Source organism: Humulus lupulus, chromosome X (assembly GCF_963169125.1).
Source record: "Humulus lupulus chromosome X, drHumLupu1.1, whole genome shotgun sequence".
Taxonomy (NCBI): domain Eukaryota; kingdom Viridiplantae; phylum Streptophyta; class Magnoliopsida; order Rosales; family Cannabaceae; genus Humulus; species Humulus lupulus.
The window spans coordinates 13,315,763-13,387,851 of record NC_084802.1 but is presented as its reverse complement, the minus strand read 5'-3'; the positions used below and the strand labels follow the sequence as shown (position 1 = coordinate 13,387,851).

General features: G+C 34.6%; 5 protein-coding genes and 2 long non-coding RNA genes across 7 annotated transcripts; 2 read left to right on the top strand and 5 right to left on the bottom strand.

Annotated features, from left to right (window-relative positions):
• Positions 1-21,226: 21,226 nt before the first annotated feature.
• On the bottom strand, positions 21,227-25,105 carry LOC133804245 (uncharacterized). Its single transcript, XR_009878384.1, has 3 exons — positions 23,538-25,105; positions 22,544-22,607; positions 21,227-21,383 (listed from the first exon to the last, which is right to left on the bottom strand). It is a non-coding gene; the product is annotated as an uncharacterized LOC133804245 (long non-coding RNA).
• Positions 25,106-26,441: 1,336 nt separating this feature from the next.
• Positions 26,442-30,024, bottom strand: LOC133804246 (uncharacterized). The gene is made up of 3 exons (XR_009878385.1): positions 29,344-30,024; positions 28,350-28,413; positions 26,442-27,189 (listed from the first exon to the last, which is right to left on the bottom strand). It is a non-coding gene; the product is annotated as an uncharacterized LOC133804246 (long non-coding RNA).
• Positions 30,025-35,316: 5,292 nt separating this feature from the next.
• On the bottom strand, positions 35,317-37,251 carry LOC133805535 (uncharacterized). Its single transcript, XM_062243719.1, has one exon. It carries the CDS (start codon positions 37,249-37,251, stop codon positions 35,317-35,319), a length of 1,935 nt encoding a protein of 644 aa, XP_062099703.1.
• Positions 37,252-39,435: 2,184 nt separating this feature from the next.
• LOC133805534 (uncharacterized) lies at positions 39,436-40,569 on the bottom strand. Its single transcript, XM_062243718.1, has one exon. It carries the CDS (start codon positions 40,567-40,569, stop codon positions 39,436-39,438), a length of 1,134 nt encoding a protein of 377 aa, XP_062099702.1.
• Positions 40,570-46,622: 6,053 nt separating this feature from the next.
• LOC133805158 (protein BYPASS1-LIKE-like) lies at positions 46,623-48,410 on the top strand. Its single transcript, XM_062243259.1, has one exon. The coding sequence runs from the start codon at positions 46,856-46,858 to the stop codon at positions 48,029-48,031; it is 1,176 nt and encodes a 391-aa protein (XP_062099243.1). The 5' UTR covers positions 46,623-46,855; the 3' UTR covers positions 48,032-48,410.
• Positions 48,411-61,909: 13,499 nt separating this feature from the next.
• Positions 61,910-64,735, bottom strand: LOC133804842 (inactive protein RESTRICTED TEV MOVEMENT 2-like). The gene is made up of 2 exons (XM_062242966.1): positions 64,495-64,735; positions 61,910-63,551 (listed from the first exon to the last, which is right to left on the bottom strand). The coding sequence occupies exons 1-2, from the start codon at positions 64,640-64,642 to the stop codon at positions 62,167-62,169; spliced, it is 1,533 nt and encodes a 510-aa protein (XP_062098950.1). The 5' UTR covers positions 64,643-64,735; the 3' UTR covers positions 61,910-62,166.
• A 2,560-nt stretch (positions 64,736-67,295) lies between these two features.
• On the top strand, positions 67,296-71,124 carry LOC133804012 (E3 ubiquitin-protein ligase CIP8-like). Its single transcript, XM_062242156.1, has 2 exons — positions 67,296-67,575; positions 70,328-71,124. The coding sequence occupies exon 2, from the start codon at positions 70,400-70,402 to the stop codon at positions 70,961-70,963; it is 564 nt and encodes a 187-aa protein (XP_062098140.1). The 5' UTR covers positions 67,296-67,575; positions 70,328-70,399; the 3' UTR covers positions 70,964-71,124.
• The last annotated feature ends 965 nt before the right edge of the window (positions 71,125-72,089 follow it).

Here is a 72,089-nt window from a genome sequence, read left to right as displayed (position 1 = left end):
AAAAATATGGCAGTTTTTTTTTAAAGTTTTTTATGGCATTTTTTTTTTGTTTACATTTTTATGGGAGTTTTTTTCCCATATATTTGTAAAATTTTATTTGTATACCATAATTTATCTTTTATATTTTTTTAGTACCTATGTTTGATATATTTTGAGAATATTTTAATCTATTTGTGTTAATTTTTATCATTTATATTTGATAAAATATTTTTTTACATAATTCTTTGAAAGAAAAAACTGAGACATATTCATCACCTTACTTTTTATTCTCATTTCTTCTTCATTTTTTCTATTTTTAATCTATCTCGCTGTAAGTGTCATAAATTTCTCGCAATATCTCTTTTCAATTTTTCTTTTAGTTTTCCCAATCGTCACATTTCTCATTTAAATTCTTTTTCTGATCTTCAAAGCAAACGATTTATGTTTTGTTTATTAGTTGCTTTGGATTTTCTTTGTTTGGTTTTTGAGAAAATATGGAGACTAAAACTCTGATTTCGGGAAATTTTGTTTTTGGGGTTGAATTGCAAAATTTGTTTAATTGTACTTATGTCTCTGTTTCTCTAGACGGAAAACCTTTTCCAGGATAATCATTCCCGTCCAAAAAGTACTTTGCTCTGTTAACAACATAGCACTTAGGTATATACACAAGTACGTGCATGTGAAAACTGAGACTTGAGAAAAACAGTGAGATATAGGTTCCAATATAGGTGGAGGTGATGCCATTATCTTCTTCAGTCAACATTTTATCCACAGTAACTGATTACTACTATCAAAATAATTTTGATTTTTTTTTTGTGATTATAATCGTATGCCACTGTCCATTTTTTTTAATGATGTGTGGTAACTGGTTACAACTATAAAAATTAGTTTTATTATTTAAGTGGTGTTGTAGTAACTGATTACAACTATAAAAATAATTTTTATTTTTTTAAGTAATGTACCATTATCAAAATATCAACTGAATTGCAACTGGTTACTTAGTGAGATTTGGAAGAAAAAAAAAAACTGATATGAAAAAAATAAACTAAATTGATCTTGAAGGTAACTGGTTACAACTAGGTCTGAAAAAAAAAAAATAGAGACAGTTGCAATGGTAACCGGTTACTTAGCCAGACTTGGAAAAAAATAAGATTCAAACAAAAAATCTAAACTAATCATAATCGTAACTGGTTACAGCGAGGTTTCAAAAAAAAAAAAAACCAAACCTAAAAAGAAGAAACAAGTGCTATGGTACCTGGTTACTTAGTCAGGTGTGAAAACAAAATCAAATCTAAACAAAAGAATCTAAATTAATCGTTATTGTAACTGGTTACGCCTAGGTCTAAAAAAAATATGATATGAATAAAATGAATCAGGCGTTATGGTACCTGGTTACTTAAACAGATTTGGAAAAAAAAACCCAAAAAAATCAAATATGAAGTACAAAATCAGATGTGAAAAAGAAAAAGAAGAATAATAAAACCAGATTTGAAGAAAGAAAAAGAAGAATAAGAAAAACAGAAGAAGAAGAAAAAGAATAAGAAGAAGAATAATAAGAAGAAGAAGTGGAGACCTGGCTCGGCCAACCTCTCGAAGCGACCCCATCTCTCCACCACGCTTATGTTTGCCTGGTTCATGCATGTACAAAATGAGTTTCCCATCTCTATCTAGTCTCGATGTCTCTCTCATTGTGTTTCTTTATGTAAAAGATATATAATTTATTTTTTATATTTTATATAATTATTTAGAAATTATATATATTTTTCTCGTATTAAATAGTACAATTTACTATTAGAGTTATACCAAATGTTGTTTAGACTTTGTCCCCAGGTATGGTTCGAGCCTTTTAATCTATTGCGACATTAAGAATAATTTATTTTTTAATTGTTATGTGAAAAATAAATTCAATAGCCTATTAAAAAAAGCCACCTCGTGGTGAATACCATTTTGAGTTTCTTTGTTTTCACTTAATTCCAGGATGAACTCTTTGTTTTAAAAATATATATTTTTAGACATTTTATTTTGTCAGATGATTGAAAATAGTGTCATGGATTTAAATTCGGTCAAATATTTTTGCTCTTAAATTTTATTTATGGGGTTATTAATTTTAAAATTGTGTGAATATATGAGCTTATATTTGAGAATATTTCAAATAAATTCGCATTTAGATGACTATTTTCAATCATATTATAATATAGAAGTTCCAAAAATATAATTTGTAAAACAAAAGGTATATTGCGAGTAAAACACAAGAATTAAAAATATTATAAGAGTAATGATATGTGCACCCAAAATATACATCAAAACATTACACATAACAATGTAGAAGTTTAGCCTAGTCAATCATATTTATTAAAACTAAGACTCACTATTTTAAAAAATAGTGATATGTTACTGTATATAATGTTTATGTGCATATTTTAAGTGCAAATATCATTGCTCTTAATGTAAACTTTTGTGTTTACATTAATAAAATATTAAATTGACTTTTTGGTGTTTTTACCAGAACCAATTGACTTCAAGCGTAAAGGAATATTTGTCAATTATGTTAATTTTAAGAGGTTTAGTATTAAAAAAATATTTTTTTTTAAAAAGAAAGGAAAAAGAAATAGACCTTATGATTAATAACTCGATTGAGACCCAGTTTCTTTAGAAATAACGAATTGATTACACAAAATGTACAAATAGATCTTAGTTTTGTGTAATTAATTATGGTGTTAGTTTCAATACACTGCTAGACATATATCTTGATGTATAATATTTGTATGTACTTTTTTTTTTTTGTTGTTGAAAGAAAACAGAGTAAACAGAACCAGAAACACAACAACCAAAAAGAAATTACAAAGGAATTGGCTATTCTGCCTCAAGAGCAGACAAAACAACAGAGGGAATTAACCCATTCCAAACAGCATTGACACCAGAATCCATAGTGTATTTTGCTAAAAGATGAGCCACAGAATTGGAGCTCCTGCCTTCAAAGGAAATACCTTTCCAACCCGTCGAAGACACCAGCGATTTAATGGCCCAGACCAAATCTTCAAGATCACTACAGCAAACATTCTTGTTATTAACCAACAAAACAGCCTTCAAACAATTCGATTCGATAGTAAAATTCTCCAAACCCAAAGCAGCCCCAAATTGAATACCCTCTTTGATTGCTAAAAGCTCGGCCGCAACAGGAAGGAGAGGGAAGCAAACCATTACGCCCTTTGCCCCCAAGCACGCGCCTTGCTCATCTCTGGCCACCACCGCCGTACTCCACTCCCGGCCATCCGAGGACCTGCCTGCATCAACATTTAATTTTACCCCACCAGTAGGCGGAGGCTTCCACCTGGGAGGATCTTTCCGAAGCCCATGACTCCCCCTTTTGCAAGACACCTCCAAAAAATTCGACCAATACCCGAAGCACCACTCAACAACATCTCTAGGATTTGGCATGAAATCTCCCAGAACAGCTCTATTTCGGAGGTGCCAGATCTGCCACGATATTACCACAAAAAGCTCCAAGTTTTCTTTTGTAAGTGTATTACGCATGAAGTCAAAAAACAAAAGGGGGTATTTTTCGTTACACCCTTTGACCACTTTCCAGAAGTTGACCAATTTCCAAATCTTAGTACTAGCCTCACACTTCCACAAAGCATGAACAACATCCTCCTGGGTCCCACAAGAGCATCTGTTACAAATAGCAGATGAGCTAATATTCCTGCAAAACAAAGAAAAGTTAGTAGGAAGCCATGAATGGCCAAGTTTCCAAAAAAAATGTTTGATTTTATTTGCGACTCTCAACTCCCAAATTGATTTCCACAGTGCCTCATTCAAACCCATCTCTGAACACTCAGGAAAAGGCTTAGAACTCATGGCTAGATGGTACCCACTTTTCACACTATATTCACCATTGTTTGTAAAATGCCATAAAAGTTTGTCAGGCAAATGATGCTCAAAACAAGGAATGCCCAAAATGAGCATCGCGTCCTCCTCATTAAACAAACACTTGATCATCTCCACATCCCAGCAACCATCATTCTTTTTCAGATCAATGACACGAAGGCCACTAGGTAAGAACGGCTTGTCATAAACCATGAAGGAGCGAGGACGGGGGATCCAAGGGTCCTCCAAGATTCTAACATTATTACCATCCCCGATGCGCCACCTAGAGCCTTGTTTAATAATCGAGTTCCCCCACATAAGACTTCTCCAGACCGAGGAAGCCTTCGACCTACACTTTGCTTCAATAATGCTAGTAGAAAGGTGATAGCAAGCCGCCAAAACCTTAGCACAGAGAGACGAAGGACTCCTAAGGAAACGCCAGCACTGTTTGGCAAGCATTGCTTGATTAAAAAAATGTAAGTCCCTGAATCCAAGACCTCCCCTACCTTTATGCCTACACAAGACCTCCCATTTGCACCAGTGGATTTTCCTCTTTTTCTCAGTGGAGCCCCACCAGAATCTAGCCGCCATACTATGAAGGCAATCAATAATCTTTTTAGGAATTTTGAAACAACTCATAACATACGTAGGAATAGCCTGTATGATTGCCTTTATGAGGACCTCCTTTCCCGCAGCGGAAAACAGAGACCTTTTCCAGCCCTTCAATCTTTTCCAAACTCTATCTCTTATATTATCAAAGACTTCACGTTTATTTCACCCAACAAAGGAGGGGAGACCCAGATATTTCCCAAAGTTTTCCACCAACTTCACCTTCAAAAGGTTAGCGAGTTGAGACCTATCATCTAGATTCACCAACTTACCAAAACACACCTCTGATTTATCAAAATTTATAAGCTGCCCCGACGCCTTAGAATAGGCACTCACTATCTCCAAAAACTTCAAACAGTTCCCCTGATTGGCATCCAAGAAAATCAGGCTGTCTTCAGCAAAGAAGAGATGAGAGACATAGAGAGAACCCCTCCCAAATCTGAGGCCCGAGATACAGCCATCAGCTTCAGCTTTACGAAACAAGGCAGAGAAAGCTTCAGCACAAAACAGGAATAGAAAAGGAGACAAAGGATCTCCCTGTCTCAGACCACAAGAGGGGATGATGCTTCCCTTAATATCTCCATTAAGCAACACAGAAAACCGCACAGACCGAACGCATCTCATCACCTTATCCACCCAAAGACGGCTGTACCCCAATTTAATCATGACTTTTTCAATAAACTTCCATTCCACTCTGTCATAAGCTTTAGCCATATCCAGCATAAGGGCCAATTTTGAACCATTCCCATACAAATTCTTCCTCATACAATGTAATCCTTCAAATCCGATAATCGCATTGTCTTGGATAACTCTGCCCTGAACAAAAGCACTTTGAGCTTCATAGATGGTGTCAACCAGAGAACTCCTCATCCTATCCGCCAAACACTTCGAGATAATCTTATAAATAAGCCGGAACTGCTCAATCTTAACCGGTTTGTCCACTTTCGGGATGAGAGCAATCAAGGTCTCATTAAGGCTAGCCACCGATCCACCACCATTCAGGATTTTCAAACACACATTCACCACATCACTCCCCACATTGTCCCAATACTTGTGATAGAAAAGAGCCGGTAACCCATCCGTACCAGGGGCCTTGGTAGGATTCATATTTTTAATAACATTTACCACCTCTTCTCTTGAGAAATCACACTCCAAGAGAGCATTTGTTTCTTGCGAAACCTTTGGATCAATACATCCCAGAACCGCCTCCATGTCGTCAGTGCTAGCATTAGAGGACTTAAAGATATTTTCAAAATAGTCACAGATAATCTTCTCCACCAACACTTCATCATCTTGCCAGCAACCCGAGCTATCCTGAAGGCCCAAAATCGTATTCTTCTTTCTTCTAGCAGAGGCCTTATGATGGAAATATTTAGAATTGCGATCCCCCAGTTTCAACCACAGGGCCCTGCTTCTTTGACGCCAGAACATCTCCTCCTTATCAGATAAGCAATTGATTTTGTTCTCCGTTTCCTTGATCTCTCGCCATAAGTTAGGGTTGTTTGCCTTTGATAACACAGCCAGCTTCCGCTTAGCAGAATTCATCTCTTTATTCCACTCCTTCTTCTTTTTCCTGTTCCATTTGTAGAGAGAAACTCCACACATACAAATTTTGTCCACGACCCCCACAGGACTGGAAGTAGGGCCAGTCCTATTCCAGCACTCTCTGACAATGTGATTACACTGATCCTCCTCACACCAGACTTCTTCAAAATGGAATCGCGTATTTCTTTTCTTCAGACCACACTTATCACCCGAACTAAGAGAATCGAAACAAACCAGGAGGGGCCTATGATCTGAACAAAACCAATCCAGGACAATGACCCTAGCGCCAGGGAAATAGTTAAGCCACTCCATATTACACAATGCCCTATCCAATCTCTCCATGATACCCCTACCATGCCACGTCATTTCCGACCCCACATTACCAAAATCGATAAGATGGTTGTCATCAATAGCCCGCCTGAATCTATCCATAGCAGCCGAGCCCCTGATATTCCCACCACGTTTATCATTATTCGAGCAAATTTCATTGAAATCACCCAAGCACAGCCAAGGACCATTACTCAAATCATTAATCCTTCCCAGCAGCTCCCAAGAGTGAGCACGAAGAGTCTGGTCAGGATTACCATAGAAGCCAGAAAACAACCACGGTAACATACCATTGCCCGCCACCATTGCAGCTAGACGCCCACTGGACCACGATAAGACTTTGACATTTAAATCACCACTCCAAAATAAAAGAAGACCTCCGCTCATCCCCACTCTATCCACCGCCCACCAATTATCAAACTTCAATCTGAACACCAATTTCTCTGCCTGGAATCTAGAGAGCTTCGACTCCATCAGAAAAACCAGATCAGGTTTATGAGTCACAATAAGGGATTTAAGGGCATTGAATGTCCAGGAATTCCCCACCCCCTGAACGTTCCAACTTAGGATTTTCATGGCTCCCGGCGGTCTTGCCTAGCAAGACCCGCCGATAAGTTATCAGTCAAGGGGGATGAGTTATCCAAAAAATCAGAAGACCCATTCCCCAACTCCACCCCCAAATCCACGTACTCAGAACCATCCACCCTTTCCTCATGACCATTATTGATACTACTGTCTTTACTAGAATCCAGAACCTGCTTAGTTTTGGCACTCTCTCTTGCCTTGCCTTTAATGGAAATTTTTCTCCTCCTCTGTTTTGTTTTATCCCCTCGAACTCCTTCAGAGAAACCCACGTGGACATCAGTTAACAAATTCTGGGAATTCAGCAGCTGGGTCCCACTTAATTCACCATGACAAATACTGTTATCGCCCAAGCTTCGCGTTTTTGAAAGGGGAATAGGATCACATGTAGGAAAATTAAATTGCCTCCTTTTTTTGCTGCCATACCCCTCCTCAATTTCCCCAATAAATTCTCCATTTAAATTAATTCCAATATTCCACCTTTTAGTCAGCACTGAATTCTCCTTAATTCCCTCAAGACCACTCTTAATACTTGGAACACCCTCTCCACGTGTCACCGCTTCACAATTTAGCCCCTTTACTCCATCAGCCGAAAAGTCCTTCTTGGAGCCCGAAAAAGAAGCCTCCTTCATTACAAGGTCCTCTTGAGAAACGGACTGCATTAAATGCGATTCAAGAACCGTCTTCTCGCCTTCTCCCCTTTGAGACTTCTGGGCTTCCTCGCCAGCTGCCATCCCCGACGTCGGCCGTTCAGAACCTTGCGGACCGAGGCCAGCTTCCATGGCCAGAGTCTCGTTTTCATGCACACACCCAACACCCGCTTTCACACAGGTACCGTCCCCTTGTTCACCCTTCTCCTTTGACACCACCCTAGCCGAGCCCGCGTTATTCAATCTATAGGCCCTCTCATCGAAGCAGTTCCTCATGTCACTCTCCATCCTTAACCACGGACCATAGAGTTTCATGGCCGCACCCAGCTTATCCTTGATACGCACCATTTCGAAACGGCATTCCTTCTCATCGTGACCCCACCGACCGCACCCAAAACACAGCAGAGGCATATCCTCAAACCGCAGCTGGATCCATTCTTTTTTCCCATTCACAGGTATAAATTTTCCAACAAAAATGCTATCGTTCACCGGGAATTTGATTTTCAATCTAGCGTACCCATTCAGCAGGATCCTATCGTTGCTTGTCCACGGCACTTCCAAAATCTCCCCTGCCATTTTCCCAATTCTTTCAACATTAACCTTGTTCAAAGCCAGTGTTGGGAATCCATAAACCCGAACCCAACAAGGGACTCCGTCCAGCTTCGCATCCTTCCACTCCCCCGTATTTGGCCAATCCGCAACAATCATGAAACCCCCATTATACTGCCAAACCCCTTCTTTGCAAATCCGTTGAGCATCCGAAGAACAATCAAAGGTGAAGCCCACATATGTAGTGTGCTTATCTCTCATCAGAATTCTCACATGCCACTTAGTGTGTTTCCAGATCCTACCAAAGACCGTCTGGATGAAAGACTTGTTACATTGTTTTTTTGCAAATATTCTACCCAAAATTGCCTTGGATAAGAATGTATTGTTACCTTCATTCACGGTACCCCAGTCCTCCTCTTCATCAGATAACACCTCCACCATTTCGACAACATCTCTCTCACAATCGACAGAAAGCTTATTAGCTTTTGAAACAATTTCCTCCAAAACCTTACCATTGTTAGCCATGAGTTCTAACCAGAACCAAAGAAACCAGAGAAAGGAAATCAAAGGTCACAGGGACGTGTAGCATAGACTACAGGTCACACAAGGACCATATCAGTGAACAATAGTTGTTCCAGCAAAAAAAAAAGATAGTTGCTGCAGTTTTTAACATTTATTCAACCTAGTTATTTAGATTAAATCGCCTTGACTAACCATCTCTTTACTAACCTCCGTAAACTGTACAAGAAAAAATTCGACAAAGTCACTGTTAAGTGTCCCACATGAAAATGTATACACATTCAATTCAACAACATAGATTTGTATGTACTTTGATCATGCTTTTTTATTTTATTGTTATTTTTTGTGGTCATTTTAATAAAAAAAATGTGTTGGTTTAATTTTAACACACACACACACAAAATATTGTATGTTTAGAAATATTAAAAGTAGTCCTATGATTAAGCTTAGACGCATCTAGCTAATTTAATGCAACTATTTTATAACGACTTTGTCAATTTTTATTTTTGGTTTTGTATATGCATGAAGTGTGACATTACATTTAAATTAAATACTGTGATGTTCTTATTACATGTGCATTTATATATGTGATAATTTTTTGTTATAGGGCTTCACATTAAGTCTTATTGATGGGACTCTCAGTGTTTTCGACCTGTGAACAATTTTTGGTACGATTTTTTTTATGACCGTGTATATTGTAGCTATTTAATGCATTCTGTAAATTTTCAGAAAATTCCGAATATTTTACAGTACCGAAAACCAAGTTTAAATATGTTGTTGCACGCGTGACTAATTTTTTTTATGTGCGTGGAAAACAACATGTTTGAACTTAGTTTTCGGTACTGTAAACTATTCGGAATTTTCTGAAAATTTGCAGGATGCTCTAAATAGCTACAATATATATAGTCACAAAAAAAATCGCGCCGAAAACTGTTCACGGGTCGAGAAATACTGAGAGCTCATTGATAGGGCTTAAAGTGAAGCCCTGTTGAAGAATTGTATATATATAGTATATTTTATTTTATTTTAGTCCAATGATCATAGTATATTATTTTTATTAATATGTTAAAAAAGGAAATATATAAATTATGAGAAACCAAAAAGGAAATAATAATAATAATAATAATAATAAATTGTGGGGTGTATCTAAATCCAATCTTTAGATTTAGGATGATTCAAATACACAATTAAGTCCTTTCTTTAAAAAAACTATTACAAAATTAAATAACAATTAAAGTCTTTAATAGCATACCTTTTTAAAATGTGAGAAAAAGTTTGAATATTATGAGCAATAGTAGGACTAGAAACTACAAAGATTTGATAACCTCATACATAGCCTTGCCAGGCTTGAGACAGATAATGAACCCCCAAAATTAATTAAATTTGGATAATTGTCATGAAAACCAATTTAAATACAATAATGACCCTTATGAAATATAAATAAATGCTTTTCAGATTTGTGTCTCGCAAAATATTATATATATATATATATTTTTTTTTTTCTTTCTTTAACTTAACAATTAAAATATTATTTATTTATGATAAATTTCTTTCTAGTTTGTAAATCACATTCTTCAAGTATTCCCCACGTGAAGTGCTTTTTCTAGTTTTCTTAATTTAATCATAAATTTGATTAGATCCTATTCTGTACTTCACATTCTCCTGATTATACTCTTCTTCACTTTAGAGAATTTTTTTTTGTTTTTTTAAATAAAAAATAAAAAAATTATTCTCTCCCAATTATTGGGTAATTGGCTTCTTATTGTTTCATTTCCCCCTTTTTTTTCATAATAAATAAATACATTGATTGGTGCAAGATTAATTGGAAGCTATGTGTTTATTCTATAAGTTTATGAGTTGTTATTCTATGAATTTGAGTTGATGATTTTATTTTATTTTTTAAAATTAAACTTCATTTGAAAAGCTACTTGAACATTGGTTAAAGTGTTAAAAAGATGTAATAGAGAGATAAGATAGGCTTTTAAAATGAGTGATTTAAGATACACATTTAAGTTTGGATTGCATGAACCAAAATTGCATTAATATTATATGAAAGGCCATATTTTTTATATTATTTTTTGCCAAACTTGAAAAGTCATTATTTTTTGGTAACATTTCTATACATAGAGATAGATACAATTCATTATATCTAGTACACAAGTTTTTATTTTTTTTATTTTTAAGAATGCATAAATTTATTTGATTTAAAGAAAAAGTCAAATTTCTTTTCTTTTAAAAGAATATCATCTACTTTATCCGATAATTTATACAAGTCAAGGGTAGTTTAAACCATTTTTAACAGTTATATTTTTCCAATAAATAATGAACAAATGTTGCCACAAGTAACATAATATTTTTTTTCTTCAAAATAATAATAGGCCATGAATGCAATAATTATTGTGATGTTGATATACATTCATTATTCAAGTCATTATCGATTTTCCATAAAAAAAAAAACAAATAAATAGCTTTTATTCCTCTATTTTATTTTTAATTTTTATTTATTTTTAAACAATGGCCCTCTTCCCAAACTCCAAAACCCATAGACATTATAACAAAAGGGACCTAATTTTGAAATGTGGGGTGGGGGTGGCACTTCGTTCCAAGTTGTAATTGGGCCAGTAGGGGTAGTTTCGTCATTTCGCCACTGCCTCCGCCAGGTCATCACATGGTCCCACCACACCCGTCCGTCACTTTCAGACTTTCTAGAAGCCAAAGAAGAAGGAACAAAAGAAACAAAAAAAAAAAAGGAGCGTCGTCTTACTCTTACGCGCCAACGGAGACTGGAGGCTGCCACGTGTGAAAGGCGAAGAATGAGACTGTGTCTCGTGGGCCCCACGTGCACTGAAATCGAATGGTCCCACGTGGCGCCACGGTGGAGCGGGCCCAGTGGGATAGTGAGAGAGGGATCAGGTTGGTGTGTTGTACGGCGACGAGTGTGACAGTGAGTTGAGTTGAGTTGTGTATGGGGATCTGTGAAAAGGCTTTTGGCTTAATCAAAATCAACGGTTGATGATGATCAGACTTGTTATCACCTTTCTTTTTACTCTGATTTGTTCAAAACCGTTTCTTTTGGACCGTGTCAAGGCCGTGTTTGGTCCGTGTATGAAAAGCCACCATACATATATATAAATCTCAAAGACAGTACTAACTCGACTCACCTTACTATTCATTTACAAAAATTCAAGTTGTTCTGGGTGTAAACCAAACATTGGTACACAGTGAAATCTCTCTCTCTATCTCTTTGATTCAGTAGAATAAAAATGATAATTTTCGTAATTAAATTATTTGGTTTTACTGTTATTATGAGCTTTATTATTATTATTAGTGTGTAGATTAAGAATCCAACAATTATTGATGCAGTGATGGAGCTAAGCTGGTTTTACTGATTTATTTTTTAATGATAGAGTTAATGATGTTTTTAAACTTGTAGGAGGTTTAAGTATGTATTTATATATTAAAAAAATTACCCTAGATTAATATTTATTTTAGCTTAATTATTTATTTATTGACAGAAACTTAATTAATTATTTATATTTATTATAAATTAGAGGATAAGGTGATATGAGTGATTATGTTTTTAAACATCTATCAACGATTATGAGTTATATTTTTAAAGATTGTTTTTAATATAAACATTATATATTTTTTAAATTAATAAAATTTGAATGACAGAGTAATTTAGTAATATTAAACAGTGGTTAAATACTATTTTGGATCTTGTGTTTTGCAAAAGTTAACAATCATACCATGTGTTTTGTTAAATGACAATTCAGACTTTGAGTTTTGCAAAACGGAACAAAATAATATTTGGTCATATTGAAAAATATTTTGGCCAAAATTTTGTGCAGAGTATTATTTTGTCTCGTTTCGCAAAACACAGGTTCCGAATTGTCATTTAACAAAACATAGAGTCTGATCGGTAACTTTTACAAAACACAGGGTACAAAATGATATTTATCCTAAAAAAAAGACATTTTCTTACTTTTATATTTACTTCAAATGGTGTTCCCGACGAGTGAACAATTTTTGCGCGATTGTTTTTCATGACCGTGTATATTGTAGTTATTTAGAGCATCCTACAAATTTTCAGAAAATTTTGAATAATTTATAGCGCCGAAAACTAGGTCAAACATGTTATTTTCCACGCGTATAAAAAAAATTAGTCACGCATGCAATAACTTGTTTTTAAACTAGTTTTCGACATTGTAAATTATTCTGAATTTTCCGAAAATTTGCAGGAAGCTCTAAATAACAAAAATATACACAACCATAAATAAAATAGCACTGAAAATTGTTCACAGGTTGGGAACACAAAAGAGCCCAACCAATAAAGCTCTTTTTCTAGCTCCTACCATAGAAATTAAGTGTTTCAAAAGTGTCATAATACATTTAAGAGATTTTTATTTCACCCAGTTAATTAATCGTTAACAAAATTGCATATTCAAAAGTCAAAAGATGTTAATTATATGGTAAAAGTTTCTTCAATAAATGTTGTGAATATTTTGTTTATAATTCTAAACCAAGGCACATTAATATTAGATGATATACATTATGATGATTTTATTATTTATTCACTCTACATGATCACATGTTGATTATTATTGTAACATCCTGGTTAGCCCAAGACCGTCACACTGTGTACTTTAAATAATGCTTAATTCGCTAAACGAGTCATTAAGTTGTAAACGTGAATATAGGTGTTATTAACAGGCCAGAGATGTAATCTCGATCAAAAGGAATGGATATATTTTATTTAAAATCTTAAACTGTACATGGGCCCATAAAAAGTATTTACAAAGTTATTTACAATCCAAAATGGTTATTATAGTATAAAAATTACAACTCGCCGACCTAAGCGGCAAAAATAGGGTTAAACCTTAGTTCCCTTGAGAAACACATTGGTTGTGGTGGTCAAGCTGCCGCATATGTACAGATTGCCACCTAAGCTGTCCACTCAAAGCTGGGTGAGCTTTTCTTTCCCTTTACCTGCACCACATAGCACCCGTGAGCCAAGACTCAGCAAGAAAACTTATTATTGCATGTATACAATATAAATAAATTATTCTAGGGCTTGCAGCACTAATCAGATGATGACTACTAAGTCTTTCTGGGTAGATGACTAATAAGACTCTTTGGGTAGATGGCTAATAAGTTTCTCTGAATAGATGACTGATAAGTCCATATGAATAGATGACTAATAAATCTCCATAAATAAATGACTAATAAGTCTCTCTGGGGTCTTGCGCCCCAAGCCATGTAACGTTTCAGTCACCTCAGTCTTTTAGCCCTGACTCTAAGTAACTAGCATTTAGGCTAGACAAGCACTTTAGTTTTCTTCGATCAATAGGTCGGTCAAGCATTTAATGCTCATGTTGATTAGATCTAATCATTTCGGCCTGCGTTAAACACGCTAAAGCCACTCTTGACTCATAAGCCAATACCATATAGCCAGTGCTCAGTACTACTGCCAATCATGAATGATAAGTCAGAACTTCACGACCAATACTAAACAATAATGTCGTTTCTGACTAATAAGTCAATGTCATTCACAAGTAAACAAAGCTACTAGGTATTTACAATGCAACAAATGCCCATAAATAGAGCTCTCAACATGCCTCATCAATAACCATGCATGTCACATATTGGGTGCAGTTTTCTTACTTCTGGTTCGAGCGTGAAACAATAAAAGAACAACCCTTGAGAACGATCTGTCCTTAAATCCCTTAGCGGTCACCTAATCATAATCAAGTATGAAATCCCATCAATAAAATAAGCAATAAAAGGTTCATGGACTAAAACCCCGCTCTCGGGACCTCGAATTCTACTAAAACAATTAGTAGATTCGATCTCGAGCTTAGAGAAATGAAAACCCGTGCCTAAAAGTGACTAAAACCCATCCCGGCACAAAAGGGATAGGCAGACCGCGACCTGCCCCCAAGAGCCGCGGCGTGCCCTCAAGACAAAGGACCCACTATCTAGGGTGCCAGGGGCGGGCCGCGACTTGCCCCTGTGGGCCGCAGCGCGCCTGCTAGACAGAACCCAGGGGAGACTCTGGGATGCATTCAAGCGCGACTTGCATGAACTCGGTCGCGACTTGACCCCACGAACCCAGCTCCCCTGCATTTCCTTCAATCTAAACCTCAATCAAAACTCAACCAAACAATTCCAAAATCACAACCAAACATCACATCAACACCACCACTAGTTTAACAGCAAAACCCAAGCCTGGAAACACTAAAAACTTCATCAAACACCCAATTATTCAATCAAAATATCAAGCTATAAACCATCTGAAAAACAGAGCAAAAACTAGAGATTCAAGCTGAAAAACCTTACCTCAATTACGAATTAAACCTCTTTTCAGTTGCTAAAATCCAATCCTAAACTCCCAAGCCTTAAATCCTTAAGTTTCAATCCTAATTTGCTTCAAAACTCCAACGGGAAGAGAGAGAGAAATGATGATAGAAAGTGAGAGAGAATGAAACTCTGTTTTGCCTAAGTTAATTCCACAGCCTTCCTTGGCTGAGCATATCCTATGGTCAAAATGACCAAGTTACCCCTAGGGCCTTCTAAAGCCTTCATAGACACCAACAGCAAAACGGTCATTTCCCACCTATCCGTTAATAATAATTGACGTCTTCCAATTCCCGTTACTCCCAATATCCTCAATAATTATTAAATCATATCTCATTACCCGTTTATTCCCAGTAATGTACTAAGCATCAAATTAACCCCAAGCTCACCTTGAGCCCGGCAATTAACCCTGTTATGACCAAACCGCTAACTTGCATCATAGGATCGTCTCATGCCTAATAGCTCAAACATATCCACATAATAATGTGGTCTCACCCATAAATCACAAACATGCACATAAATATACAAATACGCCATCAACATGCCAAAATTATGAAAATACCCTTCTAATAAGAAGTGAGCCCACATGTATGTAATTACCATCATATAATAATATAACTCACATAATCATGCATATAATCACATAATTGCATATTAAATCAATTATGAGCCTCCTGGCCCCCTAATATAGGCATTAAGCCACATTAGGGGGTTTGAGATGTTACAACTATCCCCTTCTTACAGAAATTTCGTCATCAAAATTTACCTGAACAACTCAGGATACTGACTCTGCATATCTGACTCCAGCTCCCAGGTCGCTTCCTCGACCTTGCTGTTCCTCCATAATACCTTAACCAAATGTATAGTTTTACATTGTGTTGGCCTTAGGTTAATTTTTTTAATTTATAATTATAAAATTATTTGCAAAATTAGACATTCTAACAGTTTAAATTACGAAAAGAGTGTTAGGAAAATATATGTTGTATCAATGGAAATGGTAAGAATAGTTACAACTCTAGACAAAATAATACAAATAAACAAGATTGATTAAATAGTGTTACAACTCTATGAATAAAAATACAAATAACCAAGAGAAGAATTAGAAGAAGAGAATGGAGAAATGTAACTCTTAACAAAATGATACAAATAAAGAAAAAATGTTTGTAACAAAATAAAAGAAAAGATTACAACTCTAAACAAGAAATACAAGTAAATAGAAGAAGAATATGAAGATGAAAAGCAATAGAGTAAAAGAAAAGAACAAGAATCAAAGAACAAACAACTCTCACTCACACAACCAAAGTGAAGAGTGTTGGGGATCACTAGCTTGAATAAGGTTTGAAACCTTTGTCCAAAAGCTTATTTCCCCTAACTCAAGCACTAAAGGATCTCTCACATATTTGGAAATTGTTTTATGGAATTATCAAGCCTCTAGGTGTTTTCTAGCCAAGCGTTCTAATTGATAGAAAAATTGTGTCAAACAAGTAAGCAAAATGCTCATATTTATAGAGTTTAGAGACACCCTTTGAATTTCAAATTCCACCAACCCTCATGGATGTTACCAATGATTAATTGGATGTTTATGGAATTAAAAATGAGATTTGAGAGTTATTTGTGTTTTTTGAGCTGTTCAAAAAGGTTGGAAAATTTTGAAAAATTAGTCAGTCAGCCTCTGTGGCCACGACCAGGAGTATTAGTGCCCGTGACCACTGGTCTTTGTTCCCCAAGCCACGACACCGCGACCACTGACCAATTTCAGCACACAAAAATGTGCTATTTTTCCAAACGGTTCAAATCCACTCCCAATTGATTTTGTAACCTCTAAAACACATTATTGGGGTTAAAATCATATCTCTAACAACCATTTCACATCTGACTTAAAGAAATTCATCTCCATATTGTGTAGCAACAAATCTACACAATAATGGGAAATATTTGGAAGTTACAAATTTGCAACACCAAATATGTTACATATTTGGATATTCACATATGTCTAAATATTGTAACTATCTTTTATATGTTACAATATGTGACACTCTTTGTCGCATTTATTTAATCTAAAACATTGTATTATAAAATAATATAACATTACTGTTGGAGTAACAATTTGTCTTTCTATATCTGGAGGCTTCTCCCGATAATGGACGATGCACAGTCACTATTCCGGTGATGAAATTTGCCTTTGACTCGTCGGGATCACCTGCAAGAAATACACTCCGATGCTTAAGTCAGTTCAAAGTTCGATCCATTTCCCTTCTATGAATCTTATATTTATAGGACAAAATATGCAAAGCAGTTAGTTGGTTCAAGCGAACCCTGGAATGGGGGGGGGGGGGGGGGGGGGAAGAAATAACTGAATTTCCCTCCAAAAATACCGACTTTGAATGTCTCGCTCAGGGGTCAGAGGCGCGGATCGCCTTTGACCCACAGCTTCTGCCTTCGGAACTTCTATATGCCAAAACGTTCCGTTTTGAATATTTGATAAATGAGGAAAGGGTTTTTGGGTCGAACATTTTGGGCCCAACAGATGCCCCCTGGCCCAAGCTTTGGACAGGCGAGGCGTGCTAATCTGTTAGAATCTTGGGCCGACTATTCAACACCAAAAAGTTCGCCTAGAGCCATCATTCTACGTAAACCGAGGTAATCCGTAGGTGCATGATCATTTGATTACCTAACAAGTTACACTTAATGCAAACACAGTTATCGAGTGAAACATTTGGTTCAGAATTTTACCTTTCATTTAAATAGTTTTTATTTTAAAATAATTTTCATTCAAATTTCCAAACTTTATTCCAACTTCTAGAGAGAAGCTCCGAAGAAACCCTAGAGATTTCCTTCAATTCAATCCTTTGACAATCGTCTCATTCTGTGTAATAATGTCTTCTCGTTCATCTCCCGAGCCTTTGGATCGCGATGGATACAAGAATGCGTTTGAACGCATGCGCAAATCATTCGACATTCCTGACAATGTCACGGTGAGGATGCTCTCGGATGCTGAGCTTCGAGAATGGCGATTTAAGGACGTAGTGAAGCCTTCCGAGATCGTCATGAGTCTGAGACATATTGAATGGCTCCGCTTCCCTCTCCCGGCTCTGCTTGTTCAGATAATTTCAAACTCCGGGGCTCACATTTCGCAATTTCTTCCAAATGCTATTCAGTCTATAGTCGGGGCTCAGATGATAGGGAGCCTCAGGAATGTCAATATTCAATCGGACGACATTTACGCGTGCTTCACCAAGTCTACGAACAAGGCGATAGAAGGAAAGCCTTGGAAAACCTTCTACCTCTCTCCCAAAAAGGATCGGACAATCTTCATCGATTTCGATAGCTCCCATCGAAATTGGGATAAATACTTCTTTGCCGTTGGAGGAGCGTGGTATCCTGAATTCCTGCCTCAGGAAATTTTTCCTTTGGCCAGGGTGTTTATAAAAGGTGAGTCACATTTTCCATTCTGTTCCTTATTGATTTTAATGTGAACTAATCATATTTGGATGATTATCTGCTAGTTTAACTCAGTGTATTACTGTGTTGGTTCTTTGCATCAGATTTTTCTTGGCCTCTGGTTAGTATGAGTCCTAAACGGTAGAGCATGCTGACAGAGAAGGGGCTTCTGCATGAATCTAAGGAGAACGCCATTACTATCAGGGGTGTATTGAACCCCTACTGTATGCAGATTATGACTCAGCTTTGTTTTGTGGATCGAGTCGATCCTGGTGCCGTGCGAGTTAGATCGCAGAAGGGTGACATGACCCTTAGCAAGATTACAACAGCATGCGCGAAGCAGCTGGGAGCTTTTATGAAGAAATCCCCTCCTACTCCTTCAACTTTGTCGCTGACGAAGACTGAGTGCGAAAGGGCATGTTCTGAGACCTAAGCCGCGTGTGCCAAGCATCAAGGGGTCCCAGAAGGTAAAAAGAAAGAGGGCTCTGGTCTGGCTTCTGCTGCAGAGTCGTCCCCTGATAAGTCCGGCTTATCGTGCAGATCTTCCTGTAACGCCCCAACTCCTGGGACCGTTACGGTGTGCATTGTAAACAGTGCTAAACTCGCTAATCGAGTCATTTGGCCAAAATCGTGAACTAAGTATGATTAGCGGTTTAGGGATTAAAATCTTTGGTTAAGATGTAACGTTTCACTAGAACGTTTAATATATACATTGGGATCCCGAAAATAAAGTTTCAGAGTTTATTTCAGAAAATATTTACAACAGGCCGTTCTAAGCGGCAAAACAGGGTTCAACCCTAGTTCCACTTTAAACCTCGGCCGTGGCGAACGACCAGCTGCATATGTACACGTCATCACCTAAGCTCTCAAACTCTAGGATGGTATAGCTTCCTCTTGCCTTTACCTGCACCACGTAGCACCCGTGAGCCGAAGCCCAGCAAGAAAACACAATATAGCATGATATAATATCAACAACGATCATAATAACCATTCAGGACTATCAATCCAAGCAAATAGGTGACAATAGCCAAAAGTCACAATAATGAGCATAGCTCCCTCTAGCCATGTGACGATAGGGTCAGCAGGGCTTAACTAATAAGTGATTCTTTCATAAGTTTGATCAAGACAGGTGCATGGTGAATGGTCACTAACATAACCTTCCTCCCGACTCTATAGTCGTGCTATGGACAGCGTCCCCTAGCCATGTGACAAACAGTCACCGGGGTCATATACCTTGGCTATAAACATCTGGTCATAGACCAGGCAAGCGCTTATAAGTTCTTCGACCTTAGGGTCGGTCCCGCATTAATGCCATGGAGCTATTCAATGCGTGATCATTGACCTTAGGGTCGGTCTAGCATTAATGCCATAGATCCATTCAATGCGCGATCATCGACCTTAGGGTCGGTCTAGCATTAATGCCGTAGAGCCATTCAATGCGTGATTCTCGACTTTAGAGCCAGTCCCTGACTAGTCAGTGTCATACACAAGTAAGTCATGCCACCAATCATATATCACATGTTCCATATTCATAAACAAGGTATTCAACATGCTTACTGAATAAGTATTAGTAAAATTAGGACCATGCATAAACACAGAGGCTCAAGCTCTGAATGATATCATACTCAGTATACAAGCATGTCCTAATCACATGTTTCTCATGCATCATACGCAATATATCCAGCAATCCAACATGCATCAAGAATAGCCATGCATGTCATACTCAATAATCAACCAACATGCATCATAATAGCCATGCATGTCATACTCAATAATCAACCAACATGCATCATAATAGCTATGCATGTCACATATACACAGGGTGCAATTTTCTTACCTCAAAGTCGAGCTAGAACGATTAAAAGAACGACCCTTGAGAACAATCAATTTTTAGTCCTTTAACGGTCACCTAGTCATAACCAAATATAGGATACCATCAATAAAAATGATCAACACAAGTTCCCAAACCAATATCTAGCCTCCGGGACATCAATCCCCACTTAACCAAGTAGTAGGATCAACCCCGAGGCCTATGGTAAGCATCCCTAAGCTAAAAACACAATTTTGGTCAAATCTGCCCTGATGGGCCGCAGCTCACCACAGCCAAGCCGCGGCACATCTCCCTGACAGAGGCATATTTTCCTCAGAAGCCACCTTAGGCCGCGACACACAAAAGTCAGGCCGCGGCTCATTATCCAGATCAGCCAAAAATCAGCAACGCACCAGCTCGACCTCCCCTGCATATTCCCTTAGAACCCAGCCTCCAAACTAGTTCCAAACCCTCTCCAAACACTCAATTCAACCTCTAAACAACATCTATATCAAACCCTCATCAAAACCCAAATCAAACATCAACCTAACTCCCATTAATTCCAATTAACCACCAAGAATACACAATCTGAAATCTTAAACTAAAACAGAGTATAAACCAGGAACTACTGGTTGAAACTTACCTCAAATCCGAGTTTGAACCTCCTTCAATGGCTGAACCAAACTCCTAAGCTTCCACCTTTAATTTCCTAGCTTAATTCCTCAATTTGGGCTCTCAAAATCCAAAGGAAAAGTGAAGGAAGAAGCTTGTACGGGAGAGAAAGGGAAAGATGAGGATAGGCTCTGTTTTATTATCATTCCACAACCTTCTAAAATTCCCAAGGCTGATATAAATCCTTAAGGTCAAAAGACCATAATGCCCCTTGTAACGTCCCTAAGGTAGGGTACGTCTGCCACATACTCGTAATTCTAGGGTTTACGAGTATGTAAGGCACTTGACCAAAAGAATTAAATAAAATGATACGAAGAAATACAGAAAAATTTAAAACTTTTATATAAACTTATTAGAAGAAATTATTACACGTATGAATACTTTAAATTTAAGGCAGCCATATGAAAACTCTAAAACCATTATTGCATTGCTACTGAGTCCGTGCTCCACAAGTTGCTCAACAGCTAAAGCCACACCTGGAAAAATGTTGGAAAATAACATAATGAGCTAACGCTCAGTAAGCAAATCTCATGCATACACATACACATGAATGTCGTGAGTTTGTAGTGCACATATACTAATATGCTGACTTATATACTTATGCATTTCATTTATTGCTCATGCACTTTCAAACTTTACTTTTATGCTCTTTCTTTTAGTTTCACATTTTTATGGGCCCAATATCACTTGTGCACACTGTTTGATTCAGCCAATGCCTGCAGGGCTTGTTACACATATCATATAGAATCCCATGGGTTCTCCTCCGGCTAGCCATCATCTCAGCTAGGCTCATCATAACACTCATTTCATCGTTGCCATAGCTGCCATACTTATTACACATATGGAGGAGAAAGACGGAAACATGGCAAACATATCTGAATGGTCAACTCTGACCTAGCCCACACTAGTGGGCAGCCACTATAAGTCTTATAGACTTCCGTCTTCTTTACTGAACTTACTTGATTGCTTCATCAAAACAGTGGCACCCTTTTTAAACATCTTATTATCACTTTGCTTAAGCCTTGTGTCATTAAAATGTTTAACTTTACATAAGACTTTTCAAGACATTTCATAACTTTTCTCATATTCATATGCATGGTCTTATATCACATAATAATGTATCACATAACTGTACATGCCATGCATACATGCTGATGCTGAAATGCCAATGTTCGTGTTCATGACTCATGTTGATGGTATTCAATCCAGGCATTGTATCACATCTCATATAACTCAAAACATCTTTAGTCATAATACATGAAGCTTTGGGTTGGTGGCGTTGTTATACCTTAACGTAGAGCTATGGCTCAGGTCTAAGGTTTCCAGCCTAAAAACTTAAACGCTTCATATATCATAACATATAACAAATCATGAACATAGAGTAATCCACATATCCATCAACATAAGAACACATACTTGCACATAATTCATATCATTCTTAACCAAGTAAGACATCTTTCACATATCACAGAATTCATCAATTACATATCGCACAACACCCTTATGGTGTTCATATAACCATTTTTCACATACTTATCATATGCATCATCATCATACCATACTTAACTCATCAGATGTACACAATCAATGTAGTCATGCATCTTACACTTAAGCACAAAATGTGAGATTTACTTACCTTAGGTCCTTAGCTTATTTTAAAATTCCTCACCAAGAGTCAATCAATCAAATCCATACAAATCCTATTCAAGGCACATCATTTATTAAATTCTATCAAAATCATAAATATACACTATTGATAGTGTATATTAATAATACCAGAAACTATATAAATGATAATAATAAATTATTATCAACGTAATGCAAATAACTCTTCATATAAAACCATGCTTTAAACCTTGCTCATAAGATAATGTACCCTTATGATAATAATAATAATAATCCCAACAAAAATAATAATTATCGTCTATAATTAAACTTATTTCGATATTAATAACAAAATACTTCAATAGCAATACGTATATGGATGTATATATTCAAATAGTCATTTTATAAAAGAAATCATATTTTTAACATAAAGTTGTAATAATCAATATAATGATAATAATATAAATATAAATATTTATATTATTATTAATTAGTCATAATATCAATTCCAGTGATATAATAAATATACTTTCTCCAAACTTCACTGGTCTTACAAATATCAATAACTGTAAGAAACTAATATTTGATATTATTTTAATATTCAAATATTAATATACAATAATAATGGTTAGATAATAGGTTTACTATAAATCATACTTTTCATATATATATATATATATATGAATCTGTATTCTTGATTCACTTAACAAAATAATAACAATAATAATTAAAATTACTTAATCATAATAATTTCCATATTAATATAAAATCAATTAACTATGTATTTTTATACTTTATTTAATATCTAATATTTTCTAGAAAATTAGACAGCACAACGGCTATAAAGTGGACAATTCCAAAATCAAAACCTGTATCAAAAATATATATAATCCCAGACAGCCAGTAAATTACAGAAAATATTCCATATATCAATAATATATAATTATATACTATAAATACACATAATAACAATTACTCTAATCAATCACAATTAAATCACAATATATAGGTTAAAGAAATTATACCAAAATGATCGGGTTCCACAATAAGTCAAACGATGATTTTCTGAGACTCAAAACGTACTTCGGAACCTCGAACACTAAGTTTCGACCGTCGATCTACGGTGGATCGCGGTGGCTCGTGGTGGGCCCACCACCCAACTATGGTAGATGTAGGAACAAGTTATTGGGTTTTGAAGCCCACAACACGAGGAGCACGATGGTGGTGACGGATCGGCAAACGGATGCCCGAGGTGGCCGAATCGCAACTTTGAAGTCGCGGGGTGGCCGAACTTAAATCGAGTGGTTGAGGCGTTTAATCGGCGAGTGAGCTCTAGATTCCCGCGTTGGTCGATAGTTCGGAGGCCTCTGAATCCAACGGTCCGGCGCGTGGCTAAAAATGGTGGCCGGAAAGTACTCCTGCGTCGTCGGCAACAGTAATACGCAGAGGAGAGAGAGAGAGAGAGAGAGAGAGAGAGTTTCTGAGGAGAGAGAGAGAGAGGGTTTCTGAGGAGAGAGAGAGAGGGGCTCGGGTAAAATGAAAGGCTGAAGCCTTTTATTTTATTTTTATTTTATTTATTTATTTATTTATTTTTAAAAATTATACTTGGACCCAAAATACTAAAATTCTTTTCAAATAAGCCCTTTAGCCAAACTTTCTTAATTTTATAAAAATCCCCAATTAAAATTATATGACATTTGGGTCCAATACTTGACTACTCAAGTTTCTCTTTCTTTAATCTCATTAAAAACATAAAATCATATTTTAAACACTATTTTTCCATTACTATTTCTTAAATTTGTAAAGTTGTACATTTTATGTATTAAAACTTTGATTTATAATAAATAAATGTATTATGAAAATGTTGGATATTACAATCCTTCCCCCGTTAAAATAATTTCGTCCTCGAAATTTCAAACTAAAATTTGATAATCGGAGACAAGAACTACCATTACAAATAAACAGAACAACATTTCACAGCATAAGATTTTATACACAACACTTACTTTCACCCCGAAAACAAAACTTATTCCTGACTTCTTGTAATCCTTATCATATATAAAAAGGCGAGGATGTGTAAACACCTCACATGAGGACTACAATATAGATAGAAAGGAAATAAGCTATAACAATAGTATAAATTACAATGAATGTATACGAAAATACAAACGAATCCTCATCATCCATACTTTTGAACACAAACCACATAACGTAAGAAGAGAAAATGACCATCATCATGAAAACATCCTTGATCTTCATGTTTTACAGTCAATTTTTTTTTTTTTTTTTTTTTTTAAGCAGATGCAAATGACTGGTTATACCTTGATAATAGATGCTAAATTGAGCAACAAGTTTGTTCAATAGAAAGTTTTTCGACATAAAAAAATTGGATAACTAGAAAACAATTATATAGCCGATGAAGATTATTCTTTAAAACCAAGTCTCTGTGAAACCCTTTCGTTGTCAAAACCGACTTCTTGCCCTGAATGAGAAATAGTGAGATAGGCCATTCATTAGGTACCAGTTCAGAAAAGCCTGACTCTCATTCTTTCTCTAAGAAAACATTTAAAAATCAAAATTGTTTCCAAATGTATAAAATAATAAAGGGCATATTGATACTATGCTAGAATGCAAATAACCGTGGCCACTCGGAAATTCACACATTTAGCTTAGTATCCCTTCATTGAATAAAACATGGGATAAGTCTTGACTGACCAATCCACCACTTCATCTACGAAAACGAATAATTCTCACATGTCTAATAAGTTAGACATGTCTCATTTCAACACCTATACCAATAATACTCAGTCATCACTTCACACAAGTAATACATTATCTTACTTTCGGGATAAAACAGCTAATATACTATAATTTAATCGCCGAAAGTAATTCACACTACAGAGTAATTCAGTAAATAACATTTATCACCTCGATTCATTCAACAATTTACAAATTGTTTCCATGTTCAAATCAGGATCGCAAAATCAATAGAAGTGATTTCCATGTCGACAACATCTAATAAGTTTGACTTTCATCATCAGAGAGGATAGCCTAACACATTGAACAAGATAAAATCTGTGATATCTATCTTGAAAACAAACAAATTCAAGGATCCAATGACCCAACAGTTCAACACATTTTTCTATAAATAAAATTCATCACATACACACTAAAACACAATCAATCTCAAGCTTTTGAAAACCAAATCATTATTACTTCCGTCCATTACTCAAGCTAAGCAATCCATGGCATCCTCATCATCTCAGCTGAACTTAGACCTAACTTTAGCTTTACCTGAGCCAAATCTTCCCACTATCGAATCTTCACCACAAATTTCTGCACCCCTACCACAGCTAATGGTGTATCCTACGGTACACATCCCAGAACGAAATACTCAATTTCCCAGAGTTTGGCTTCCCAAATTTTATTCTGATACTGGCCTTGTCACGGTGGAGGATTCAGCTATGCTCGATAAAAAGGTGGCCATTAGTATAGGTCAAAGCATACTCACCCCTAAAGACCAAATAATTTTATCCCATAGGTCAGACCTACAAGCTGTAAAAGATTCCTTAGTTCTTACCACTCAGGCGGCAGCATCGGTCTCAAACCTAGGCCAACGGGTTCTTGCAAGAGAACAAGAGGTTGACCACTTGAAAAGGTATATAGAAACACAAAAACAAGAGATGATAACCATTAGAAATGCCAACAAGGCATTGACTCGAGAGAAGGAGAAGTTGGCTAAGGAGAATGGGACTTTAACTACACTTCTTGCTAACTACTCAGTCGATATGAAGGAAAAATTTCAGACACTGCAAACTACTGGGGAGACCCTTAGAGTTGAACAACAAAAGTTGATTGACGAGGTAGAACGTGTCCAAAACCCCAATCCTTAATGTATTATGTATTTTTTTTTTTTTTTTTTCTATATATTACTACTGTTTCACTAAAGTCTCTTATTGTGTGTGCTCTCAGCAACAACCTAAAACTCTGCTCTCCAAAACACTAACCTGACATATTAACCCTTAACACACTAACTGAACTGATAGATCACTTTCAAAGCTTGAGAATATCAATTAACAATCCAAACATCGACATCGATAAATCATCAATTATTTATCACATCAATAATAAAGGCATGCATTCAGATAAATAACAAACTTCAATTTCTCTACCGTGCATGAGAATATTCATTTAATCCAAACTCATACTTATATCATGGAAACTCAATAACACAATGAGTTTCTAATACAATTATACAACATCATTAACATACATTAACTAAAATATGGATAAATTATACTAACCATTAACGTGTGGCTTGTCTTGTGGCGGAACTCAGTAGCATTTCAGATCCCAAAATCTAATAACATAACGAGTATACGACATCTACAAACTCAAAGCTCTGATACCATTTGTAACGTCCCTAAGGTAGGGTACGTCTGCCACATACTCGTAATTCTAGGGTTTACGAGTATGTAAGGCACTTGACCAAAAGAATTAAATAAAATGATACGAAGAAATACAGAAAAATTTAAAACTTTTATATAAACTTATTAGAAGAAATTATTACACGTATGAATACTTTAAATTTAAGGCAGCCATATGAAAACTCTAAAACCATTATTGCATTGCTACTGAGTCCGTGCTCCACAAGTTGCTCAACAGCTAAAGCCACACCTGGAAAAATGTTGGAAAATAACATAATGAGCTAACGCTCAGTAAGCAAATCTCATGCATACACATACACATGAATGTCGTGAGTTTGTAGTGCACATATACTAATATGCTGACTTATATACTTATGCATTTCATTTATTGCTCATGCACTTTCAAACTTTACTTTTATGCTCTTTCTTTTAGTTTCACATTTTTATGGGCCCAATATCACTTGTGCACACTGTTTGATTCAGCCAATGCCTGCAGGGCTTGTTACACATATCATATAGAATCCCATGGGTTCTCCTCCGGCTAGCCATCATCTCAGCTAGGCTCATCATAACACTCATTTCATCGTTGCCATAGCTGCCATACTTATTACACATATGGAGGAGAAAGACGGAAACATGGCAAACATATCTGAATGGTCAACTCTGACCTAGCCCACACTAGTGGGCAGCCACTATAAGTCTTATAGACTTCCGTCTTCTTTACTGAACTTACTTGATTGCTTCATCAAAACAGTGGCACCCTTTTTAAACATCTTATTATCACTTTGCTTAAGCCTTGTGTCATTAAAATGTTTAACTTTACATAAGACTTTTCAAGACATTTCATAACTTTTCTCATATTCATATGCATGGTCTTATATCACATAATAATGTATCACATAACTGTACATGCCATGCATACATGCTGATGCTGAAATGCCAATGTTCGTGTTCATGACTCATGTTGATGGTATTCAATCCAGGCATTGTATCACATCTCATATAACTCAAAACATCTTTAGTCATAATACATGAAGCTTTGGGTTGGTGGCGTTGTTATACCTTAACGTAGAGCTATGGCTCAGGTCTAAGGTTTCCAGCCTAAAAACTTAAACGCTTCATATATCATAACATATAACAAATCATGAACATAGAGTAATCCACATATCCATCAACATAAGAACACATACTTGCACATAATTCATATCATTCTTAACCAAGTAAGACATCTTTCACATATCACAGAATTCATCAATTACATATCGCACAACACCCTTATGGTGTTCATATAACCATTTTTCACATACTTATCATATGCATCATCATCATACCATACTTAACTCATCAGATGTACACAATCAATGTAGTCATGCATCTTACACTTAAGCACAAAATGTGAGATTTACTTACCTTAGGTCCTTAGCTTATTTTAAAATTCCGCACCAAGAGTCAATCAATCAAATCCATACAAATCCTATTCAAGGCACATCATTTATTAAATTCTATCAAAATCATAAATATACACTATTGATAGTGTATATTAATAATACCAGAAACTATATAAATGATAATAATAAATTATTATCAACGTAATGCAAATAACTCTTCATATAAAACCATGCTTTAAACCTTGCTCATAAGATAATGTACCCTTATGATAATAATAATAATAATCCCAACAAAAATAATAATTATCGTCTATAATTAAACTTATTTCGATATTAATAACAAAATACTTCAATAGCAATACGTATATGGATGTATATATTCAAATAGTCATTTTATAAAAGAAATCATATTTTTAACATAAAGTTGTAATAATCAATATAATGATAATAATATAAATATAAATATTTATATTATTATTAATTAGTCATAATATCAATTCCAGTGATATAATAAATATACTTTCTCCAAACTTCACTGGTCTTACAAATATCAATAACTGTAAGAAACTAATATTTGATATTATTTTAATATTCAAATATTAATATACAATAATAATGGTTAGATAATAGGTTTACTATAAATCATACTTTTCATATATATATATATATATATGAATCTGTATTCTTGATTCACTTAACAAAATAATAACAATAATAATTAAAATTACTTAATCATAATAATTTCCATATTAATATAAAATCAATTAACTATGTATTTTTATACTTTATTTAATATCTAATATTTTCTAGAAAATTAGACAGCACAACGGCTATAAAGTGGACAATTCCAAAATCAAAACCTGTATCAAAAATATATATAATCCCAGACAGCCAGTAAATTACAGAAAATATTCCATATATCAATAATATATAATTATATACTATAAATACACATAATAACAATTACTCTAATCAATCACAATTAAATCACAATATATAGGTTAAAGAAATTATACCAAAATGATCGGGTTCCACAATAAGTCAAACGATGATTTTCTGAGACTCAAAACGTACTTCGGAACCTCGAACACTAAGTTTCGACCGTCGATCTACGGTGGATCGCGGTGGCTCGTGGTGGGCCCACCACCCAACTATGGTAGATGTAGGAACAAGTTATTGGGTTTTGAAGCCCACAACACGAGGAGCACGATGGTGGTGACGGATCGGCAAACGGATGCCCGAGGTGGCCGAATCGCAACTTTGAAGTCGCGGGGTGGCCGAACTTAAATCGAGTGGTTGAGGCGTTTAATCGGCGAGTGAGCTCTAGATTCCCGCGTTGGTCGATAGTTCGGAGGCCTCTGAATCCAACGGTCCGGCGCGTGGCTAAAAATGGTGGCCGGAAAGTACTCCTGCGTCGTCGGCAACAGTAATACGCAGAGGAGAGAGAGAGAGAGAGAGAGAGAGAGAGTTTCTGAGGAGAGAGAGAGAGAGGGTTTCTGAGGAGAGAGAGAGAGGGGCTCGGGTAAAATGAAAGGCTGAAGCCTTTTATTTTATTTTTATTTTATTTATTTATTTATTTATTTTTAAAAATTATACTTGGACCCAAAATACTAAAATTCTTTTCAAATAAGCCCTTTAGCCAAACTTTCTTAATTTTATAAAAATCCCCAATTAAAATTATATGACATTTGGGTCCAATACTTGACTACTCAAGTTTCTCTTTCTTTAATCTCATTAAAAACATAAAATCATATTTTAAACACTATTTTTCCATTACTATTTCTTAAATTTGTAAAGTTGTACATTTTATGTATTAAAACTTTGATTTATAATAAATAAATGTATTATGAAAATGTTGGATATTACACCCCTAGGCCAAATAAATCCCTCTAAAGGCTTCTGAGGGTAAAACCGTCCTTTCCCGCCTATCTCATTAATTATAATTAACGCTCTCCAATTCCCGCTATTCTCAATATTCCCAAATACCAATAAATCATATCCCATTACCCTTTAATTCTCGGTAATGCTCTAATCATTAAATTCACCCCGAGACTCACCCGAAGCCCCGAACTTAAACCCGTTATGACTAGACCGAACACTTACATCTCATGATCGTCTCATGTCGAATAGCTCGAACCAATCCACCTTATAATGTGGCCATATTAATTAATCACAACCATGCACCCAAAATACACAATTACGCCCACAGTGGCCAAATTACCGAAATACCCTTATAATAATAAATACTCCCATATGCATGCATTCACCATCATATAATAATATAATTTACGTAAACATGCATATAATCACTCAATACCATAATAAATCAATTATGGCCCTCCCGGCCTCCTAATCAAGGTCCTAAACCTCATTAGGAAATTTGGGGCATTACACTTCCCGTATCCAAGGGCGATCATCCACGCCTTCTGACGCTTTGTAGATTCAGCCTCTCCAACAAGTGCCTTTGCCTGCAAACGCCTTAGGAAAAAGAAAGGAGCGTGAGGAATCCTCGGGCGAAGATTCGAACGACGGGAAGTGCATTTTGTCCAAGCTTCGAATCCCGAAAGGTTCTGTCTCCACTGCTCAAGGATCTCCCTTTGCAATCCCCAAACTTACCCCAGGTAAATTACCAACGGGCCAGGCTCTCTCGTTGTGCAAGAAGCCACGAGGATCTGCCCCCGTTGGACATTTACCTGGGGCGTCTCCTGCTTCACACGCAATTGGGTCTTCCTTGGCGGCAGGCTCAGAAGGGGTGGCTCACACAGAGGGCGTTTCCTCTTCTCCGTCCAAATTATCAGGTGTGGTGACTGGAGATGGAGTGCAGGTGGCTTACCAGTTGAGGTGAAGTCTCCTGTTGTCTGTATGAAGCCGTCAGAGGCATTACCCTCTGCTTCTGTTTTGGCTGAAGGATCTGACATAGGCCATAAGCGTGGCTCAGAGGGGAGACGTCCTTCTTCTGCCTCTCGTAAGAATAAGCTTCTAGAGGACGCCTTCGGAGAGGATTTTGCGGATACCCCTCCTCTGCCAGTTGAGCTAAGTAAGACCGTTGTATCTGAAACTACCCCTGGGTGTCAAGAATCAGGGGCTGTCGAAGTAAGAGGTGTTGACCCTCTCAGTGTTGACGTTTCCTTATTATCGCCTACTTCTTCTGAGTTTCGTCCTGGAGATGTCATTGTTGTGTCTCCGAAGGGTACTAGCACTTTTGAATCTCCTAGCGCTTTCATGGAGCAGCTAACGTCTTCTGCCGTACAGACGCCTGTGTACCTCCCTAGTGATTTGGGTGAAGATGATAGCTTGTTTACACGCCCTTCAAAGACGTATTCTTCTGTTGTGAGGACAATTGCGCTGGCGTCTGATAGCATTATGGTATCAACGTTAGCAGAAGGTGAGAAGCCAGCTGCCCCCGTTGCTTCTTCGGCTGCATCTGCAGGGGGAGAAGAAAGTGACAGAACAGGAGTAATGTCGGAATATGGCCCCTCTGCGTCTACTGAATTTATGGAGGAAATGCTACGCATAAGCAGACCCCATCTACCTACAGAAGCAATTGGATCCTTGAGCGGGCAAGGTGACTTGCTGCAGCAAGTATCAGACCACATCTGGATGGTAAGTTGGTTAAAAAATTAGGCCCTTTTTATATTTTGTGATATGTGTGTAATGTTATTTTTAATGGGCGTAATTGATTTGTCATAGAGCTATGTATGCGCTTCTGCTGCAAGGCGAGAATATGCGGCGCCTATACAGAATGGCTCTAAACTGGCGGAGCAGATGGCGAAATTAGAAGAGGAGCGGGCAGGGAGAATGATGGCCGAGGCAAATCGGGACGTGCTTGTGGAAGCCATCAAGAAGTTAGAGGCAGAGTTGGCAGAGGCAAAAAAGAGGGTGACTGCCACAGAGGAGAAGCTGGTAGGCACTGTCGAACTTGAAGTAGAGCGAGACAAACTGAAAGCTGACTTGGTGGATATGACCAATAAGTGGATGGAGAAAAACCAAGTCTGCGTTCAACATGAAGCCCATATGGAGAAGCTTAGCAGTATGATGAATGACCTTGAAGAGGATGTAGTGTCGTTGCAGACTGATAAGGAGATTTTAGAAAAAGAGAAAAAAGAGCTGGAGCGAAGGTCAAATGGTCTTGAGGCCAGCGCAGCGGACGCCAGGAAGCAGAAGTTGGAGGCTGAACTTTATTTAGGGAAGAAGTTGAAGGAAGCAGAAGAGACGGTGACCGAAACCAAGAAGCAGTTGGAGGAGATGGCAGAGGTATGCGACTCTTCTTTTGTTATTGATGTATTAGAAAATTAATGGGCCCATAAAACACGTGTGTTGATTTCATAATGTTTTTGGTTTTGCAGAGGGCAGCAGAGGCGGCGATTGAAGCCACAAGGCAGCGCATTCGAGATCGAGAGATCACCGAACGCAAACTTGTGAGGGTGGCTGAGGTAGATACTGCGAAGTATCTGGATCTGGCATTACGCAATGAGAAGCAGACCCCAGAGGAGAAATGGGCAAAACTGGAGATGTATTGTAAAAGTGTCGATGTAAAAATAGGAGAGTATGATGTCGACAAGTACTTGAATGAACTTGGGGATCTGCAGATTTCCTATCCGCCATTTCATCTGGAGAAGTTGAAGTTGAGGGGAAACGCGCTGGGGTCGATGTATAATGTCAACGGGGAAGCTGTTGAAGATAGTGTTGCCAATGTGGCGTCTGATCAGAAGGCATCAGAATCCGCGCCTGTTGCAGAGGCCAAGCCAGATGGTGAAAGAGGTGCTGTAGAATGAATGACACACTATCGTTTTGTTAAATTCTATCATGTTTTGCTTTGAATTAATTTCTGTATATGTATTCTTTGGGCTATTTTGGCCGCTAGTATGTAGATGATTGTAATAGAGCAAATTATCAATACAAATAGAGCTTTGTTTCCTGTTGGCTGTCTTGGTGTGTGTATTGGATGTGTTCGTTGTTATTTTGGACTTAATCAAAGGCGTGATGACAGGTGTGAGTCATATGGTTTATTCGGATCAGAAGCTTCATAGACCCTTTAGGCCATTGCGTGCGAGATACAGGGAAAGATTATATAGATGGTGGGAGAGAATGCCCAGTTAAGTGTTGTGTGAATGATCTGTCTTGGTGTGTTGGTGATGGGTTGTAGCTGACAACATTGTTGTTGCAGGTGAGCACCGTGAGTGGACAAAGGTTTCCTTTTTGAGGAGAATCTTTGACAACCCACGGTGGCTTTACTCAACGTGGGCTATGGAAGGGCTTATCAGAAGTGGCATCCCGTACTACATATCGTGTGAACGCTATGGGTTAGGCCATCCGAAGCTAGAGAGTGCGATGGCAGAGTACATGCGTCGTATTGAATGGGATTAATTATGGGCAAGAAAATAGTTTTTTATAGAGAATAGATCAATTATGAAATCAGGAATTAATATTGTCGTTAATGTAACATAATTTATAAATAACAACTTCTTATTTATTGCCATTTTTGAGTATACGTCGCCTTCTAATTGTGCATAGTACAAATATTCATTTTTGTTTATTGAGAAAGGAATGGAGCAAATATGTGTGCCCATGCTTAGCATCTGCCAATTTAAGTTATAGTGATAAAAGTGTTGTACTCCTGCGGCGTTGTCATTATTGTTGAGTGGTAGACCTTCTTACGCGTAGGGAGTTTTATAGTGGTCTTGATCGGAACGGGTTCGGCCTCTGGAGACTGAAACTTTCCCATGAGATCAGAGGGGTTAATGTGATTCAGACCGAACGCGGGGGACAAAGCGTAGAGTTGGGCGTCGAGGCAGATGCAAAGAGGTCAAGATTGTGAGGAGGGGTATCTTTCCAATGCACCCATACCGTGTAGGATAGTGATGGCTTGTTTGGGTTGCCGTGTATCCTGTCAGAGGCACCCATCGTGTAGGATATGGGTACGACTGCGGGAAAAGTTCCTCCCAGCCTTGGATTGCCAAACCAGCTAGTGTGCACTGGTGAGGAATCCGAAGCATGACAGCTGATGGTTCTGCTGTGATAGTCAGGGCAGAGTAGATAGCAGGAGGTGCTCCTCTTATGCGGGTAAGAGGGTAGGGTTTGCAATGCACCTCCGTTGGGCGGCCAGATCGGCGTAGTCAGGGCAGATTAGACTGCAAAATGGCTGGCCGTAGCTTCCTGTGAGCTTAGTCAAGTCAGATTAGAATGCGGTACAAAATCCAGTGAAACGGCAGAGGCGGTAGGATCGTGTACGCAGATTGTGTGTAGTGGCCTTGCTGCAACGATCTGCTGAGATTCAGCCTGGTGCCAATGTGCGGGGTGTGATCCTCGCTGTGCATTATTATTGCTCTTTGTTTATTGGAGTGTAGGTGTGGGTAACGTATGTATTGAGATTAAAGACATACGGTGTATTGCTAGGGGAGGTTGGCAACTTCGAGCATTCAGATAATTGTTTATTTATAGCCACTGTGGTAGGTGGTTTTTGAGTGCACGTGAATAATGTTATTTTTGAACAAAGGTAGGTGGGGATATAATTGAGGAAACCTTTCGAGTGAAAAGTTAATTGTCATGTGTCTGGCTTGGTGTAATGTGGTGGACAATAATGTCAAGAAATTGAATATACAAGAGAAATTTAAAAGAATGTGAAAAAATGGAAAGTTGTTGCATTACTTTTGAATTGCACAGTACAACTATTAACAATAATATTGTTTCAAAGACATTGAATTCCAAGTACGAGGTATGATTTTCCCACTACGTACATTCTTTAGGGTGTAAGACCCTCTGCCTAGTACTTTAATGATTTTGAAAGGCCCTTCCCAATTAGGTTCTAGCTTCTTCTTGTTGCTTGTTGCCTTACGCAGAACCCAATCACCTTCTCGAAATGTGCGTGAGTGGACTCTTTTATTGTAGTAGCGTTCTGCAGCCTTTTGATAATTTTGTCGTAATTTTGCCACCGTGCGTACTTCTTCCAGAAGGTCTAGGTTGTGTAATAGTTGAATGTTGTTTGTTGTTTAATCAGATGCGATCTGTGTCTGAAGTGTAGGTAGGCCCACTTCTGTTGGGATGATGGCCTCTGTCCCATATACCATGGCGAAGGGAGATTCTCCCGTAGAGGATCTTTTTGTTGTCCTATATGCCCATAACACTTTTGGTAGTTCTTCTGCCCATGCTCCTTTTTTATCTTCTAAGTTCCTCTTAATGTTGGCAAAGATAACTTTGTTGGAAGCTTCTGCTTGGTCGTTGCCTTGTGGGTAAGTGACAGAGGCAAAGTTCAGCTTGATCTTGTATGTGTCACATAGTTCTTGTACCTTCGCATTTTGGAACGGTGTTCCATTGTCCACGACTATCTCCCATGGTATCCCAAATTGACGTATGATATGCTTCCAAATGAAGGACATAGTGTCTGTTTTGCTGACTGTGATGTATGCCTCTGCCACAACCCATTTCGTGAAGTAATCAGTGGCTACAAGAGCATACCTTCTTCCTCCAGCAGCCTTAGGTAGTTCACCCACCACATCCATACCCCATTTTGCAAAAGGCCAAGGTGCAACGATGGAGTGTAAGGTTTGAGTAGGTTGATGGATGGTGGGTGTGAATCGTTGGCATTTGTCGCATTTTTTGGCATAGTCACGTGCCTCTGTCATCATGTATGGCCAGTAATACCCTGCTGTAAGTGCTTTGTGTGCCAGACTCCGTCCCCCTGTGTGATTTTCGCATGTCCCCTCATGTATCTCTTCTAGCAATTTTTTAGCTTCTGATGGACGCAAACACCGTAGGTAGGGGCCGTTGAAGGACTTGCGGTACAGTGTCCCATGGATTATGGAATAACGCTGTGCCCGAAGGCGCATAAGTTTTTCATCTTTTGGATTAGGTGGGAGTTCGGAGGTGGACAAGTATCTTATGATTGGATCCATCCAGCATTCAGGTTCTGATGAGGTTGAATAGACTTCCATGTCTTTGCTTGATCGGCTTATAGATATGGAGGATTGGCGTGTGCAACCTCCTGCAGAGGCTAATTTGGCAAGGGCATCGGCCTTTTGATTTTGCTCCCTAGGTACTTGTATGAGTTCGAACTGGTGAAAATGTGATCTCAAGTCAGTTACCTTCTGTAAAAGGCTAGCCAGATGGGGTGCTTTAGTATCGAAATTTCCAGCCACTTGCTCTATCATAAGCTGTGAGTCTCCTCTGACATTCAGACGTTGGATGCCCATTTCTCGTGCTAATTCTAAACCATAGATTAATGCCTCATATTCTGCTTCATTATTTGTCGTGGATTGCTCTAAACGAATGGCTTCTTCGATTTTGAGGCCCGAGGGAGCCTCTAATACGATGCCAATACCAGCCCCTTGGGAATTGGATGCTCCGTCAGTATGCATCATCCACACCCATTGATCTTCTGACTCTAACAATTCTGGCAAAGTGTCAGGGGTGAACGACTGAATTTCAACCAGGAAGTCAGCTAGTACCTGTCCTTTTTTAGCTTTTCGTGGCGAGAACTGAATATCGTACACCCCTAGCTCAATTGCCCATTTAGATAACCTTCCAGAGAGGTCGGGCTTACTCAATACTTGCTTTAATGGATAGTCCGTATATACAATGATGGTGTGGCTTTCAAAATATTGTCGTAACTTCTTTTTTGCCGTAAGGAGTGCGAGTGCCAATTTTTCCATCATACTGTAGTGAGTTTCAGCGTCCAGGAGCATCTTGCTGCAGTAGAACACTGGCCTCTGCCGATTAGCTTCTTCTCGGAAGAGAACAGAACTCACAGCGAATTGTGAGACGGACAAGTTCAAGAATAAATCTTCATTAGCTATGGGGGAGCTCAATATAGGAGGGGAGCTCAAATAAGTTTTCAGTTCTTCCAACGCTTTTCTTTGCTCCGGTCCCCAGGTGGTGTTGGTAGATTTTCTTATGCACTGCAAGAAGGGCTGGCAACGGTCAGACATTCGTGATATGAATTGGCTTAATGCTACTATTTTGCCCGTCAGAGCCTGTATGTCTCAGACGGTTCGGGGCTCTTTGACTTCTAAGAGGGACACAATCTATGTTGGGTTTGCCTCGATGCCCCTCTGACTGACGACGTACCCCAAGAACTGTCCAGAGGACACCCCAAAGACACATTTAGAGGGGTTTAATTTCATTTTATAAGCATCAAGGATGTGGAAGCACTCGGTCAAGTCGTCTATATGTGAAGAGTTTTGTTTGGACTTGATGACCATGTCGTCAATATAAACCTCCATATTTCTCCCGAGCAATGAGGAAAATAGCTTGTGCATCAGCCTTTGGTACGTTGCGCCTGCATTCTTTAGACCGAAGGGCATAACCTTGTAGCAATATAAACCACCTTTTGTTATGAAAACCGTGTGAATCCGATCTTCTGATTTCATGGGGATCTGATTGTATCCAGAGTAAGCGTCGAGGAAGCTCATTCTTTCATATCCTGCCGTGGCGTCTATCATCTTATCGATCTTCGGTAGAGGGTAGCTATCTTTGGGACATGCTTTATTTAAATTTGTGTAGTCTATGCATACTCTCTTTTTCCCATTCTTCTTTGGGACCACGACGGGGTTGGAAAGCCAACTGGGATATAAGCATTCTTCTATTTCCCCTATGCTCAGGAGCTGTTGGACCTCCTCTTGTATGACTTGATTCACCTCTGAAGCGAACCTCCTCTGTTTCTGCTTGACAGGTGGGAAGTTGCTGGAGATATTTAGGCTGTGACTCATGACGGAGGGGTCTATTCCAGGTATGTCATGTGGAGACTAGGCGAAAGTTCTCATTCTGGTCTTGAGAAATCGTATGAGGGTCTGTCTCTCTTCTCCAGAGAGCTTGGTACATACCAGCACTGTCTTAGAGGGGTCAGCGTCGTCTAGACCCACTTGTTCTAAGGTATCTAGCGTAACTAGGGGTTTTTCTTGGTCTTCCTCTAGATTGATTCCTTTTAGGCATGTTGGTAGGTCCTGCTGTAATTGCTATTTGTCAGGGGAGTTGTTATGGGAAGCAGTGCCAGAGCTATTTATTTCATTCAAGGTAAGGAAGCACTTTTTGGCCTGCTTCTGGGAGCCCTTGATGTCGACGGTGTAGCGCCCGTTGAGTGATTGACACCGCATCACCTGATGTAGAGTTGAGACTACCCCCTGCATCCGGTGGATCCAATTTCTCCCCATGATGGCGTTGTAGCTTGTGGTGGAATCTATAATGAGAAAGTCTACTGGCAGGGCACGTTCTGCGGCCACCACAATTAATCGAACGACGCCCTTTGGATATACTCTTTGGCTGTTGAATCCCAAAATGGGCGTGGTGGAGGGCCGGATCTGATTCTCCTCTAGTCCCATCTTCTGGAAGGCTTCCCAGAAGAGGATGTCGACCCCACTACCCCCGTCGATCAGAACTCTGCCGAGCTGGCAATGGTCAACCTGTAGAGAAATGATGAGTGGGTCATCATGGGGTAGGTGTACGCCCTTCAGGTCATCATCGGTGAAGGTGATTGCAGAGGCTGGGTAACTTCTGTCTTTTGAAATGACGAGATTGACCACGTGGCCTAATGATTTGTATCGCTTCACTCGTTCTTCCATCCTTTTATGGATTTTGGTTGTATACTCTTGATTGTCAGTGAGTTCTACGATCCCGTGGATCATAGGGACTTGCTTAAGAGGCTCCTGGGTGCTGTCAGAGGCTGTGTGCACGGGGTCTGACGCTTGTGGAGCGGGGGCAGAAGCGGGATTATGCCGCGAGGCACCTGGTCTGCCTGTCTCCTTGATGTATTGGGTAAGCCTCCCACTCCTCATGAGGGCTTGGATCTGATTGTTCAAGTTGTGGCATTCAGTGATCGTATGACCGTGATCTTTGTGGAAGAGACAATATATGCTTTTATCCCTTCTGTCAGAAGGAGTGGTAATTTTGTAGGGCTCTCGCCAGATAGGCCTGTCTTTATTTTCTTCATAACTGACTTCTTGCGGGACGGTGTATTCGAAGGACGGGTATCGTGATGACTGTCGATCCTGTCTTGGCCTTTTTCCTTCCTTCGTGTGATCTGTTTGGTTCCGCTTCCTCTTGTCATCCCTAGCAGGTGGCGGAGGATTATTTGTTGGTGGAGCAGAGCTGAGTGCAGACTTCTTCTGTGTGCGCTCTCAAAACTCCAAGAACCTGAAGACGCCCTCGGCTCGGGTCTGCACATCTGCCATGTCGTATGGAGGCGTCATGGTGAGATTCTCATGTAAGAGAGATCCCACCTGCAAGCTTTTGACAAAGAGATTTGCTGCGGTGAGTGGGTCGACATCGTGGATTTGACGCACGAGGTCAATGAAACGCTGTAAGTATGCTCTCAGATGTTCATTCTCCCCCTGTTCAATCTGATAGAGATCATCCATTGTTCTGGGTGCCTCTCGGTTCGCACTGTATTGCTGTAAAAAGGTCCGTCGGAGATCACTAAAACTATTGAGCGACCCGGGTTTTAATTGTCGAAACCATAACAGAGCTGGCCCGGAGAAAGTCGTTGAAAAGACTTTGCACTGAATAGCTTCGTTATTAGCTTCTAATGCCATCTTCTGTTGAAATTGGAATAAATGGTTTAGTGGATCTCCCTTTCCATTGAACGTAGGCAGGAAAGGGATGACGAAGTCTCGAGGCTTTGGATCATTCTGAATCCATTCCGAGAAAGGCGATTTCTCAGTGGTTCTTGATACTAGGTCCAAATGCTTGGTGGCGTAGGCTGATCGCCCATCTGAGAATTTTTGCATCATTTCCCGCATCATGTCTTCTTTCCAACTGTCCAAGAACCGGATTGAGGGAACACGACCTTCAGAGGGAGAATCGTGCGCAACTTGAGGTGTGGTGCGTTGAGGCCGGATTTCGGCTGCTGGCTGAGCGGGTCCGGTGTGTTCTGCTTCCGCCCGCCCATGCGTGTCAAAGGTTGGGGATCGTCGCTCTTCGGCCCCGGAGGATGGCGGGATGCCATGGGATCTTTCGTTACCTGGGTTCATGTTTTGATGAGGGGAATTAACGCGGTCGATTAGAACTTCAGATCTGCTAGAATCAAGATTGTCATGGGCTTGGGTGTTGTTGGTTGTGTCAGCGGATCTGCGCAGCTCAGCAATCTCGGCTTCGAGCCTAGCTTGGGCTTCGGCCAATGTCTTGATTGCTTCGTTGGACCGTTGCTGGCTTGCTTCCAATAGGCGACACATCCTATCGATCTGGTCGCTCACGTCCGCTGGAGGGACGCTTTGTGCGATTGGGCCCGAAACTCCGTTGCCTTTTGGTGGCATGATTTCTGGGTTCGTAGTGGATCTTGATTTCTTGGTTCGACGACGTGACTAAGGCCGAAATGTTTTTCGTTTCCCACAGACGGCGCCAATTGTTGGAGTAACAATTTGTCTTTCTATATCTGGAGGCTTCTCCCGATAATGGACGATGCACAGTCACTATTCTGGTGATGAAATTTTCCTTTGACTCGTCGGGATCACCTGCAAGAAAGACACTCCGATGCTTAAGTCAGTTCAAAGTTCGATCCATTTCCCTTCTATGAATCTTATATTTATAGGAAAAAAATATGCAAAGCAGTTAGTTGGAACCCTGGAATTTGGGGGGGGGGGGGGGGGGGAGGGGGGGAGAAATAACTGAATTTCCCTCCAAAAATACCGACTTTGAATGTCTCGCTCAGGGGTCAGAGGCGTAGATCGCCTCTGACCCACAACTTCTGCCTTCGGAACTTCTATATGCCAAAACGTTCCATTTTGAATATTTGAGAAATGAGGAAATAGTTTTTGGGCCGAACATTTTGGGCCCAACAATTACATTATATTATAAAATAATATAACACAGAGTGTTAATTTGCAAGTAATTTTCGAAACACATTAGTCTTTTTTTTAAAAAGAACATTTTGAGAAAATGTTAATTTGTATTTTTTTTTTTTACTATTAAGTTGTTAATGTGAACTTTTTATCAAGACAACATAAAATGTTCGCACATTATAAAAGAAAGCTTTTGAATTGAGAAACTACGATATAATTATTGTAATTTAGTTTTGTAAAATGAATTTTTCGTCAACTACTAAATTAAGAGAAAAACTTAAAGAAAAAGAATATGAACACCGGATTTTACGTGATTCAGTTATTAATTAACCATAGTCCACGAGTTACTTGTATTTAGGATGAAGAAGAACTTGCAAAGCTCAAGCTCTCTAGGTTTTCAGGCAGCTTATGTGCTCACTTTGAAAAATGGGAATCAGATCGGGATCCTTTTACAAGTTGTACCCTAGCCTTATTCATAAACAGCTAGGAAGATTAAGCAAATTAAGTGGAGTTGATTACAAATTATTCATTTCTTAATGGAAGTTTGTTATTACATAAATGACCACATTCGATATTTAATAAGATGGTGGACCCCAATGTATTTGAGTGGTCTCAATACAAGGAAGTTCATCCCACTATTTTATTGGGGATAATGCCCATGACAGTGTTAGGGTGGTAATTGCACGTTTACCCATGTATACTTTTAAAATTAGAAAAAAAGAATTTAATTTTAAAATTAAAATTACAATATATAATATATACATCAAAACATAAATATACCAAAATTTAAATTATTATGAACACTAAATTTAAAAATATTAAACAACATCAAATAATTTGCTTTAAAACTAGAATGGATCATATTTTTATATGTAAAAAGTGTCTATATAGTAGTGTTATCCCTAAAAAATACGAGGATGACGTGGTGAATGAGAATGCGACATGTGACATCACAAATCAGGGAAAAAACGACAAAGTATTGAGAAAAGACCAGCGGGCACAAAAGATAGGTTCAGGACCTATGGGAAGTCGACCAAGCCTAAGTCCCCTAGGGGTGGTCGGGCCCAGTGTGTCCAAAAGAGTGGTCGGCCTAACCCCTACCACAGGGGTGGTTGGCCCCTGTATGCCCAAGGACCCCTAGGGGTGGTCGGCCTGACATGCTCAAGAAACCACCTAGGTGGTCGGCCCACCCTATTCTTCATAGGGTGGTAGGCCCAAACCCCTAAGTACACTTCTTTGAGAAATACTCACTCTCACTCAAACTGAGATCAACAAGCCTAACACCCAGAAGGTCACATGCCTAGCACCCAGAGGATCAACAGGTCCAACACCTAGAAGATCAAAGGCCTAACACCCAAGCTCGGGTCGTCGGGCCTAGCACCTAAGTCTCATATACCAACAGAGACTTAACATCTTCCCAGAGGTTTCTATCGTGCATTATCCACCATGATCTAGAGAAACAATGAGAAGACCCACGATCTTATAATCATGGGGAGGTGGACACGTACCTCCACTACCTGAAAATCGTGTGCCAAACCACGATCCCAGTATTACTGGTCATGTAACAGCCCCTGGGCTCTAAAAATAAAGGACCCAGGGCTTCATTTCAGGATCTCTTTTACTGGAATTTTGGGAGAAAAATCTTTTTGATGAGTGAATTTATTAGTTTATACTATTGTCGAATAATTCAATACTAAAGACTAAGTATATTAGGTTATTACTGTTCATCAGAATAGGGCTGAACCACTATAAAATTCATGTGTGTTTATTTAAGATAATCGTACACTGTCATTTATTTTATTTAGTTCGTTCAAAAAGTGTCGTATAATGTACATACGACCACTGGCCAATTTCACAGGTCAACAAGCAAATTCTTGGTTCAACGAATTTAAAAAAAAATACAAATTATGATATTATTTATTTATTTTAATTCTATAGACAATGTTTTGTCTTAATTTTTAAAAAAAATATGTTTGTATTTTATAATATATAGCATTGTTTATTTATTTTAAATTTAAATGATAATTAAAAAATATAATAATTTTTAAATAAAATTAAGCAAACGTGCATTGCACGTTGCTTATACCTAGTATATATATATAAATGATTCCCAAAGAGCAAGAAGTCGTGATGCATATTATGTTGCTCATTTAATGAAAATATTAATAACTCCTTAAATTATAAATTCTCTACCATAAAAATCTTAAAATTTTACAAAATAAACAAAAATCTTATTTTTCTAAGAATAAATATAATATTAATTATTATAAATACCGTGTCCAAGGCGAGATTATAGTGTCTAGTTTATTATAAATTAGAACATAAGGTGACATGAGTGATTATGTTTTTAAACATCGATATATCAACGATTATGAGTTGTACTTTTAAAGATTTTTTTAATATACATTTTATATATATATTTTTTAAATTAATTAAATTTGAATGATAGAGTAATTTAGTAATATTAAAATGAAGACATTTTCTTACTTTTATATTTGCTTTAAAAGTGTCATAATACATTCAAGAGATTTTTATTTTACCGAGTTAATTAATCGTTAACAAAATTGCATATTATATATTTTAAGTCAAAAGATGTTAATTATATTGTAAAAGTTTCTTCAATAAATGTCGTGATTATTTTGTTTATAATTCTAAACCAATGTACATTAATATTAGATGATTTAAATTTTACTGATGATTTTATTATTTATTTAATTATTCACTCTACATGATCGCATGTTGATTATAATTTAAGATTTATAAAGATATGAGAAATAGTTCTTAGCATATATTTATGTATTTCCATTTTTAATATTTTAACAAAGTATGAGGTCTAATAATTAAATTTTAAAAATAAAAGATTCGAAAAGATAATAGACTAAAATACAAGTTTAAAATGGTATGAACCCTTACCCAAAATATAAATTTCTTTTTTTATATATAAGAGATATTTACGGCAAAAATACTAAAATTATTCAAAATGTTACACTCATGCAAAACGTGAATTAAATTTTACATTGTGTTGGCCTTATGTTAATTTTTTTAATTTATATTTATTAAATTATTGACAAAATTAGACATTCTGACAGTTTAAATTACTTAAAAATTGTCAATTTGCAAGTAATTTTTGAAACACATTGGTATTTTTAAAAAAGAACATTTTGAGAAAATGTTAATTTGTAATTTTGTTTTACTACTAAGTTGTGAATGTGAACTTTTATCAAGACAACATAAAAATTTCACACATTATAAAAAGAAAGCTTTTGAATTGAGAAACTACAATATAATTATTGCAATTTAGTTTTGTAGAATGACTTTTTCGTCAACTACCAAATTAAAAGAAAAGCTTAAAGAAAAAGAATATGAACACCAAAAGTTATATGGTTCAGATTATTAATTAACCCTAGTTCACAAGTCACTTGTATTTAGGATGAAGCCGAGCTTGCAAAGCTCAAACTATCTAGGTTTTTAGGCAGCGTATGTGCTCACTCTGAAAAATGGGAATTAGATAAGGATTCTCTTACAAGTTGTACTGTAACCCTATTCATAAGCAACTATGAAGATTAAACTCATTAATTGGAGCTGATTACAAATTATTCATCTTTTAATGGATGGTTGTTATTAGTTAAATGACCACATTCGATATTTAATAAGTTTGTGGGCCCCAACGTATCTCAGTGGGCCCAATACGAGGAAGTTCAACCCACTATTTTATTGGGGAACATGCCAATTATTCATCAGGGTAATAGTTGCACATTTTCCCATGTGAGATGACATCGTGAGACATCCTTTTTGCAGCTTGTACGAGAGCGACAACACGATCTCTGTGGCAGTTGGGTGTTCAATAGTTGTCTGTGGTCTAGAGTGCTTTTCTGTTTGACACTGGTCTTCTACTCCGGAGAATGATTCTCGCACACTTGGAGGAATTGATCACAATATGAAGGGTTGTTGGAGCATTACTTCCCTGACTAAATTCTCAGGAGGTAATGCCCTTGGAGCATGCACTCCTCTCATAGTGGTAATGATGATGAGAATCGGACTCAAAACTCCCGTGGAGTCTTAAACAACTTCTGTGGAGCTTTAAACACTCTTAATTTATGCAACATATCGATTGGTAAAAACACGAAAACAAGTCTATCTTAAACTTCAAAAATAAATTAGCAAATGTGGACAACCAATGCAATGCTTTTAATCTTAATACTTAGACTAAAGTACCTTGCCTTCACGAGCCAATCTTATCTTTGTTGGCTCTGTGGTCGAGCGTATTACGTTTCCCCTTGACATGCGAGCTTTTGTTCCTTGAGATATTTTATAACAACAGTCCTTTTGTTTTGGAGATTGTAGAAGCTTAGTTCGTGAGTCAAAGCGGCACATGTTGTCATTTTGTTTTGGAGGTTGAATTAATAACCAACTTATAGTTTGGTCGTTATACTTGTGCTTGTTTTGGCTGAAAGAATGTTTCTCTTCCCATTTTGCTTGGAACTTATAAATAGTTTACTCAAAATTGGAAGTTGGCCCCTCTACAAATTTGTCCTTGCCAAGTTCTCATGTTTTTGTATTTTGGATTCCTAGAACTTTAAATAACGCAACTCGTGCTTTAATCTCTTCGGCAACCTCAAATGATCGTTTGAGATTTATTTTTTTATTTTTATGAATGTGATCACCGTGTTTTTTTCTTAATTTTATGAGTTGCAATATCGGTCATGTTGACATAGATGAATAAACATTAAATTAGTAAGTAGATTCAATATTTATATTAGTATGTATCCAACACTATACATATCTTTTAGCATTTTTTTTATTATATACAATATTTTTTAAAATATTCATATAATTATATAAATTTATAACTAAAATAAAAAGAAAACGTCTATTTAAGACTTTCACCTCTATTCATCTTTTGGGAAGAATTTTAATTTCTGATTTAAGTAATTTATAATAATTTAATAACTCACGAGGAATGAATGTGACACACCAATAGATCCTTTTTTTTTTTTATAAATACTTTTTCTCAACAAAAATTATATAACATGATTTTAATTGTAGTTTAGTCTAAACCCTTTGATTTACACATGAGTTAAAATCACGCCACATTCAAAGTGTATACTTTTTTAATTAAAATGGAAAAAGAAAAAGGTGTAGAGAAGAGAATCATGTGGGGTAAAATTTTCTCGTGTTCATACTAGGATTATGAAATTGATAAAAAAAGTAAAAAGAAAAAAAGAGAATAAAATATGGATTGGATGGAAAGTGTAATGAAACATTATAAATTAAAAAAAGAAAAAAGATTGTTGGGAAAAGTGAAAATAGTTTAGAAACATAAAATTAAGTGAGTGAGTGATGTTATACTTTTTGGTTTAAGACTCATTCTTTCTGAAAATTCTCTCCTTTACTCTGTCTTGTCTCTCCAACTACCAATTAAAATTAAAAATAAAATAATAAATTCAAATAAATACATTTTATTAAATTAAAAAAAAAACATTTACGCGGTGCAATTATCCCCTAATAAAAACCCCTCTCACCTCTCTTCTTCTCCATTAGGGTTTCTCCATCCTTCTCCCTCTTTCTCTCACTAAAATACCCAAATTGACAACTTGCTACTTTCTTCTTCGCTCCTCCATCTCCAATTTTGAATTTTCAGTCGCTGGACCGAGCCAAGGAACCCTAATTTCAGTTCTCAATTTCAATTTGGTGTAGTGAGATTATATTATATAGATTGAGTGAAAGAGAGAAAGGGGAGTTGAAATTAGTCAATGTGAGAATGCCCGCTACGGATTACCAAGGTTCAGCAACTGGGTTCGCTAGTATTGGCCGCTCCATGGACGGCGGCGGTAGTCACCATGGTTCCACTGCGCTTGAGATCGAGCTCGAAGCTTTTCAGAGGCAAGTTGCTGATCGTTTTCTCGATTTGTGCTCTTCTTGTTCGTCGGCGGCGGCGGTGGTTGGGTCTGAGGAACTTCTTTCTGTTCAATGGATTCGGAAACTTCTGGATGCTTTCCTCTGTTGCCAAGAGGAGTTCAGGGCTATTTTGTTCAATCACAGGTCGATGGTGCTCAGACCGCCGTTGGATCGGATGGTTTCCGACTACTTTGAGCGGAGCGTGAAGGCACTCGACGTTTGTAATGCCGTTAGAGATGGGATTGAGCAGATCAGACAATGGCAGAAGCTATTGGAGATCGTTCTCATCGCCTTGGACGGTCACCGGAGCCTCGGGGAAGGTCAATTCCGCCGCGCTAAGAAGGCTCTTATCGATTTGGCGATTGGTATGCTCGACGAGAAGGATTCGGGCTCAACTCTTGCTCACCGGAACCGCTCTTTTGGCCGGAGCAACTTCTCCCGGGATCACCACCGTCAATTGGGTCATTTCCGATCGTTGTCGTGGAGCGTCTCGCGGTCTTGGTCCGCCGCCCGACAGCTCCAGGCGATTGCAAACAACGTGAGCGCACCGAGAGCCAATGAAGTCGTCGCCACTGGGGGGCTAGCCGTAGCCGTTTTCACTATCAATTCAGTTTTGTTGTTCGTAATGTGGGCTTTGGTTGCAGCTATTCCGTGCCAGGACCGGGGCCTCCAGGTCCATTTTCCTGTTGTCCACCGGAACCTGCCGTGGTCCGGGCCGATGACTTCGCTTCACGAGCGGATCCTTGAGGAGTCCAAGAGGCGGGACCGGAAGAACGCTTGTGGGCTGTTGAAGGAGATTCATCAGATTGAGAAATGCTCCCGGGTTATGAGCGAGTTAACCGATTCGGTTCAGTTCCCATTAACGGAGGAGAAAGAAGCAGAGGTGAGGCAAAGAGTTCAAGAGCTTTCTCAAGTGTGTGGTGCCTTAAAGAATGGATTGGACCCTTTGGAGCGCCAAGTCAGGGAAGTGTTTCATAGAATTGTTCGGAGCCGTACAGAAGGGCTTGACTCTTTGGGAAGAGCCAACTATTCCGAATAGCTTTGTTTGTTTTTATATCTCAGTTGGTGGGTAATTCGACGATTTTATAGTCAGATTTGGCATTGAGAACAGAAAGAATTGAAATATGAAGAAGACGAAGAAGAAGGAAGAGGAATCAGAAGAACGAGTTACCATCAATAAAAGGAAAAGAAAAAGTAAAAAGTGTAAGAGGAAAAATGTTTCTTTGTATTTATTCACCATATATTGCTGTAAAGAAATTTAGGAGTATGCTAATGGACCTTACCCAAGTCCATAGCTGCTGTTTTTTTAGTTGATCATGCTGGCTTTTGTATAATCAATCATCTGGGTCTTGTGCTTCTTCCTGCCAAATCTGATTTTTATGTGAATTATATGATTATATGTAGTGTTCTTTGGCTCATTTTGTCAAGATAAATTTACATGTTTGTTCAATGGGAGAAATTGCTGTTCAACCTTGGCATTAGCTGATTTAGTTTTCCTCTTTTGATTGGATTGCATTGTAGGCAGGTGTCTTGTTCACCTCTGTATTTGATTCTTTTAGCTAAGAATTGATTGTGAAATCAAAGTTTTTGCATTCTCTTCTGTGATTAATCCATCGTACTTCCATTTCAAGAGGTGATTCAATCCTCACTACACTTGATTATCGTTTCTAGTCTAGATTATCAAGCTTGTAAAAGATTTACTGTCCTAGCAAGGACCAACAATATCAAAGTCTGAAAAGTTATAAAGTAGATAACTTTCAGCCAGTAAGTGACACATCCAACCTAACCTGGCTCAACTATATTCTCAGTGAATAAGACAGCTGTGGTTTTGTCCATTTTGACTATTTATTTCTATGTGGAAACAAAAATTGCAGTCTTTTCTGGTGCAAATAACAATTACAAATTATAGACTTATTGCTCTATGGATTTGATCATTTTGACCATAGAGAAACTATTCTAAAAGCTTGAGATATTTTTTCCTTGCAGTGACCAGCTTGAGGCATATATGGTCAAAAGTCACACCTTCCCATAGATAGAATCAGAAGAAGAGAGAGGTTTGCTTTTGACTCTCTTTCGTTTCCATATATGGCTCTACTGTGGTTTTGACCCTCAGTTCATTCTGCAGAATTCTCTAACAATTTTATTGATGTACTTATTTTCGTCTATGATGAGGAAGCATTGACTGTGACTTGATCCTGAATGAAGTGCATATCAGTTCATTTTGACCCTTGAAAAATGAAGATTTATATTAAACAAAACTGCAGGACTAGTTTTTTACTACTTAATTCAGCTCTAACTTCTTGACTGCATAATATGAGTCCTTTGACCCTTTTTTATTTTTCTCTTTTAGTTATTGCAGAGGATGACAGATGTAGAAAATATATATTTAAAATTTTTCTTCTTAAATAATTGCAGAGAAGGACATATATGGGCAAAGTTCAATGCTAACTCCATACCAGAATATGCTCATTTGATGGGTCAAAATAATTGGGAAATTCTGCACTAAAAGCCCTGCGCCGCTATTTGCAGAGTCTTTATATATTTTAATTTAGTTTTATTGGAGTAATGTGCAGCCTTTAATGTGAGATCATATTATATAAAGATTTCTTTTTTAACAAAGGTTTGATAAAAACTTAAACTGATAAAAATGTCTTCTTTATCAGTAATATCAGAGCCTCTCAAACCACCACAGAATTGTCTATTCAAGGGGGTTTTATTACAAATTATTCACTACTATCTAGAAGATCACCTGATTGACTTTGAACTTTTCATTCCATGTGCTCCCAAAAAAGGGTATTCTTTCTTAACAACACTCTACCACACGTGTAATGGAAAATATTGTTTAGTTTACTATGGATCAAGAGTATCTTTTCTTGTAAATAATGACTTAAAATATTGAAGATAAGCTTATCCATGCAAATGGAAGTTAGAACAATTCTATAATATATAACTATAGATCTTCTGCAAAATCATGTCTCCATTCTATTCTCAAAGGACTCTATTTACTTCACTCCTACAAAATGGTATTATGTAAGACCAGAATCGATATAACTATTTGAATAATACTCTGTTTTTGTCTTGGATAAATGATTAAATCTTAGGACCTGTTTGGCTTTGTTTTCTGTTTTCTGTTTTCAAAGTTGTGTTCTCAGAGTTGAGAACAGAAAATAGTTTTTCTAGTATTTAAAAAACAAGAGGTGTTTGGTTAATGTTTTCTAAAAACAATTTTTTAGTTATTTTTTTTAATTCTTAAATAAAAAATTAACAAATATATTTACAAAGATAAAAATCTTTTAAAAGTTTGTAATAAATAATGAGATAAAATACTTTGAAAGAAAAATGATGAAAAATAAGGAGTGAGAAAGTAAGGAGAGAAAATTTGAAGAAATAGAAATTGAGAAGAGAGAAATTAATCGATGCAAGAAAAAATAAGAGAAAATGTAATGAGAAAGAAAGTGAAGAGAGAGAAGTGGGTAGAGAGAGAGGAAATGGCGAGAGAGAAAATAATGAAATATTAAGTGATGAGAGAGAAAGTGATGATATAGTAAATGATGCAAGAGAAAATAAGGAGATAGAAAATGATGAAAAAGAAAATAGCAAGAGAGAAAGTGAAGAGAGAAAATGTAAGGAGAGAGAAAGTGATGAGAGAGAAAATAAGGAGAGAGAAAGTGATGAGAGAGAAACTAATGAGAGAGAAAATAATGTGACAATAAATTATGTTAGATAATAATAATTAAAAAAGTTATGTGAGAAAAAAAAAATATAGACAAAAAAAAATTTGAGAATAATAGAAAACAACTTTTTGTTATTCTCAAAATTTTCTGTTTTTTGTAACTTTGTTTTTAAAAATTGTTTTATGAAAATAACGCCAAACACCCACACTTGTTTTCAAAAAACAGTTTTTAGCTTTTAAAAACAAAAAACAGTTTTTTAGTTAAAGAGCCAAACACCCTCTTAGTCTCTATACTTATACTTGGAAAATTAGATTTGATGGGATTAAAAAAAATTAAAATCTCCACCTTATTACTAGCTGATAACTTAATTCCATTAAACAATTCTTTGAAAGTTGATAAATAATCAACTTAGTCATTTTATATATTTTTTTTCTAAAATTTTTTGTTATTCAATTCTGTCCATTCTAATCCTATTCGAGATAAATGAATCATGTTATTAAGTTCAAATCCAAATAGAAAAATAAAATAAAATTGGTTGATTGCTAACCTGCAATCTTGAGCTAAACAAATTTTCATTTTTAGATTTTACTATTCCCCATCAACTTTTTAGTTTAGTCATAACAACACTAATAATATTATTAAAATATTAGTATAAAGAAGTGTTTTATTATACCACATTTTCTTATTATTTTACGATGAGTAGAATTGTAAGTTAGGTGCTCATATAATTATTTATACATAATTGTCAAAAATCTTAATTTGTTGTTGTAGGGTTTATCCATTGCCCTACTCTATTTCAATGGGTGCACATATGCCATAAGTTAAGATGTAGACCCCGCTTAACAATTCCTTGAGCAACCATTCATTTCATTTCTTAAAAATTTGTGGTCCATACTCACTCACTCCACATTAGCCATCTCATGATATGCAAATCTAACTTTCTAATTTCTATATCATAGCTTTCCTATTCATGCATCTTTACTCTAGGCATGTTGATCTCATCTTTAATAATTTGGAAAAAAATATTAAAATAAATTTCTATTAACACTAAAAACAATATTACAAATCAATCTCTTTTTCCCTCCTAAGTAAAGTCTAACACAATAGATGATTGAGTCTCATCCTTTTCTTATAGCCAAATCCTTGAAAGGTCAAACTCGTGGGTTTTTCAGCCAATTGGGCCAATTGGATTTTTTATTTTAAATTTAATTAAAATTTATATATTTTCCACTTGTTTTGTTTATCAAAGAAATATAGTTGGTTATTGGAAAGTTTTGTAGAATACATCGCTGTCTTTACCCTCAAATTTAGGACAAATAGTAGAGTTTGGGTTGGGTGAGATAATTACATCATTCATGAGTGATGTGACCAAAATAGCCTTTTGTTTATAATTATACCTACCCTGGATATAGTTTAACATAGTAGTACTAGTCGTAGCAATTAAGCAACTTCAACAACCCTAAATTTTAATTATAAGGCTTACAACATGAATTGAATTGAAATTAATTTACAAAGGTAATTAAATGTAGAGATTCAAAAGTATTGTATCGGTCCAAAAGTATACAAATTCTAAAATACTATCGATTAATAGTGCTCAACATATGATCGATTCTAAACTAAAATATGTAAGATTCGAACTTAAAATTCCTATTTTATAAAATTTTAGTTAAAATTTAAAATAAAATTAATAAAGCATTATAAAATATATTAAAATTTAAAACTCACTGTTCTTAAATTAAAAAATCAAGATCGAATTAATATAAGCAGACCCTATTGTATTAAGTTATCACACAAACTTTTATTTATATTAATTAAACACTGAAATCTTATTGCAAAAGCTTTGTTAAGGAACACCTAATCCATTTGTAATAACTCAAATAATTTATAAATACTAATACTAACACACTTACAAAAGAGTATCCTATCTATAATTTTCATTACTTTATATAATATTAGGTTAATGTAACCTTTCTCATTCATGATTTATATATTGATTCTACACATATCAATATATAAGATTCCTTCCCTATGGCTCAAGTTATTATTTTTTTTATAAAATAATAATTTAAATTTCAAAATATATATCATATCTTCAATTTAACACCAAACTCTAATTTAAAAATCCAGCTACAAGTACACTATAACTACAAACAATTAGTCAAACTTCATGCTACAAATAAATCAATGATATATAAAAAAAATTATCCCTTACTAATATAATTTATTTTTATATCTTCTTTCCTTTTCATTTAAAAAAATTGTTTAGATTTTTACATTTATTAAAAAAAAGAAAGAAAAAAAAGCCTCCCACCAAAAATCGAATATCCATTCTTTCTTAAAATATTCTTTTAATATATTAATGTTATAGTAACATATTAAAAAAATAACTCCATTAACAGTTGACCAGAAAAGGTAAGAAAATAAGAAAATTTAACTAAATGCATCAAAAAATTGAGTAAGCTTCATAATCATGGCTTGAACTACTATCAAATTAAAGCACCAAACTCAAGATTTAAATCAACATCCCTCACGACACGAGTCAAGTCATCACCTATCCAAAATATATCTTTATATATATATATATATATATAAATATACGAAACATGCATCTAATGTTATAATTTTTTTAAGAGAATGATAATCAGAAAATACAACTTGATACATTAAAAAAAATTTCATATCAAACTACAAAGAAATTAAAGTGTACACGAACTCATATCGAAGATAAATTAGGAATTAATAATTGTTCATAATAAAATCAGTTTAGCGATCGAGTTCTCTCTTTAAGGTAGAAAAAAATAAAATAAATTAAGTGAATGATTTCAGCTCAAAGATCATAAAAGTTCCTTATATATGTTAGTTTAATTATAATTTAACCAACCAAGTTTTTTTTTTTGGTTATCCTCACCTCTTATATTCTTTTCAAAGATAATATGTATATATATTAATATATTTTCCCCTATTTTTACAAAAAAAATAAATTAAAAATATGTATTATTTGGATTATGAAAGAAAAGAAAAAAAAGTTCCTACAATTTTTTAATAATATATGGGTTGTGTAATTATATATGAGGAAATTTGAATTTTTATACATGATGAAGTCCTTATAACAAAAAAAAAAACAATCTTATTTGCACATCACATTTTCATGCTACTATTTGGCTTGTTTACAAAAATGCTCATCTTATTATTTCTTTCCTCTCTCTTTCTAGCTCCATCTTCTCCTCCCTCTACCACCATAGCCAAGGCTGACAAACGCCCCTTCATCACTACCCACCCACTTCTATTATTTTTTCTTAGTTTTCTCCTCTCTCTTTCTCTCTTCCCCCTCCATTTCCCCTCTCTTTTCCCCCTTCATTTCTCTTCTCTCTTAAGTAATTCATGGAATTATCCATGATAGTTTTTTATTATTTAAAACTTAAATATACTAAAAGTTCAATTAAGATACTAATTTATGCATTTCGAACATATATTGATATAATTTTTTGTTATTTTATAATTTTTCTCGATTTGTGTAAAAATTTACAGAAAACTCGATGCTATTTGATACACCTCGATGCCCAACTAAGCGGGCCTTTAAAAATCATGATTTTCATGAATAAAAAGATTTGTCTTGATGAAATTCGACACACTTCGATGAAACTCGATGCAATTCATAAAAATGTATAACTTTTTACCCAGGTGTCTGTTTGAGTTGATTTTTTTTATTTGAGATCTACACGTTTGAGATGTGTATATATGTATTTGTGAATTTTAAAGCTTGAAGACACCCCAAAGTTAAAAAAATACCCAAATTTTTTTGAATTTGGGTATGTTTTTAAGCTTTAAACTTCTCAAATATGTATATAAACATCTCAAATGTGTGGATCTCGAAAAAAAATATCCAAATTAAAAAAAATCACCTCAAACGAATATTCGAGTGAAAAGTTATGCATGTTCAATGAATTGCATCGAGGTGGCATCAAATTTTATTGAGGCAAATTGTTTTTTTTTTCTCACAAAAATCTTGATTTTTAAGGCCATATCGAGCCGGGCATCGATGTGACATCGAATTTCATCGAGACAAATATTTTTTATTAACAAAAATCTTGATTTTTAAGGCCCATCGAACTGGGCATCGAGGTGCATTGGGGTCTATCAGGGTGCAGTGACTTTCTGCAAATTTTAAAGTTTTAGATCTGAAAAAAGTTGCGAAAAACAAAAAAATCATGCCAGATTTGTTCGAAATGTATAGATTAGTGTTTTAACTAAAAGTTTTCTTAGTTTAAGCTTTGAATCATCAACAAAAATTGATAGTGATAATGAGATGGGAGCTTCGAGGTGAGAGGAGATGGTGTTAATGTAGGTCTACCTTCCACATTAACAATGAAAAATGATTCTAAACATTTTTTCACAACAATGAGTTGTGATGGTAGTGTTGCGGCTACCGTAAGTAGAAGGAAAGAGATAAAGAAAGAAGAGAAGAATATGAGAGAAGTATTTTGGGAAGAATGCCAAACAATATCTTATTTTTTTGATATGTAAAATGTGTTGCATTTTTTTAATTTAGCCTCCGCATAATGCATAACAACTCAAATTCCCCTATATATAATGCATCTTTGACTTGTATTGGGTCTACTCATTGTATATCTCATAACCATGTTTATAGAGTTCAACTAATTAAATAACTTATTTGTTACTATTAATTAATCACTACATAATTAAATAGTCCATAATAATAAAAAAATAATAAAATTCCAACACTTCAATCTTTGGATCTTTGGCGTGAATATTGTGACCACTTTATTAAATAGGAATAATATAAAAAAGTAATTCTTTTAATTAAAAAATTATAACTTGATATTTTGTAAAGAATAAAACAAAGATTGGTTGAAGTGATTTTAAAAAAGGATTAGCTAATTGAGAGAAAAAAAAAGACTAGTAGGTTTGGAGTTGCTATAAGACTATCTCTGTATATAGTATAAATTTTGTGCTAAATTTGTCACAAAAAATAAGTCAACATTATATTTGATATGATATTTGTAATTGTGTTTCAATGTATAAGATATAAATTAATCAAGTTAATAATAATTAATAATTATTGAGAATATATAATTTTTTTGTATGTGAATTAATTAATTATAATAATTAATGGTAATATATTAAATAAAAAAGACAAAATTTATTATAATTCTAGACAGTTCTTTCTCTTTTTTTTTTTTTACCAATGCAAATTAGATAGATGAGTCCTAAAGTTGTTCCAACTAGTTTAGCTAACAAAATAATATTGTAACTTGAACACAAATTTATGTCCACCTCCAAAACGAATCAAGACACAATTACAAGCATAATAATAATAATAATAATTTATTTATTTGTTTAATTCAAGTATTATATTAAAGATGAGTATTGAAACCTCAAGAGTCAGCTGGCCAAGTGTAGAAAAATTCCCAAAGGCCAGTTTGGTCATTTAAGCCATAAATGCCTTCAATGGAGACGAGCCAAGCACAGCGACGCTCACACCGACTACGGTCCCTTCCGAAAGAATAAGCATCGAACTCGTAACTTGCCACACTTTCCCACCCCAAAACGCAGAAATATAGTGTCGTTCCCCAAGGATTGGCCGAGAACTCCCAGCTAAACGACTCGTCGTTTGATATGCTGTGCTCTCCCAAATCATCATCTTTTGATTGGCAGTGTAGAGTTAGGTTCTTACCAGTGCCCAGTTTATTCTCTATGCTTGCTTGGATGTGGGCTGAGACCACCAAAATTGGGCTCCATAACCATAACATGATCATCAACACCAAGAAGAGTACTGCTCCATTTGATTTTACCATTTTTAATATAAATATTTATATATATATATATGTGTGTGTATATATAGTTCTTTCTTCTATCCTAATGATGAAATGGTTAGTATTAGTAGTAATATTGTCAATTTATTATGTATTCTGTAAAGACAACTCATTGCAGTTATGTAAAATAGGAACATTTATTATTGTAATAAATGTTTTGGAATAATCTTATCTTTTGTACCTTGTTTTACTTTTACATATTAATATATTCCATCAAAATATTCTATGAAGGAGCAATCAAGGAGGGGAAAATTATGTACTATTCACATTGTATTAATCTCCTATTAATCCAAAGCCATTGAGATGTATTGGCATTTTTGCTTGTATCTCAATTAATAATAATTGGAAAAATGAGACAAGATTATTAATTGAGATAATGTATGTATACATTTTCTTTGGAGAAACATTTATTAAATTACATTCTATACACATTTTTTTATGTTTTTTTTGTTTACATTTTTATGACTCCTAATTTTTTTTCAATTTTACTAACTCAAATTTTTAGAAATACGATTTTAAAATTTCATAATTACAAAAATATGATCAGAACTAGATATCATCAACCCCATAGTAATATATTGTTGAAAAATAACCTAAACTAACTAGACATCAACCCCACAACAATACAGTGCTGAAAAAACACACAAATCAACTAAACATCAACATGTTGCATCAACAAAAAAATAACAATAAAGCAACATTGAAAAACTTATTAATGCATTATAAAATGTGTCAAAAATAAACTAAAAATATATATTAGAACATATGACATAATCCCAAAATAAACTAAAAAATAACAAAACAAAAAAACAACATTGAAAAACTTATCGGTGCATTGTAAAATGTGTCAAGAAAAACTAAAAAAGTTACTTAATTAGAAATCCACTAAACATCAAACCCAAAATATACTTAAAAAAACTAAACATATACAAAAAATTAACTCACACAACAACAATAAAGAAAGTGAAAAAATTTATATTTACATGAAAATACACTAAAAGTATAAAATCAACTAGATGTCAACCTATAATATACCATAGATCAACTACACATCAACACACTACATACTAAAACATACAAAAAAAAAGAAAAAAAAAAAACTCAAAATATACCAAACTCACAAACAAAAAAAATATACTTAATTAAAAATTAACTAAATATCAACCTAAAATATATCTTATAACAACTACACATATACCCAAATAAATATAGTTTAACTAAACTTTTAAAAAAAACTAACAAAACATATATTGAATATAAACTAATATTATACCTAAAGTATATCCCAAAAAAATACTCAAAATATAAGTCAGAATAATTTCATATATACCCAAAATAAATACTTAAAAATCACAAAAAGACAAATATGATTATTTGATAACTCTACAAAATAGAGTTATTTTATCACTTTTTATGTGCTAATTGTTGTTTAATTCTTGAGTTTTTAATTGATTTATTAAGTTTTTAAGTAATTTTGAATTTATTGAGTTTATTTTGATTTTATAGATTTTTGTGTGTTTTTGTAGATATCCTATTATAATATGTTGTAGTTTAATTATTTGAAATTAGTATTTTTAAGTTAGAAGTAAAAATATGTATTTTTGAACTTAAATGTTTAAGTAAATTAAATTTTAATTAATATTTTCAAAAAAATATTATGACTCATTTTATAATTGAAATTATTTGATTATGATTTAATTTATTTTCTAAGAAAATTATTGCATTTGTGGCTCTTGAAAAGCAAGAAAAATAAAGAAAAGAAAGTGACATTTTCAAGAAAATAATAAAACAAAATGACATTTCTCTTCAGCCCAAGCTTCGGGCCCAATGCCCAGCCCGTGCTCCAGCTGCCATCCTCCTGGGCCCGCCTCTTCCCTGTGCTTCCCCAGGCCCGTCAGCTGCCCAGCCGAAGTTCCAGGCTCAGCCGAAGCCACCCAGCAAGCTGCCTTCTTCCTCCACACGCCTGGGCCACACCTGCCAGGCCCAATGCCAAGCATCCCAGCCCCCCTGGGCCCGCGTCAGGCCCAGCTCGTCAGCCACCTCCCCAGGCCCGCCTCCTTCAGCATCAGCCAACTCCTAGCCCCATTCAGCCCAGTTGCCTCTTGATGCACCCAGCAGCTTGCCACCAAACACCTGCCTCACCCAGCCAACACGTCTTCCAGCCGAAGCAGCTGAAGGGTCCATTCAGCCTTCCCAAGCATCAGCCAGCCCACAGCAACTTTGCCCAACAGCCCACACCCAGTTGCCTCCAACAGCCACTTTGCCCAGCCGCCCATGCATGCCTCCAATTCCTTGAGCCCACAAATTGTCCCTTTGTCTTCTAAAAATGTTATTTTTTTTTTACCCTATTTTCTTACATTTTTCACCATAAAATCATCATTACACTCTATAATTTACTCATATTTTCCATATTATTATTAATTTAATCAATTTAATTAATTTAAATTGATTATTTTAATACACATTTTTTTTTGCTATAAATAAGGGAGTTTAGTGCTTAATTTTGGAAGAGAGGTTACACTACACATTCTACACTTTCAAGTCCTCTCAATTCTCTTCATCTTTTTATTCTTTTTGGTTAATTTTCTATGTATTGTTAGAGGAACAATTTGAGGGTTTTCCTCCAAATTTTCCTAAGTTATGTTTGTAATTTTTTTGTTTTTATTTTCTATTATAGTTGTGAGTTTCTAATTTTTTTAAGATTATTAAGGTGATGATAAAACAATATGTAACTAGATAGTATTTATTTTGTATGTTGATTTCCCATTTTGTGTAACAAAGTTTATGGATTTTCTTTTTCAAATATTTTCTTTCATCTTAAATATCTTGTATTTTAGATTGTTAGAACATATTTACACTTTGTTCTTCATTAGTGCAAAAACATAATATTCTTTGTGTAAGATGTGTCATTAAATTGTACACATCCAATGCTTAGAACAAAAATATTATGTTTTGCCTTATAAATAATGTTTATTGATTTATTTGTTATTTCATTAGATTGATTTATACTAAATGCTTTAAAATTATACTTTTTGAAAAGTGAGAAAAAATCCTATCTTTTTAGAAGTAATTTGTGCTTAAAATTATAAATCTATTTGGAAAATGATAGTTTGATTTATTTTAACTATCACTAAAACTTGAGAATCAATGTACTTATAAATATTATTGAACTTATATTTTGTGGATTCTAATACCTTAATAATCTTCTTTTACCATCTTGATTTCTACTATTAATTTATGTTTATATATTGTTTTTAATTATTTTTATTATTGTCTTTTATTTTATTTTCATTATACAAAAATCTCATCAATCTTTGGAGCTAGGTTAGAATTTGTTAATTTTGGTTTAAAATAGTTTTCTTTTCGATTTTAGACAACTTCTTTGGATTCGACATCCTTGCTTACACAATCACTATTCTATATGAACGATTCGTGCGCTTGCGATTTATAAATATTTAAAACATACTCGTTTTGGGTCAATCATTATTATCCTCACGCAATTTAAAAGTAATATGATTATTATCATCACACATCTCTTCTATATAATACGTGTGTAGACAACGAAAATTCTTGGTTTTAACGGGTTTTTATTCATTTAATATTAACTTTAATGGAATATTCTTATATTTAACAGAATATTATTATATTTAACGGTAGTTTATAAACACTTAAACTTAAATAAAATAAAATAAATAATTAAAAAAATTAAAATAGGATATTTTTAAGATATTTTACAATGATAATTATTTATAAATAATAAATAATTAAACAAATGAAAAATATGATATTTTAAAAATATTTTACAACGATAATTATTTAAAAATAATAAATAATTAAACAAATTAAAATATGATATTTTAGAGATATTTTACAATAATAATTATTTAAAAATAATAAAATCATATATTTTATAACTTAAATAATTAATTAAACTTAAACTCACTTATTAGAATAATATCATATTAAACATATAATATAATCTACTGTCAATTAGCAACAAATTGCTTTTTAAAAAAACTAGCAATGAATTTAAATTTAAAATCAAAGTATAATATTTAATATTACATTAAACATATAATATATAATCTCTTGTTATCATTCCCAAATTCAAAAACTAAAACAAATATAAATTTAAATAACGATAAATAAATTATTTAATTAAAATATGATATTTATTTAAAATTTATATGACATTAATATATATATATATAATAAAAATAATTAATAAATTATATAAATAAAACTAAACAAATGTATACATGTACGTAATTTGCACTTAGTACATCTATATATATTAAAATGTAAACAAGGGGAGTAAAATGCTTATGGTTTTCAAATCAAATTAAATATTAAACATATTTATTGAATGTTTAGAGAGTTGAAATAAGAAAACAAGATTAATTGATATGTCTTACACACATCCTATTTTTACATTTGGTGGACGGAAACAAGATAGCAACTTTGGACAAAGCTTATAATATAAATATAATACTATATAAACACATAATTTAGTGCAAAGGGAACTCTGCCTACTGTAAGAGTCCTTTCTAGAAGTTTTCTGAAATTGTGATCACTATTGTATGCTGTGGTGGCTAAGATTAGAGAATTTTATGTGCTGGGTATCTTACCAAACTCAGATGAGAGCAGGGGTTCTACCATTTTCACTTGTTGGGCATCTGGATTTTGATGCATGCTTTTTCAATTTTAGACATGTTTGAACAATATATTGTCGAACTCACAAACAATTCGAGACAACATTGCATAGCATTGAAGGACCCAGCTAAGAGGATCTCCAATCCATAAACTCATATATGGTATTGCACCAACACCAAAATTAAGGAATCTTAGCATTATATTTTTTTTTCATTCCAACCACAACACCAAAAAATATATTATTTATTATTATATTATTTTTTAATATTCATATGTTTATATATATATAAGATATAAATATATTTATCTTTTAAAAAAATATGAAATATATATTAAAAAAAATGTTTTGCGTGTGAACAGTGCATGACATATATGTCATGTCACAGTTGACACACGGCTAAATGCATTAACATATACGGCTAAATGCATTAACATATACCCTTCAGTTGGAGGGATTTATGCACAGCAACCCTATATATATAGGGTATTGCCGTGGGGTTGGAGATGCTCTAACTATGTGTAAAAAAATTAGGGGGTTTTATTACTATTTTATTTTTAAATTTTACATTAAAATAATTAATTTTTCTTTGACTAAATTAGTATAAAAAATACCAAGGGAATAAAAGATGAATTTGGCACTGAGTTTATATTGTAGTATTTTGGTGTAAAAATAAAAAGTGTGTAAACATATAATTTTGACATTATTAATAGGGATATTTAAGGGATTAACGTCAAATTTTCACTTATATAATAGATTCTTTTTCTTTTTTCTTTTTTGCAAAAAAGACATTCCATAATAGTTTTGGTGGGGATTTACCCACCAAAACAATGCACTGCCAAAAAAAAAAGTTTGGGTATGGAGTGATGAGATTACTTCTCTAGTGGATTTCATCACTTGCAAATCAAAGATCTATGTGCTTCTGATTAACAACACTCAAATGTGTATATTTCTTAGAAAAAAAGAATATTGAGAAAGGGAAAGTAAAAAAAGAAAAGAAAAGAAGCTAAAAAGCTCAGTGAACCTCTCTTTTCTTGGTTCTAATCCAATGTACTGCAAACACTACAATAGAGACAATAATGGTAGAGCCTGCAATGACACAAGGAGCACAGAGCTTCAACCTTCTTGAACTACCAGCTGGCTTAGGCTTTTCTTTAATTGCCTCCTGTTTTTCCACCATTGGAGACCCATCAGCACAACTAGATTCCTTTTCTTCAGTTTGTTTCTCTCCTTGTCTTGCTTCATCTTCACTTTTTATTTTCTGAATTTCATCTTTCTTTTCTTTTTCATGATATGGTTCACTTTGATTGCCTCCTGGCTTAGGCTTTTCTTTAATTGCCTCCTGTTTTTCCACCATTGGAGACCCATCAGCACAACTATATTCCTTTTCTTCAGTTTGTTTCTCTCCTTGTCTTGCTTCATCTTCACTTTTTACTTTCTGAATTTCATCTTTATTTTCTTTTTCATGATATGGTTCACTTTGAACATGTTCCAAAATCTCACTGCTCTTTGGCTCAAAAGCATTAATCTCTTTAGGAGTCTGCTCTTTTATATCAGGGAACTCTTTTCTCTCTGCTTCTTCATTTGGTGGTGGTGGTGGTGGTGCTTGCTTTGGAATCTCTGGCTTAACTTCCTGAGATGTTTCTATTGTGGCTGGAGTTTCTTCTTTTGGAGCTGTAGTGCTTTCCACCTTAAGTTGCTCTTCACTTGTTATAATCTCAGGTTCTTGGATTCTTGCCTTATCTTCTGTCTCATCTCTTTTAGGTATTTCATCAAACACAGCATGTTCTCCCTTAATTTCTTCTACAACTTTCTTCTCATCAACCCCATTAGATTCTTTCTTTTTATCTTCACTCTTTGGCTCATCAACTTTCAATTCTTCTATCCTTTTTCCCTGCAATTCAGCCCCCCCTTCCGAAACATGGCGAGTTTCAATGTCTGGCTCTTTAGGTTTCTCTTCAATACCATCTCCAACAATGTGGTCACCTTCTTCTTGAGCCTCATCAGATATGTTTGGCTTGGTCTGTTCAGTTTCTTCTTCCACTTGCCCAACACTTAGAGCATTATCATTAACCTCTTCATCAATCTCAGCCTTAGGCCTCAATCTATCAACTACCTCTTCTTCTTTCACTTCCTCAACCCCAACACCTCTAATTCCTTTAGTAGATTTTGGAATTAGTATCGTTAAAACAGATTCTTGGTTGTTGAATTTCGCTTTAATTCGATCCAAAATTACGCCATTTGGTATGCGAAAAACTTTGATGAAGCCCTTCAACTCCACATCCTTCTTGTGCATCATCCATCCAGACATCACCATCTCCCTAACTGGCCTCTCCCCACTGATAGAGATTTCTGTCCCTTCCTCATTAATGTTGATCCCAATTTGTTCTCTTACAAAACCTACATTTTTTAGTAGCTACTTATCAAATATCTAATCATATTAAGCAAGGTGAAACTATAAATTTAGAGCACTACTATAAGACACTCTAAGGATGTTGAACGCCATTTAACATGATATATTCATAATTGGTGCAAATTCATAATGAGCTTCTCATATTTTAACCGAAATTGGATTATGTAAGACCTAATATTAAATTGCACTAATAGCGGCTTATTCTAGCGTGACTTAAATTATATTGACGACGACTCATCCTAGAGTGGCCACCCCTGATATTAACACCTTATACATTTTTGTATTAGGGAATTTACTTATTTGATACTCTGTATTTTTGCAAAGTATCGTTTTTGTACCCTATTTTTTCAATAATACTGATATGGTACTTTGTATTTTAAAATCATACATATATAGTATCCTAAACTCAGATTTGATAAATATATATTTTTTAATATCACTAAATTGTCATCAATTATATGTAATTTAGTAATTAAATTTGAATTCAGAACTCATATAATTGAGAATAATTTGATTAAATTAGTAAAATTTTATTAATTAAATTTGAGTTTAGGGTACCAAATATGTATGATTTTAAGATATAGGGTACCAAATATGAACGATTTCAAAATACAAGGTATCAAATAAGCATTATTGTAAACACATGGTACCAAAACGATACTTTACAAAATCATATGGTACCAAAAGGTACCTCCATTTTTGTATTATATTCTCCTTATCAAGAAAAATAAGAATACAAAGCTTATATGTTAAAACACTAAATTGCACATACAAAACCATACAATGCAAGCCTGAAATGCATAACAAAATAAAGGATCAAGCATTTGTTTGTTTGTCATACATTATATGATATTTATATATATAAAAAAAAAGCTATAAGAATTGTGAATTGAATAGATTAATAGGAATGTATGTATAAATTAAGCTGACCTTTTAGATGGGCAGTGAGGATGAACTTGGTATCAGTTTCTCTAGAGATAAAAACAGGGCCTGATGAGTCTTTGGCTATCCGAAGGTTGGTGGTGGAAGTGATATCATCTGTGCTCTGTGTGATTTTGAGTCCTAATTCTAGTTCCATTGATGATTTTTTTGTTCTTCAAGAGAGAAAAACTCAACAAAATAAACTAGAAGAGAAGTTGAAATTGTGTTATGTAGATTACAAGACAATATAGTGGAATTAGAAGGGTTTAGGATAATAGTGGTGTCCATATATGAGCAAAGCATATATTCATTGCTTGTTAATATCTATGTGGCATTGTGGCTACTTTAAAGTGCATTTTTTTTGGAAAGAAAAGCTGTTTAGAAAAAAGATTACTTAAGTTTCCTTGTTATCTTTTGCCTTGTCCCCAAGATAAAGACTCTGCTGGATACCAAAACGTGTAGTTTAATGAAAATGATGCCACAAAGGTGTATAATATAAAAATAACAAAATAAAAACCCTTTATTATTTATTTTGTCGATTAATATATTTTGTTTATCCAAACATATATATGTAATAGTGACATAAGACATAAATATACAATTTTTTTTCCTTTAGTTTTTTTAATAAGTAATTACTTATTTTAATTGCTCTATCCATTAATTGAATAATATATATTTATATATAAATTTTGTTCACTTTAATTTTTTTAATTAAATAATTAAAATTTGATCAAATAAACTTTTTAAATACATACTTTTAATTTAGAATTTCTTAATATTTTATTATATTGAATATTTTTTTCTAAAAAAATATTAGAAAAACTTATTTAATTTTAAAATTAAAATCACCAAATATAATATATAAATCGAAACATAATAAAGACCAAAATTTAAATTATTACGAACAATAAATTTCAAACTAATAAACAACATCAAATAATTTACTTTGAAACTAGAATGTATTATATTTTTATATGTAAAAAGTGTGTGTTTAACATATTCTTCGTTTAACGATTTTTTAAAATAAAAATTATAATATTATATATATTTTTAGTTTGTGTCATTCTTGTATAATATATAACATTATTTGTTTATTTAAAATTTAAATGATAATTAAAAAATATAATAATTTCAAAATAAAACTAAGTAAGTTGCTTATACCCAGTTTTACTACACATAGTTGTTAACAACTTTTTTTTTTAATCTCTTATATAAAATAATAAAATTTCAATGAATAATAACTTAATATTAAATAATAAGATAAGTCAATATACATTCCTCTTTTTATCTCTTTTCTAAAAAAAAAACCTTTTATAAATTTTTAATCTAAAAAGAAGTCATCAATTTTTAAATTTCCACTTTTATAATTAATTATTTAAAAGACCCCATCTTGAATGGGAATTAGTTATATTTGTCATAAGTGCACATTGAATTTCTTTTCATATAATTTTAAGGTAAAATATCAAAATAAAATATTTTTATTTTTAAAGCGAATTCTTTAGTCTCTCACAGAACTGAGTCATTTTGTTTGGGGTCTATTATTTTGCCGAGTGTCAAAATTTTATAGGAGTTTGTCTCTTTTTCACATTTGTTTTTTACTTACAATCACCGGTTGTGTGAACCGGTTGGAAAGTTGTTGATGATGTGGGTATAAAAAGTATGGGCAAAAAAGTAATTCCAGGTCCAAAAATATGTACAGTTGAAGGCTTGATCGTAAACTTAATATAAACTTGAGAGATATTTACGATTTTAGTAACGTAAACATTGTGCTTCCGCTAAGTGATTTATATGTTATGTTGAGTAAGACGCAACAATAACCACGTAAATAAAACTTATATATATTTTGTAGTTATTTTATAAGATTTTTTAAAAATATTTCTCTGAAGATGTTTCAGTTATTCCCCAACAATCATAACTCTTCCCCCATAAAGCATACATATATATATATATCATTTTCAACAACATATACGAATAATTTAAACATCATTCATAGAAACAAATTATAAAAATGCACACAAAACCTTATTTTGAACTGACCCAAGGCCACCATCATGTGCGAAGAGCTCCGTTAGCCACCGCTAGCGAAGAACTCGAACCACCGTAATGGAGAAGTTGAGCCACCGTTTCTAGCCCCGTGCCTGTGCTCTACGCCTTGTCGCCGCCAACCCAGGAGAATGAAAGAGATGGAGATATTTTACAACCAGTAGAAATTACTGATTCATGGAGTATGTCCAAAAGAGGAATCAACATATATCTAATGCCCAACAAAAAATACACAAACAAATAATAGCTATAATAGGAAAGGGAGATTCGGAGTTATAGTCGACTTGGCAGTTGGGTGGAGTAGAAAATCGACTGGGTCCACTAAGTTAGAGTTGCATTCTTGAGGTTATAGCAGCCATGCCGACAAGGATTGAGATGGGAAGACAAAGATGGTCTTTTGAAGAGAGAAGAAATGACATGCACGGATGATGGAAGGGAGGGAAGAAGAGAGACGAATGATTGTTTTTTTTTTTTTTTAAGTAATTGATTAATAAAGAGTAATAGACCCCACACAAAAAAAAATCTAACTAGTTGCAGGTTTTTAAAGGTAGTATGGTAATTTAACAAATTTTTACAAAATAAATTGATCGGATAGCTAATAATCTTTATAGCTTAGACTAATGGTTAAAAATCTACGACGGATTTAGTCCCTCTAACTAAAGAATTGCCCATTTTTTAAAATGAGTTTGATTGAATTATTCTATTATGTTGTAAGATTTGTGCTGCTCTCTCATTATAGGATTGTAATATTTTTTAGCAATGAATGAAAGTTTATCTCCTTAAAAAAAATTGCCAATTAATTTTTTTTATTCTTATTTTCTTATTTTTGAAAAAAAAAACATTTCTCAATTAATAACGCATGATGTGTCATACTTAGGAAAATAATAATGATACTAATAATACTCTCATTCTCACTCTCGATCAGCAAGCGACTGACCCAGTCGGAGGGTTGCTCCTCCCAGTCGATCGGCGGTACTCGTCGGAGCTCCGAGTCGTAGCCACTCTTCTATTCTATTCTTCCTCCTGCTCTTCTAATCTGTTGCAAAGGTACTCTCTCTCTGTCTCTCTCTTTCTGTGGATTTAGTAAGAGCACCAAGTGTTTGATGAAATGCCTATTTGAGTTTTGTTTTAGTAGGGTTTACTTATCATTGTTATCTATAATCTATTTGCATATTCCAACACTAATAACCGAATCTTTTATTTAAGTTTTGTTCTGTTCAATTCTTTCTTATGTTTAGTCATTAACTTGGTAATTTTGATCTATTTCTCTACATAAACTGCTGAAACTCTTTCACTTAATTTTTTTTTAATTGTTATACCCTTTTAGATGAAATGTCTTTGTCTAGTCAAATAGTGCCAGAAATATTATATAACTAGAGAGCTTGAGAAAGTTACTCAAAACAAAGAAAATGATGCAACTAATTACTAAACCAGGAAAAATTGAAAAAATATTAATTTGGTTTCAAGTTTGAGTCAACTAACACTTGCATCCCATCCCAAGTAAAAAAGGCCATGAGATTATTTGGCCAAGGTATCTATCTGTGTTCACTTACCCCAGTTCTGTATACATTTTATATATTTATAAATGCTTTCACTTTTAATTAACAACCTCAATTGATTTGCTTGTCATAGTATATGAATTGCAACATGCTCTTTTAATAAGTTGTTATTAATATGTTATCACATTGAATATGTTCTTTTTAACAAATTTTATTTTTCCTTATCTTTTATATAAAATAAAATAAAAATCTCAATGAATAATAAATAACTTTGTAGTTCACTATGATAATATCTATCTATATATTTATATAATAGAGAGCATCAAGAAAAAATGACACTTTAAAATTGTTCTAAATCACTTTATATATTTTCTTATTTTTTAATTTACTTTTCTATTTTATTTTATTTTAGTTTCTAAATATCTATCTATTACATATATAAATATTCATTTAAGTTTACTTAAAAATAAAAGTACAACACAATTATATAAAATAAAATATATTCTGATCTATTCTATTTTAGTCAAAATATTATTTCCAAAAAATCAATGCTAATTCTTTGCTCGGCAAATTTTTAAAATTTATTTTACCATTTTAAAATTAAATGGTCCAAATAAGTAATCGACCAAAATATATGGGATTATAATCTATCTATATATACATATTTGTAATGTTTTGACAAAATTCGAGGTCCAGAAATTAATGTTGAAAAATAAAGGGTCTAATCGAATACATAAAACACAAGGTCCAAAATTTAAATTTTTTTAAATAAATGGTCTAAACAAATAATCGAATATGTATGGTTCAAATAATATATCTACATATACCAATTTTTAACGTTTTGACAAAACATGAGGTCTAAAAAAGAATATTTTAAAATAAATGGTTCAAAAAGGTGATCGACTAAAATAGAAGGTTCAAAATAGTGTGAAACTCATACACAAAAGATATATTATATAAATTTTATTTTTTATAAAGAAATTTAAATAAATTTTTAACTTTTTTAATAAATACATGGTCTAAATGTTAATTTTTATAAATAAAATATCAAAATAAATAATTGGTTGAAATATAGTGTTTAAATAATCAATATCTATTATTATTTTTAATCATTTAAAAAAGTACGAGGTCCAAAAGTTAATTTCTATAAATAAAGTGTAATTGATAAAAATAACCATTACAAAAGACAAAGACTGAGGCAATCCATTATATTTTCTAGTTTTATACTAAGGTAAGTCTATCTATTTACATTCCTCATTTTCCTCTCATTTCTGGATAAATTTTTTCATATATTTTTAAATTTCTTTGTACACATTCTAAATTTTTATAGTACCAATTTGTTTATTTATAAATAACATTATTCAAATTTTTTTCTGTCTTTATAATTTATTAATTAGAAGATTATATTCGCCATAAATGTTGAAGTGCACAATGCGGTTTTTTAATATTTTTTTTAAGGTAAAATATCTCTATAAAGTATATCAATTTTCTAAAATGGGTTTGCGATTCCAAAAGAAAAAAGAAAGTTCTTATATTTATTTAAAAACAATTGTGGTAACCTCCCTCTTATGGAAATTTCAAATTAATAACGTGTGACCCAACCGAAAAATAAATAAATTAAAACGTGTGAATTGTGATGTATCATACTTTTTTTTTTTAATTTAATCATCGGACCTTAACCAAAATAATAACAATACTAATGAGAAAAAAAATCTAAAATTAAACTAACAACATTAAAATTAAAATTTGTAGAATAAGTACATACAAGTTTTAAAACGTGTGAATTGTGATGTATCATACTTTTTTTTTTTAATTTAATCATCGGACCTTAAACAAAATAATAACAATACTAATAATAACAAAAATTCAAAAAAAATCTAAAATTAAACTAACAACATTAAAATTAAAATTTAAAATTTGTAGAATAAGTACATACAAGTTTTAGATTTGTTTTTATTTAACCGATTTTCTCTCCATTTTAAATGTTAATATTTCCCTACTTGAGCGGCAAGCCACCGACTCTGTACACTTTGTTATTTTTAATTTTCTATATATATAGGCACACTCTACTCTAATCTCAAGCCCTTTTATTTTACTCTCTCTATCTGCTAGTATTATCTCAAAATCTTCTCTTTTTGAAAAATAAAAACTTTCTTGGATTTTAATCTCTTCCTTCTTTTACATCTTCAATTATTCTCTTGTTTTTACCTAAATCATTTATATAAATGGCTTCTCTACAAGTATTTGGTGATCCATACTATCATATATTGCCATTTGACATAAGTGATACTTATTATCAGATATTGACCTTAGGCAGAGATGTGACTTCTTCTTTTCTCATTCATCTACGTACTAAGTTTACATGCCTTTCTATGGAAGAAGAAGAAGAAGAAGAAGAAGACTTTGGTATTTTTTTCAACAACAACACAGAAGACTCTGTTACTTTTACAAACACTCTCATGCTTTCACATGACACATACGAGGCATTGGTGAAGAACGATAATGCTGATGCCAAAGCTGTCATAGACAATTTGCTTGCATCGGTTAATATGCCTTCTTCTATGTATTTTCTCGCGAAAGAAATTATTAATTATTGTCGGAACAACAAAGATGAACTTTTAGGAGTAAAGGTAGATGTTGAAATTTTTGTTGATGAACTACCTCTCGATGAAGATGACGAAGACGATGGTAATGAATTAGGTATTGATGATGATATTCCTATCAATTTCGCACCGGCAAGTGAAAAGGCAATTGAAAGATTAGAGAAAGTCCTGATTAAGGATGAACATGCTTCGTGTTCTATTTGTGTGGAGAATGTTTTGGTCGGTTCGGAAGCTACTAAGTTATCTTGTGCGCACATATATCATGAAAAATGTATTGTTAGGTGGCTACAAACTAGTAAATTTTGTCCATTGTGTCGATTTGAAATAGCTTAGTATATGTGTTTCTAGAAGTGCTTAATCCAAAAGGGAATTAATGCATATAATAGACCTGTGATTCGTGACTAGTAGTTGAACAGAGTTATGATTTGTCTATTTAGTTGATTACTTCAAAATTGAATGGTTAAGTCAGTAGTGAATGAAGTTTGTCCTTCTCATATTGTACTTGTTTTCATTATTAAAGATTTTTGTTGATTTAGTGTGGTGTATATTTTTGAACTTACCATCAAATTTTTTTTATAAACAAAAAATAAAAAGTGGCACCAATACTTTTTGCTTGCTACTGCCGTCTGCCAGCACATAAACTACCAAAGAAATATACTCTCTTATTTTAACTAATCCTAAGATTTGTTCAATTTTATAGAACAATATATAATAAAGTAAATGAAATATATACTTTTATTCACAGTTATCGAACCCTTTCAACCCCATAAAACATCTTGATTGGAATGATTAATGAAACTATATGAAATTTTTATTTTTAATTTGTTTTTTTTTTTAAGAAAATGAAAATATCACAACCAACCAGTGATGTATGAATTTGATGTGATTCTTTTCACTGCATTGTTGATGCTGTGAATTACATTAATTTTGTTGGAGAGAGGAAGAAACTCTGAGTCAATTACATTATATTTTAATAGTATGTACTAGTTGATATAAATAGAAAATGACTTGAATTTAATTAATAAGTATCTGTTCAAGAACAGAAAAGAGCCCACATATAAGAATGATGAGTCACAATTTTTCCTAAGAATTTATACTGTTTCAAAGTATGGTTCATTAGTCATAGCAAGTAGTTATTTAAATTAATAAAATAAGTATTTTAAATGAAATAATAAAATATATATATTTATTGGAAAAGTTTTTGGAAGTTTCCTTGAATTTCATTTTTACTAGTGCTCCTGTTTTTGACACGTTATAATTCCAATTAAATTGTATTTATAATAAGCATCTTGTTAATTTTCAATAAATTTGAAATAATGCATGATGCACCGGTTAGGGACTACCAAAAAAGTTCTCTATATTTTTGTATTGAATTTATTTATATATTTATGCACAACTTACTTACTAACTTATTCCAAAAAAAAAAACCCCCAACTTATAAAAAAAACTTATTGATTAT

Coding starts and splice junctions, on each gene's coding strand:
- LOC133805535 (XM_062243719.1), bottom strand. CDS start 37,251: ATGTCTGACCGTTGCCAGCCCTTCTTGCAGTGCATAAGAAAATCTACC.
- LOC133805534 (XM_062243718.1), bottom strand. CDS start 40,569: ATGCCACCAAAAGGCAACGGAGTTTCGGGCCCAATCGCACAAAGCGTC.
- LOC133805158 (XM_062243259.1), top strand. CDS start 46,856: ATGCCCGCTACGGATTACCAAGGTTCAGCAACTGGGTTCGCTAGTATT.
- LOC133804012 (XM_062242156.1), top strand. CDS start 70,400: ATGGAAGAAGAAGAAGAAGAAGAAGAAGACTTTGGTATTTTTTTCAAC.
- LOC133804842 (XM_062242966.1), bottom strand. CDS start 64,642: ATGGAACTAGAATTAGGACTCAAAATCACACAGAGCACAGATGATATC. Junction 63,552..64,494: donor CCTCACTGCCCATCTAAAAG/GTCAGCTTAATT, acceptor TAAAAAATGTAG/GTTTTGTAAGAGAACAAATT.